Here is a 72,089-nt window from a genome sequence, read left to right as displayed (position 1 = left end):
TATTTAAGAGTCTCCTACGTTTTGTAATACTCCATTGTATATATTTATCACATCAATGTATTACTCCATTGTATATATATATCACATCTCCTTTATCCATTCATCTGTCGATGGACATTTGGGCTCTTTCCTTACTTTGGCTATTGTTGGTAAACACTTTTTACAAAATGAATGAATATAGATAGGACAGATATTTTAATGCTGATGTTTTTTTCTTCTCTTCTATTTTTGAGTATTTCTTCTCTTTTCCATTTTTTACATTTAATGTTTATTAATTTTGAGAAAGAGACAGAGACAAAGAAAGAGCAGAGGAGGGCCAAAGAGAGAAAGAGGGACACAGAATCTGAAGCAATCTCCTGGCTCTGAGCTGTTAGCACAGAACCTCACATGGGGCTTGAACTCATGAACCACGATATCATGACTGGAGCAGAAGGCAGATGTTTAACCGACTGAGCCACTCATGCGCTCCTTTATCTACTTTTTCTAGACCCATGGTCTGTTCTTTCCAAGCCTTAGGTCCCAGTCCAATGGAGATTATATCTTTGCATTCTGCTCTCTTGACGATGAGCAGTTTTCGGTTTAACTTTCTATCCAATTTTTTTAGTACATCATTTAAAAAACTGAGCTCTTTTTTGAGTGTATGATCCTCCTTCTTCATATTTAACACTGTTTCTTTTTCATACTCCCCTTTTTAAAATATTTTTATTCATCTTCAAATGGGTAGGATTCTTGCCAGACTCCGGGGCTAAGAGGCATGTAGATTTCCCTTGGCTTATTGCATTTGATAAGCCTATGTGTGGGTTGAACGCCCTTCTAAGAGCAATGTTTACCCGTCGCTTTGTTGTCATTAGCACTCACCTCAATTCCTAGTGGTCTACCTCTAATCTTTCATCGAAGGCAGTGTTTGTTAAACTGAAGATCACAACATATTAACAGATCCTGATATCACTTTAGAAAATCACACCTAGAAATGTCCATGTGCATTGCACGTAACAGTGTAATGACTGCTTAACCATGGCTGTTTTCAGTTGTATGTACGTATACATGCATATGTGCGTAAAATGCGTTTCTTACTGTGGTCATAGTCACAATTGTTGAAGAGCACTGCTCTTGGCTGGATATGCTGTACTAAAATCAGTTGATACCTTAGTCCCACTGCCTGTTTCTCGAATCCTTTGAAATACAGGAACGTAACAAAATTTAAATCCACCGTCTGAGGCACGTGTTTGTCACACATCAAAAGAGAATAAAACTTTCTCTGATACTCTGACGTGTCTCTCCTTCCCTATTTCCTCAACCCTGCTGGCCCTGGCCTTTGCAAAGACTGCTTTTCAACGCAGTGATAAAGGATTAAATGCAATGGATAGCGTCCACAGTTCAGGGATAACTAACTGTTCCATATTATGCTTTAACAGGACCCTATATCTCTAAACAAGGGAGAGGAAAGGAGGCAAGAATAAAGTATCTTTCAGACTCCTCTCAGGTAGATGGAGCTGCTGTATCTGTTTACAACCCATCATCACCACCATCTGTGCATTCAGTGGAAGGAAATCGTGATTTCCTATTCGTCTTTTACTTAACTTTTTTTTTTTCCAAACTCGTCTGTTTCATGCTACATATTTCCTGGAGAAACTGCAGTAAAATTTCTAGTCCGATGACATTTGAAAGCACTTATTTTATTTATTTTTTTAATTTCTTTTTTTAACATTTATGCGTTTTTGAGAGACAGAGTGACACATTGTACTAATGGGGGAGGGGCAGAGAGAGAGGGAGACACAGAATTCCAAGCAGGCTCCAGGTTCCAAACTGTCAGCACAGAACCCGATGCGGGGCTCGAACTCACGGACCGCAAGAGCGTGACCTGAGTGGAAATCAGCCGCTCAACTCAGGTGCCCCTTCTTTGATTTTATTTTTTAAGTGTATTTAATTATTTATTTTGAGATAGAGACATCACAAGTCTCGGAGGGGCAGAGAAAGAGGGAGACAGAGAGAATCCCAAGCAGGCTGTGTGCTGCCCCCACAGAGCCCAATGTGGGGCTCTAACTCACGAGAAGGTGGGATCATACCTGAGCTGCAACCCACAGTCTGACACTGAATCGACTCAGCCACCCAGGTGTCCCCAAAAGCACCTATTTTATGTATTTAAAATTGTCACTGCCTGTTTTATGTATCATTATATCCACTTTTCTTCTCTCACCTCTTTTTCTCTTTCATTTTGTGTCCTTTGCAACTTTGGGGAAGAATTCCAACCTCAAATGGACCCAGAGGACCCAAAAGGAAATATCCCCTGCGTACATGCTCTGCACTTAGGAAAACAACGTGTGAGAACTACGGGGCTGATTTTCCGTAAGTGCCCGATTTACAGAAAACTGATAATGTTGACATCGTCTGAAATGATAGGGAATTGGTCAGGGGTTGCCTTGTGTGACCCTCGTGATGTGTTGATGCACCTACGGTGTCCAGACATGTGAACAGGAAATGCCCCCGATCAGGTGGGTCTCACCAAAGAAGCCCAAGTGAACTGCATTTGGATGATTGGATTGCTTTTGTCCGCTGGGGGAATTTTCAAAGCTGGTCTCTGTTTTTATTTAAACAGATTTTGAGTCAACTCTCCCCTCTTGATCCCCTGCTCATAATCACAATGGTAATATCCACTTCCTTCAGGATGCCTACACTTCTGCCTTTAGAAATAATTACAGGACAATTGAAGCACTTAGGCCCTCCCCATACACAGTTGTTCTTACCCACAACTAATGAAAGGGCATATACTAAATCAAGCACTTAGAAAACATTTACGCTCTGGTAGAACAATCTTTCCACAGTCTGTTCCAGATGAAGACACACATCACAACTTACAGCCTGGAAACTTTTTCTATTGGAAAGACAGCTCCAAAAACACTCTTCAACGTCACCGGCAAGGCCTCTACCAACTATTATTATTAACCAATCTCTGTGCAGCCAGACTTCAAGGCACAGACTCCTGGATTCATGGGTCACACCCCAAGTAAGCCCCACATCTGCATGGACTTGTACACCAACTAGTGACCTGACATTGAAAATTTCTGGGAACTGAAGCAGACAGCATCTGAAGTAGACCACTTAACCCGAGATATACAGACCAGACCTGTATAACTTGACGTTTTTTTAAATTACTCTATGCTTAATATTTCATCCCATTCAGGCCTTCCATTGATCTTTGTCTAGTTTTCCTGACATTCTTTACTTTAGCTTTAACACATCATTTTATCCCTACCTTACAGAAACTCTGAGTCTGCTACCTTACTGATTATTGGATTTGTGCCAGAGCAAATAATGCTCATGAGGAACCCGAATTGTGGCGCAGCTATTGTCTTTAGAAGGATGGCGAAACCTATCTGGCAAAGATAATGGATCTTCTTCCTGTGGTAACTTTGAAACCATTCATGTCCTCTTTCTAGAAGTCTGGCACCAAATATTATGGCTTTCCATTGGGTTTCCCTTACTCATAAAGGGATACCCTCACTCAGGTCTGGACTCTTACCCAAAATCTGTTTTGAAAACTATTATGAAAGTGGAAACACTCTAGGATATCTCCCACTAACTACTTATAACTATGTTATTTTATATAACCTAAATAAACACGAGGGAAACTTAATTCAACTTGCTTCTTCCCTAGATATCTTTTTCCCCGGATATCCAGACTTCCAGCAAAATCTTACTGATATTACATCAACTCACTTGTTACTTCAGGTCTATACAAATTTAAGATGTTCACATAACCATTCCCATAATGCTAGTAAACCAGATTATCATATGCTCCATGTAAATGATTCTATTTCTGGTCATGCTATTCTCTCTTTCATTTTAGGAAAAAGAATTTGGTCAAAGGGACCCAAGTATGCTCGACTATGCTTTATGCTTAGAATACAATGGATATTTCTTTCTATGTGGGAAAAAAAAAAGGTATGTTCTATCCTTTCCCTTAATTGGAAGGGACATTGTGGGATCATCGCCCTCACCCCTGATGCCAAAATTAGAAACACTCTTTCCTCTATTGCTTATATATCTAATCTAGAGTCTTTCTCCTATCAACTTAAAAGGACACAGCAGAACTGGGAAGTTTATAATTTTGAGTGGATATCTACAAATAACCCTATAGAACTGGTTTGGGGCATGCTTTCTCCAGGGACTTTTGAGCTTGGATTGGAGTAGCAGACCTTGAAAAAGCAATTTGTGGTCTTTCTAGAATCATGTCTACCACTTTCGATGCTTCTGTCTGAGCTTTTAACTACCAACAAGCCCAAATAAGCCTCGCAGGAATAAGCTTTACTACAACTTCAGGCTGCAGAGCCCTAATCCTGCTTAGCAGGGGGGAGCATGTGCCCTCCTTAAAAAGTTGTTTTTGATGTTGTTTTGATGTCAGTAACCTGGAAAAAATAACACAAGCACTAAAAATAATGAAAGACACTATCGGGCAGAATACTGCCTTCTTCTGCTAGCGGAAGTTGGCCAAACTCTTGGAACCTGGGACACGTTTGATCTACTAAGCATAGGCAATTGGGCAAATTGGCTGAGAAGTACATTTTAATCACTAGCTATCATTGAGGTTTTGGTCATCAGTTTACTTGCTTTCTTAAATCTCTATTGTTTTGTATTAGTAAGCAAATGTCTTCTTCCCAAATGTAGGTACAAAATAAAATTCTTTCCTTTTCAAAGGCTTTTCCTGGAACTCAACTAACCATGGAAACTAAACCATCCACCCTAGAGGGACATAACTGGGATTCTTCGTTTTCAACCCTCTTGTTCAAATAAGGCCAGTGAAATCCCATATCATGTTCCTCCTCTGTGGGACAAGACGCAAAAAGATGATCCTTCTCAGCTTCATGGAAAAAGACCCCGGCACCTGAGAACAGCCCTTCTCAGCTCCATGGAACATACGATACAATCTGCATTGTATACAAATGAATACAATGAATTGTAACAATGAATACAACCAACATTGTTTTCTTTTTTTTTTGTAAGTTTTTTTTGTTTGTTTTTGTTTTTTTTGTTTTTTTGTTTTATTTTATTTATTTTTTTATATATATGAAATTTATTGACAAATTGGTTTCCATACAACACCCAGTGCTCATCCCAAAAGGTGCCCTCCTCAATACCCATCACCCACCCTCCCCTCCCTCCCACCCCCCCATCAACCCTCAGTTTGTTCTCAGTTTTTAACAGTCTCTTACCAACATTGTTTTCTATGAAAGATCTTGATCAAAGGAGGAAATGGGGGGGGGGGAGAAAGGAGGAGAGGGATATGAAAGAATTTGTAAATGGAAAGTGGAGAATGGAAAGTCTCATGTATGTGCCCTCAAGGGGAAAAAACATAAGGAATGAGAGAGAGACTGATTTCCCATAAATGCCTGATTTACAGAAAACAGATAATGTGGAATTTTCTTAAATGATAGGGAATTAGTCAGGGGTTCCCTCTCATGAGCATTGTGGAAATTTTTGCTTGTGGTTTCCAGAGACACGAACAATGAACCGGGTCAGGACGATCTCACAAAAAGCTGACTTGAGCTTTATGTGTATGATTGAACTGGTTTTGTCTGCTAGGGGACTTTTCAAAGCTGGTCTATGTTTTTTATTCTAAATGAATTCTCCCCCCTTTCTATTCCCTGCCCATAAATGCAGCCAATCCCAAACCCTCAACAGTAGCTTGCTAAAGTTTGTGTGTCCCGCAATGCGATTCCTCTGTTATTCCCAAATAAATTCATCTGTTTTGAGCTTGCCCCAGTTTACTTCTTTACTAGGTCGACAATTTCTTTCTATTTTTTACTACTTTACCTTATTTTTCATATTTGACCTTTTTTCTTTAGCATACATCTATTTTCCTCTTTTTCAGTTTTCACTTAACTTTTCATTATTTTAACAGTTTGTTACACTCTTTTAACCATGTCTCTATTTCACCTTTTCATGGACTTATCCATGTTTTGCATTAGAAAACGTTATCCTGAAGGTACAGTTGTTTCAATTTCTGGACTTTTCTTCTCACAGTCTCAAAAAAGTTCTAACTTCCTTAATAGTCACTCTGTTATCTCACTTGCAGTTTCCCCTTTCTCAATCCCCATGCAAAAAATTTGAAATTGTAATTCTAAAGATTTATAACCCAAAATCTGCACCACGATCCCATGATACTCACACGTCAGTGACCACTGTAATGTCTTTTTTTTCCCACTCCACGTATAGTCCAATTCTTCCAAGAGAACGAATGAAATATAAAATACGTAATATCTTACATAGGATCATTCAGCGCTGATTAAATCCTGAAGACGCATTACTGCATAATAGGAAAGAGAGATTACAATTTATGAGAATCTTAAAAATAAATCTCAGATTTAACCTTTAAGGGTAATCAGCTTACTTCCAAAAGCTTCGTGAGGGTTGCCTTCCCTGTTTCTTGTAATAAATTTGTCAGTTGATTTGCCAACAGATAATTAAGAGTAAGAACCTATTTCTGTTACTCTACGTTTTTGGAAAATAGCGTTCCATCTTTCTGTTTCTGATTTGGTGAGAAATAATAATACTAATATCATAAATACAATAATACAATAATAACGTTGGATTGATTTCTCAGGCAAGATGTGAAATGAAATGCGTAAGAGGCTCTTCTGGAATTTATTTTAAACACTTAAAACTTTGGGGGGCCTGGGTGTCTCGGTCAGTCATCCGACTTCTGATTTCAGCTCAGGTCTTGACCTCAGGGTCGTGAGTTCAAGCCCTGCATTGGGCTCGGTGCTGAGTGTGGAGCCTAACTAGAAAGAAAGAAAGAAAGAAAGAAAGAAAGAACAAATAAAGCGCAAATGACAAAATAAACAGTTTTTTGAAAAAAAAAAAAACCAACACTTAACAACTTTGCAATATTGTGCTGTCTCAGAATCTTGACTCTGATAAATCCCCACAGGAATCTGTGGAAAATCTGGAAATCCTGCACAAGGAAATGGAGGGTGGAGAGGGGATGATCATCCATGCAACTGCCCTTGCCTTGCTTCCTGGCATGAAAAGCTTCAGCAGGCCTGATGTTCTCAGAAGTCTTCGATGGAAAGATAGCAATTCCTCTGTTCGTGGATTTTCCTTGTCCCGAAGGAGGGGCACTTACCCTGATGCAATTGCCCCATCCTTGAATACAACCTCGTAGTTGGAGAAGGCACCTAGGGCTTAACTTCTTTTCCTCCCAACATCTGTCCGTCTGTCCCCTAGCTTGGAGCTCCTTTAGGAGATCTGGGTAACTAAAAGATCCCTTTTAAAAAGATTTTCAACCTGGAACATCTGTCCCTGAAAACACTACTTTTCTGAGTAGTTCCTTAAAAATGTATGCTTATTGGGGCGCCTGGGTGGCTCAGTCGGTTAAGCATCCGACTTCAGCTCAGGCTATGATCTCACGGTTCATGAGTTCGAGCCCTGCATCAGGCCCTGTGCTGACAGCTCAGAGCCCGGAACCTGCTTCGGATTCTTTGTCTCCCTCTTTCTCTGCTCCTCTCCCACTCCTTCTCTGTCTCTCAAAAATAATTAAATAAATGTTAAAAAAAAAAAAAACAACATTTTTTAAATGTAAGTTTATTGTCTTCTTAGAAAATTGCAAAATAGCATCTCTCAGACTCACATTTTTGTTTGGAAAAAATCAGGGTTCAAAGATTGTTATGTTACTCTTAGTTATTGCTGTATAAAATCATTTTATTACAAAATCAATCAGGAAAACATGTTTATCACTGAAACTGACCTTTGACATTGACTCTCCGGTCATTCACTGACTATGGAATAAGCTACCTGGACTCAAAAAAAAGTTTTATATCATTTTACAAAATCTTTATTTTAATACTACCTCAAAAATATTATTACATAGCAATATTCCACTATCAGAAGCAATAATAAAGTGGAAGAGTGCAAAAGAGAACTGCATGTCTATCTTTCTTACGTTAGCTAATATCTTAACCATTTAAAAACATGCTTACAAAGGGGCACCTGGGTGGCTCAGTCGGTTAAGCGTCTGACTTCAGCTCAGGTCATGATCTCACCGCACATGAGTTCGAGTCCTGCGTCGGGCTCTCGGCTGACAGCTCAGAGCCTGGAGCCTGCTTCAGATTCTTGTGTCTCCCTCTCTCTCTGCCCCTCCCCCTGCTCAAGTTCTGTCTGTCTCTCTCAAAACTAAATAAAAGATTAAAAAGAAACATGTTTACATGTACAAGATAATGTATTTTTACCCGTGTCCTTAGCAAAAAGGAAGAAATGTTGTGTTCTGTTGATAAAAGTATGTAATTGAATCTTGTTAATTGATTTCTTGCAGAAAGACAAGTTTAACAACACATTAGGTACATCTTAACTCATTCTCCTTGAAATATTATTGTTCCATACCAAATATATACATACAGTTCAATGGATTCCTTTATAATTTTTATTTATTTTGTAAGAGAGAAAAAGCAAGTGTCGCATCTCATGGGCCCATGATTCTTCCTTCATTCATTTACTCAACAATGATTGAATGCTTGCTATTATTGGATATGGTTCCCATTCACAAGGATCAATGATCAACAAAACTGCATTTAAAATGGCAGTCTACCGGGGCGCCTGGGTGGCTCAGTCGGTTAAGCGTCCGACTTCAGCTCAGGTCACAATCTCGCGGTCCGTGAGTTCGAGCCCCGCGTCGGGCTCTGGGCTGATGGTTCAGAGCCTGGAGCCTGCTTCCAATTCTGTGTCTCCCTCTCTCTCTCTGCCCCTTCCCCGTTCATGCTCTGTCTCTCTGTGTCTCAAAAATAAATAAAAACATTAAAAAAAAATTTAAAAAAATAAAATGGCAGTCTACCTCCCTATCTTGTGGCATTACTGATCTCCCTTGTTCTGCTAGTAACTGCAAGCATTATGAATAAATGGATGAAGAATCATGTGCCCATGAGACATGACACTTCTCATTGAGAAGATGATTGAGAAGATGATGAGAAGATGACGGGTGAGCAAAAGTAGAAGAGAGGAAGTTAGCGAAGTTAAGTTAGCCATGTCAGTATCTGGCAGAAGAGAAATACAGGTGAAGGGAATAAAAAGCACAAAGTCTTTAAGGCGGGAAAGCTTCTAGGTTCTGGAGGAAAGCAAGTGCCGTACGGCTAAAGCAGACAAGGTAGAATCAGCAGTTTGGGGTAGAATCAGCAGTTTGGGCGTGAGGAGACTGGGGATCACAGGACCGTGGGGGAGGGTTGTGCGGGCATAGAAAATGTCACGCTCCTGAACAAAATTTCCAAAGATTATTCAGAGGCAGGAAATTGAGCTGCACCGAACGTTATTTTGCCACTGGGGCAGTTTTTAATGATGTCCATGAAGAAAATACTACTGCCATCTAAAGGAGGAATCACAGCTCAGCTGACAAGCCCATTGGCCTGATCTCTGAATCATCATGGTGACATTAAACATGAGTCTTTCTAATAAGACCCCCCTGAAAAGCATATTCCTTATATTCTTATTATCATTCACCTTGCTTCTCAAAATCTGACTGGAAATCCTTAATGGATAGAAATGTGTCCTTTACGCTCCAGAATTTTCCAGCTTGCTCTCTACTATAAGGATAAAAATGTGTCCTTTATGCTCCAGAATGTTCCAGCTTGCTCTCTACTATGAGGATAAAAATGTGTCCTTTATGCTCCAGAATGTTCCAGCTTGCTCTCTACTATGAGGATAAAAATGTGTCCTTTATGCTCCAGAATGTTCCAGCTTGCTCTCTACTAAGCCAAGTATTCATGGGGAGAAAAAAAAAAAAAAAAAACATATATATATATATATATATATACCCCAAATCAGCAAGTTACTGTAGAGGATAAATTATCACAGCCAGGATTTCTGGTTCTTTCATCTATTAAAAACATCGCTATGAATGTCCCACGTGTGTTAATACAAGTTTCAAGTTTATTCTACACCTGGCAATGCCTCTAACTCTACCCCCCTACTCCACGTACACTAAGGTGGCAAGGACACTCATTCGCATCCGCTCACGGTTGCTCAATGCTCTGTAAACATACTTTTCTTTGAAAATAACATTGGTTTAGAGCTGTGTCCAAAGGTAATGACGTCTTTCATAGAGTTTTTTTAATAGCTTTATTTTAAGAATTTTTAAAAATGTATTTGTTCAATTAACATTATATCAGCATGATCAGTGATACAAAGTCGACTCTTCATGTTTACTTACTCTCCTCTAGTCTTCGTTTATGTAAATATTTAATGCCATTATTAGAGCCATAACTTAGCTTTTGTTCTCTTGTTCATGTAGCGGCAAATAGCAGTAATAATTTACATGTTAACTAGTGTGATCCAATCATGCAGGAATTATTGTCATTAAGTCAATGTTACAGGTGAAGAAGCAGAAACACTGAGAGGTTGCGTAATTTGCCCAGGACGGCACAGGAAGTGAGGAACCTGGGATTTCAGCCCAGACGGTTCAGCAAGTGAGTCTATTGTGTGAACCCCTGTGCTGTCCTACCTTAAGTCCAGTTAAAATATTCTCACGTTGTATTTCAGATCTCTTCCTTTCCAGACACTTTTCTTGCTTATATGAACATGATTTTAGCCAGGAAATGCTGTCAAATTATTTTATTTATTACTGCATTCAACAAATATTTATTAAGTGTCTATTAAACTGATGCTTGGAATTCCGTTACTGTGTGTTCTTTCATGTGAGTTTAGTGGCTACCTGCTATTAAAAATTGGAATGCTGGGACACTGATCTCTGACCTTAACATTTGGCTAAAACCTGCCATTCAGGTTCAGCCTCGGCCTCAACCTATTTCCCTCAAATTGTGCATGATCAATAATCCAATGGTCTTTGTGGGTCATAATTATATAAAATCATTATCATAATGTTGATAATATAATCCAAGTATAATTTGTGGATCTATTTTAATATATGAATTTTCACTTACGGTTATATGTATTTTAGATCTATCTTGCAGTGGAAAACTTCTTGCTCATCTCTTCCAAAAGGACAAATCAAAATACTGATATTTGCAAAAACTCCCTTGAGACATCAAAGTCCGCTGTTGACCTTATTCATCCATCTGTCCTAAACATATTCTTGGTATAAAAAATATAACATTATAAATATAGGGTAAATTAGGCTCACTTTTGAATTTTCTGTACTCACACATTTCATAAGGGTGGGTGGCAGAAATAATGACAACTTTCATGTAAATCCCCACCTCTTTTCTGCAACTCTTGTCAATGTCTATTGCGCCTGAGAGTTCTGTAGGAATAAAGCTGAGAGCATGGGAAGAAATACTGAAGCCTGGTGTCTTCATCTAGGCAACAAATCCCCAGCAAGACCCTACCTTATCTCAGAATTTAGAAGTCAGGCAATTGCCACAGGGATGTATATTTATAGGTTTAAGAGAATTAAAAATGAAGCAATATCTGTCCTATCAGAAATGTTTCATTCGACCAATTATTTTGACAATGAGAACTGGCTTTGCAAAATTAGCTTATCGGTAAACATTTTCTAGAAATGTAATCAGCTAAATGTGTAAGTCATCATTTAGAAAATAGGTTAAAGAATTTTATAAAGTTTTATATTTTAGAAGTATAATTGAATTAATATTTCAATTTTCCAAAATTTCTTGAGTATATTAAGTGTGTGTCTTTAAGTAAGAAAGTAACCATCAGTAGCCATTTATAAGTGCTGATAAGTCTTTTTTGTGTGCTTTCTAGAGACTGAATATGAGGATGATTCTAATGGCTGAGTTCCAAATTCTTTAGCAATTGACCTAGTTTCCAGTACTTTGCTTTCAACAAAATTAAGGAGGCTATTTGTTTTTCAGCTGAAAAGTAATTAAAATTATATTTAATTATGATCATAGTGTGACTTTTGGTGTATAACCTAGATGTCTAAATAATTAAATGATATCGTTCTAATAGAACTTCTCTCATTTCTGTCTCTTTATGTGAAAAAGTTGCTTTGGTGCCTACACCTTTATGACAGGAAACAGAGCAGGGATATTCTAGAATAGAAGTAGAATAGAATCGGGTTGCCTGCATGGCTCAGTCAGTTAAGCATCGACTCTTGCTTTCAGCTCAGGTCATGATCTCACAGTTCGTGGGTTCAAACCCCACATCGGATTCACCCTGACAACGTGGAACCTACTTGGGATTCTCTCTCTCCTTCTCTCCCTGCCCCTCCCCTGCTCATGCTCTCTCTCTCTCTCAAATAAATAAATAAACATTAAAAAGATTTTTAGAATAGAATAGAAAAAACAGGAAGTAAATAAAGAGCGGAAACTTGTCTCAATCGAGCGATAAGTAATATTCATCCAAAGATAAAAAATCTGGGGGAACCAGATGGATGAAATATACAATTTCTTTCATTAAGAAATTATTTTCATACAAAATTTTATCTCTTGTGTTTAATATTTATTAAGATTGTCGTAGATATGTATGATCTTGATAAGTAATATACTGATAATATTTGTAATGATAACTCAACCCAAAAAATCGTATTCCTACTCAGAACCTTATAGCTACAAAAAACTTTTTTTATAATTCTGATTATCTTTAGTTATAGAAATGAATGATAAGGTATTCATTAAGGTGTATTGAAGAATAAAACACCAGGATAAAATTATGTGGGGAATTAGAATGGAAATACAAGATCAAGAAGAAACAAGATTGATGTAAAATTTCCAGCTGGTAACAAAGGAGTTCATGTGTGTTTTAAATGGATGATGACTATACCAATAAATGACTATGGTATTCACATTTCACTGCATGTATTTGAAAAGCGATATTACAGTTTTATTTTTAAAATATCATTATTTATAACATGGTTTTTGGCATCTTGCACATGATGACAAAGTTTTAAGTTAAAGAAGTGTGAAGATTTATATGTTTAATAAAATTCTTTTAAGGAATATAAGAAAAAAGGTTGAAGACCAAAGTGTATAAAAGCCATCGTTGAGAATCCTGAGAAAGAATTCTTTACAACATATAGTAAATATTTTAAGTGTACCTAATAAAATTTGCAATTAAAAATCAAAATGATAGGGGTGCTGGATGGTTTTGTCGGTTAAGTGATTCACTCTTGACTTCAGCCCAGGTTATGATCTCACAGTAGTGGGATTGAGCCCCGTGTCGGGCTCCATGCGGAGCTCCAGCCTGGGATTCTCTCTCTCCCTCTCTCTCTCTGCCCCTCCCCTGCTCATTCTCTCCCCCCCCCCAAAATAAGGAAATAAACTTAAAAAGAATCAAAATACTAAAGTTTTCATGACACCCAATATGTCCTTCCATTCTCAAAGTTCAAGCTATGAGTTTTGCTTCATCCAATATGGATTTTTATTTTCCATTATTAGGCATTTGGCCAACATATAGGGTTGTTGCACATCCAAAAAGTTTAATTATGCCTGGGGAAAATAACATGGAGACCTCTTAACATCATTTATTATTTATTATAAGTTAATTTATCCCACATGAAGTCTGTAGAGTGTAAAGGTATTATTTATGACAGTGCAGGAGTGAAGGAGGAAAGCACTGAGGAGATCGGTAGAAAAGAACATAAAGAGTCTAGCGAGGGCACAACCCAAAATGAAACAGAAGAGATTTGTACTCATTCAGCAAGCATTTACCAACTACTAAGGGCCAGGACAATGTGTTATTATGGTTTATTCTATTTGACTTGGCATTCTATCTTCCAGTGAATTTATTACCCTCCTCGAAGTTTTAATATCTTACATATCTGTAGTTTTACAGTTCACAAGAGTTGCCATGTAAATTATCTTCACTTCTCACTCTTTCAGATTATTTACAAAAATGTATGTCAAAAACAAAATATACTTCATCCACAGAAATGCCTGTTTCTCATCACATCATATTTTTTAGAGTTTAAATTGATTCTCTATTCAAAACATGCACACTTCATTTCGGGGGGTGTTAAATTCATGTAATAGTGTGGATCTTTCATATTTTCAGGATTTCTTACAAATAGATTCTAACACCGGAATAGCTCTTGGGAAATCAATAGGATGCTGAGTACTATTGATAAGATATTTTTACATTGCTCAAGGTAAAATTAAACAAGAACGTTCATCAAATAAAGGTCATTTCCTTAGGGAATAAAATGAATTAATTGGCTTTATAGTCTAGATGTTCAGTGAACTAAGAAACAATAAGAATGTATTATATGGGTGGTATTCTAATGAACTATTATTTTCTTTATAGACAAACATAGGGTTACTATAAAATGCAAGCTTTAAACTGCTAAACAAGGGAGAGATTGTCTTTAGAGTTATTGTGTTTAAAATCCTGTGATAAATTTCACTTCTTTGTTTCACCAAAGAACCATATGTATCACCCAGCGATTGCACTACTAGGCATTTACCCAAGGGATATAGGTGTGCTGTTTCGAAGGGACACATGCACCCCCATGTTTATAGCAGTGCTATCGACAATAGCCAAAGTATGGAAAGAGCCCAAATGTCCATCGGTGGATGCATGGATAAAGAAGATGTGGTAAATATATACCATGGAGTATTACCCTGCAATCAAAAAGAATGAAATCTTGCCATGTGCAACTACGTGGATGGAACTGGAGGGTATTAAGCTAAGTGAAATTAGTCAGTCAGAGAAAGACAAATATCATATGACTTCACTCATATGAGGACTTTAAGATACAAAACAGATGAACATAAGAGAAGGGAAGCAAAAATAATATAAAAACAGGGAGGGGGACAAAACAGAAGGGACTCTTAAATACACTGAACAAACAGGGGTTGTGGGAGAAGGGATGGTCCAGATGGGTAGGGGCATTAAGGAATCTACTCCTGAAATCATTGTTGCACTATATGCTGACTAACTTGGATGTAAATTAAATAATAATAATAATAATAGATTTAAAAAAAACAAAAAAAATAATAAAGAACCATATGGGATAAAGCTTGTTCCCTGAACTACCAAGAAGATATTTAGGACATGTGTTTACATTAATAGCTATTTTTTAAAAAATGAAAGTCAAGAATATTCACCGAGGGACACCTGGGTGGCTCAGTCGGTTAAGGATATGACTTCTGTTCAGGTCATGATCTCATGGTTCACGGGTTCGAGCCCTGCATCAGACTCTGAGCTGTCAGCTTAGAGCCTGGAACCTGCTTGAGATTCTGTGTCTCCCTCTCTCTCTGCCCCTCCCCTGCTTGCATTCTATCACTCTCTCAAAAATAAATAAACATTAAAAAACTTTTTAAAAAAAGAATATTAACTGTTTTCATCAAGTCATATAATTTATTTTGCTTCTTCTTCAAAATAGGTTAGGTACCGATTGATAATCAGAGACAGTGTAGCCTGAAAGTAATATTTTTCAAGGACAGAACATTTGAGAAAGTGGATAAAAGAACACTGATGGTCATAGAAATAATCTGGAATTGATTTTTTTATACTGGAAGTAGTTAATATGTTACAAAAATAAAGGGTTAGCAGTTTACTTTCACTGCCCATCAGGTAAAATAAAAACCAGTGATTCTAGGACAAGACCAGAGTTCAAGGAATCAAGGGGCTCCGATTCCTGTTATTTCCTATTTCTCTCCACACCATGAGAGGAAATCAGCTGCCCAGTCCAGTCTTGATTCTACTTTTCCTGCTTCTTCCCAGAGATGCTTTCACTGCTTCAAAACCGTAAGCAACAACATTTTCAGAAAATTCTGTTGTCCTTCTCTTTCCCATTGTTTTATCTGCTTCTTAATGTCTCTCTTATTTATTTTCTGATTTCCTGTGAATTTATCGGCTGTTGAAGGGGCTTAGAAAGGTCAATAAGTTGTTATTGCTCGTGTGGAAAGAGGCATCCTCTAATTCTAGAAAATACAGAGACATGGGGCAGTAACGTTTACGAAACATTCACCGAATAAGAATACAGAATTATACAACATTTATTAAATAATAATATAGAACTCCTGCCAAAAAGAAAAAAAAAAAGGATACATCCTTCATTGGCTCATGAAAAGGGCTGCAGTGTCCGTCCAGTGTGAAATAACTCAATCTCTGTATTTTCCCCTGGTCAAAGATCACCAAGATGAATACATGACTTTCAGAGAAGCCAGGATTTTTGTGTCAGATCACTCAAATTCTTGAGCAAACCCGTAGGGGCTGGTGTTTAGATCTTGGGAATACACAGATTAACATAATGTGGACCCTGTCCTCAACACTTCACGGTATAGAGAATAGAAAAAGTGTGCAGGGAAAGGAATACAGTGCAAAACCAGAAGCTAGCCTTGTGGGATTTTGTGAGAACACTCGCAGAGAAAACCTACCTCCTCCTGGAACCTGTGAGCCATATAAGGGAAGGGACGTCGCCTAAGTCTTCAGAGAGAAACTTGTTTGGAAAGAAGTCTTATGAAGCAAATAGAACTTATCCAGATAGACAAGGACACTTCAGGAAGAGAGAGAGAGGCGTGGGCAACCAGAACATCGCAAAGCGCAGCATGTTTGGTGGTAGTAAATGGTGGGCGAAGCAACTGGAAAGTGGTAGTTTCTTCTGGGTGTGCATGTTAATATATTTGGTGACTAGCCTCGCGTGGCTCGATCGACTCTGCTTCCCTCATCACAGAGTGAAAGAAAGAAAAGAGCCAACATTGCTTCTGAAATAGTACTGAGAAGCAATGCCACTCCTCCTTATCCATTAAATATCATCTATTTAGTGTCCTAGAATAAAGAAATTCATATCGCCCACATGAAACCCAAGACCGCATGTAGACAGGTTCTTAAGGCTTTCGATGATAATTAATGGGTTAATCACATTTTGTTGTTGCTCAAACAAACAAACATTGTTTTAGCTTCACAGGCATACAATTGACAAAATTATGAAATATTTAAAAAGTACAACGTGATGGTTAAATTTACCTATATACTGGAAGGATTCCTCCCATTGGCTTAATTCACACATCCATCTCTTGAGTATTTATTTACTCTTCTTTTTTGTGTGTGTGAGAACAGTCTAATTCTCCTTCCAGCAGATTTCATTCACACAATGCAGAGTTATCAACTGTAGTCACTGTGTCACACATTGTATCTTCAGACTTTATTCATCTTATTATAACTGAAAGTTTGTACCCTTTTACCAACTTCTCCCTATTTCCTTCAACAGCGCCCCCTACCCTGCCCCGCCCCTAGTAATCACAAAACCATTGTCTCTTCTGTTTCTGTGAATTTGATTTTATTTAAAAGGGTCTATAGAAGTGACAGCATGCAATATTATCTTTCTCTAGCATATCTCACATGTATATATTTCTTTAGAGAGAGAGGGAGAGTGCACATGAATGGGGGAGAGGGGCAATAAGAGAGAGAGAGAGGGAGAGAATCCCAAGCAGGCTCCACACTCAACATGGAGCCCAACACAAGGCTCAATCCCACCACCCTGGGATCACAACCAGAGTCGAAATCAAGAGTTGGATGCTCAACTGACTGAGCCACCCAGGCACCCCTGGCATATTTCACTTACAATGTCCTCAAAGCCCATCCATGTTGTTGCAAACAATGGGATTTCCTTTTTTTAAGGGTGAATAATATCCCATTATACATCATCCCATTTTCTTGATCCATTTCCAAATTTCAAAGCACATAATGATTCATGGATTGCTTATCCATAGCTTAGGAATAGTTCTATGATTGGTGATTAGAGAAAAGATTATCTAGAAAACAGCCACAATCATGACGTCTTTTTAACCTTTCCATGGTTGACCCAGAGCCCTCTTCTCCACAGGCAGTACCTGGTGCTGGTCCCATCTCAGCTGTACACTGGGGTTCCTGAGAAGGCCTGTGTCATGCTCAATCACCTGAATGAGACGATGACACTGAACATAATTCTGGACTATGGAATGCAGATCAGTACCCTCCTCACCAAGCTGGTGACAGAGAAGAACTACTTCTCCTGCAGCCCCTTCATTGTCAGTAGGACTCTTTGGGATATGGAAGCTCGTTAGAGAAAGAGCGTATTAGCTGATGCCTTGTATTCTGACCCCCAGCAATAAAAAAGCATAATGAAGAAACACATGAGAAGTACAAAGTGAAAGTTTCTACTGAATACGCTTTCATAATATTTACAAACAGCCCTAGTGCAATATATGAAAAGTAATGGTAGTTATAGGAAAGGTTTCATCGGCTCCTACAATTCGGAGATGAATAAAGGCCATGCCGTTACCCATTACAAACACTGAATTCATAAATTTAAGTGACTTATTTAAGATCTCACACGTGGTTGATGGTTAATGTACTGTCCTTCTAACTTTGTGCTACATAAGGTATTAAATAGTTAATCACACTGGCTTACTACCAGTGATAATATGTAACGTTGACGTTGACCATTGGAAAATAACATTTGATAATTACTTCAAAGCCATCATACTGCTGTGGAAATTAGAGTTTGTCATTGCCTTCACTGTCATGACTATTTGAAGACTTATTGGTTTTATTTCGGTGACATTTTCCCTTTAAATCAACAAAGTGTTCCTGTCATGTTACAAAAGCATGAGAGTCTATAATTCTTGACTTATCTCTTACTAATTCTCTGGGACTAACCAGAGAAAGAACAAAGTCAGAAAGGCTGAGACATTCAGACATGGGTCTGGGCAGATTTTTCAGTGCTTTTCTGTTTTACAGATTCCAAAGCTGTTAACTTCCTCAGGGTTCATTACCGTGGAGGTGAAAGGGGCAACCCAGGAATTCATAAAGAAGAACATAATACATGTAAGGAGAGCAGAGACCGTTGTCATTGCCCAAACAGACAAACCCATCTACAAACCAGGACAAAAAGGTATAAGGAACCAAGCTGGCAAGAGCAACTTTAAGGGGTGGGTGTGTGGCTATCTATTACTTTATTCTGCAGTCATGAAAACACAAGCATGCTGTTATCTGTGTTACTGCCTTGGATTCCCGCGGTAGGGTTTCATGGGGAAAATCTCTGTGTTTCAGTGAGATTCCGCATCGTCTCTGTGGATGTCAATTTTCACCCTGTGAATGAAACGGTAAGTCTCCTGACAGTGGATGAGTGTGGGGAAAACAAGCACAAACTTAAGGCCCATTATTTGAAAAACATGAGACCAATATGATCTAAGTGGTACCACTGCTGGAGAATGAGATCAGTTCATCAACCACATTATCAAAATAAAACATTCCGTTGAAATTATCTTTTTAAAGAGCCCAGTCATTTTGGGGGCTCCCAGGTAGCTCAGTCTGTTAAGCGTTCAACTTCAGCTCAGATTATGATCTTGCAGTTCCTGAGTTCAAGCCCTGCCTCAGGCTCTCTGTGGTCAGCCCAGAGCCCACTTAGGATCCTCTGTCTCTCTCTCCGCCCCCCAAACCCCCCTCCCTTCCTCTTCCACTCCCGTGTGTGCACATGCTCTCTCTCTCTGTCTCAAAAAATAAACATTTTAAAAAATCTTTTTTAAATGTTTATTTATTTTTTAAAAAATCTTTTTTATTTTATTAAAAATAAAATAAAAGATTTTATTAAAAATAAAATAAAAGATTTTATTAAAAATAAAAATCTTTTATTAAATAAATCTTTTATTAAAAAGATTTTATTAAAAATAAAAAAAAGATTTTATTAAAAAATCTTTATTATTTTAAAAAATCTTTTTTAAATGTTTATTTATTTTTTGAGACAGAGAGAGAGAGAGAGCCTGAGTGGGGGATGAGCAGAGAGAAAGGGAGACGCAGAATCTGAAGCAGGTTCAAGGCTCCCAGCCATCAGCACAGAGCCTGACACGGGGCTCAAACCCACGAACTGTGAGATCACGACCTGAACCGAAGTCGGATGTTTAACCAACTGAGCCACCCAGGCGCCCCAAAAATAAATAAATATTTTTTTAACCCCAGTAACTTTTATTAAACAAAGGAAAGTAAGTGAACTTGATTTCTCTCTTAGAGAGATGGAGAATTTCTCAGAGATAAATTTCATCTGCAAAATAAACTCACTCTTTTGACCTTTTTACTTAAGTGTAGGTTTCCTCCATTGTACATTATTTCATAAAAGGAAAGTCATGACTTCTCAAGAGATATATATGAGAACTAAACATGTAAAACTAAACTAAACATGTAAAATGCATGTGAACCAAACTGGGGCACATTTCCTTGTTTGGATAAAAAATATATACAGACTCACTTCCCCTGATCCAGCTAGGCTATCAATGCTGAGGTCATGGCTTTCTTTTTCTAATCTCCATCCCACACTCATACTATCTTTTTTTTTTTTCTTTACAGTTCTCAGTGGTTTATATTGAGGTAAGTAAGATCTTATGCATCTCCGTTGGGATGTGAACTTACTACAAGTTAGGTTCCACTGACTCTCCCGCCTCCTCCCTCCCCTCTAGCACTCCACCAAAACTAAACACTGTTTTCCCTATCTATCTTAAATCCTCTGGAGACTGGGTAAGATGTAAATGAAAGAACAAAATCCCCTGAGATGATACAATTTAGTGACTTTTCCAGTATTTCTAACCAAAATGGATACCCGTTGTAATCTTTAACATCTCATAGCTAGTAACCTTGATGTCCTTTTCTGAGCATAGAATTCCTAGAAAACTTTGTTCACTACCTTTGGTTTGTAGCAGTCAAAGTACCTTTGATTTGATTTGATGTAGTCAATTTGCCAACTGTCTACTATCCGACTCCCAATGTGCCCTCCCTGGAAAGCTGCCCCTCTACTCAAAATACCTATTTCAATGGTTTCTATGAACTCATGTTTTTACCTATAGAATCCCAAGAGGAATCGAATTTTCCAATGGCAAAATGTCAGACTGCAAGGGGGACTCATCCAGCTCTCCTTCCCACTCTCGGTGGAGCCCACCCTGGGTACCTATAATATTATGATGCAGAAGGAGTCAGGGGGAACACTACAGCACTCCTTTGAGGTGAAGGAATATGGTAAGAATTCTGTATGTGCTCGAGACATTTATGACATTAGAGTATTTAAGAGCTTAAGAGTTTTTATACATAGGTACAAGCAAAAATCTAGCATATAGTAGTTGAAAATTAGCAAGTTTTTTATTTATCTAAATATTCACTAAGTGCTTTTCATGCGCTATCTTGTTTAATCCTCACATCACCCCTCTGAGGCAGATACTGTATTATCCCCATTTTACAAATGAGTACATGAGTACTAGAACTGTTAGTAATTTACCAAAATCACAGAGCCAGCAAGAGGCAAGAAATATTTTATTAGGTCCATTTGACCCTATTCAATCAGAAATTGTTAACCAATACAATAAATACGTGCATGCATCTGTTGATCTATATCTTATAACTGAGGGTACCTCTGGGCCGCACCTATGACCTAGACCTATACTACTCCAACCAAAGTAGTCAGACATTGAAGCCACCTTACCAGTTATCAGTTATGTGGATTTTCTCATGCCAATTGAACGTGGGTGAGGAGACTTGATCAACAAAAGCACGATTCCCCAAATTCACCAGACCTGCCATGGGAATTATAGAACAAGGATCTCTTGCGGGAACATTAAACTAATCTTACACAACTGTGAGAGAGGCTGGAAAAGTAAGGGTCCAGTAGGAGGAGCTAATGAGTCAGAGGAAATTACTAACCAGTTCTCCGGAAGCATGGGTGGGGACAAATAAGTTAGCACTCGCAAGGGTCCCTTCAGATGCCAAAGTGGACCCCCAAGGGCCACCGCCATAGAAGAATCTATGGAAGGCCGTACGTATACATATCTCTTCATATCCACTGCTTCAGTATTTCTGTAGTCAAGCGTCTAGTGGTAGATCTTGGGCCTCTATCAGTCAGCAGAACTCGCAGCTGGGAGGAAATGGACACAGAGAAGGACAGAATTAGGACAAATTGGAATCAACTGGCTTCTCTGTACCTGTCACCACATCCAACCATGTGGATCTTTAGAGACTCAGGGTGCTTCTTTCCTTCCGTCTTTGAAATCTTAAACAAATTCAAAGGAGATGCTAGGAAAGGTAATCCGAGCTTAACCAAGTTAACGCAGGACAAATTACCCGTGGTCATAAACACATCGCCCTCGTCAGTGGTGGCTCTGCTGCTCCTTATTTCAGTTGACATCATTTCATGCGATCTTACATTATAAGGTTCTGCAATAGAATCATTACTAATACTTGCAAGATATCCCGCCCACCTTCATGTCTTTCTCCCTTCTGTTGACAACAGTTTTGCCCAAATTTGAGGTCCAAGTGAAAATGCCCAAGGTTATCGGCTTTCTAGATGAAGAATTTGTGGTATCCGCCTGTGGCCTGTGAGTTACAATTTTTTTTTTCATTCCAATTCTATTTCCCGGCTCTTTTGCATTGGTAACTGGACTTCAAGGTGTTTTAATTCGAGAATGACTTTCTCCAACTGGGGAGCATGAGAGGCAGCATATGACATCCTACTAATAATAAAAGTATTGCCTGACCCTTGAAAATGTGCAAGACCGTGTTTTAAGTGCCTTGCCCCTGTTAACATTTATTCTCACACTAACCTTGTGAGATGGGGATAGTTATCCTTAGTTTGCAAATGAGGAAACTATAACACATAGAGGATAAAAAAAAAAAAACTTGCTCAAGTTTCTACAGATAGTAAATGACAAACTGGAATTTAACCCAACAGTCTGGCTCCAGGGCGTGAACTCTTCACCCCTATCCTATATTGCTTCTGCAATTAAATAAAAAAAAAAAAATCTAGTTTCATGAAACTTTCTACAACCGAAATTGAATGCAAGATGTCCAACTCAAGGTCATGCTCATGCTCATAAATTCTGTGTTATTCTGTGTCATACAATCCCCATTTTTTTTTATCGCTCCTGATTTCCTAAACTATGGGAAATTAGAAAAAAATTAAGAACTTTTCTTAAGTAGATATATAGATATATAATGTATAGATATACAGATATATATAGATGTATACATGTGTCACAGTTATTTCTTCCCTGGTTACCTTTTGGTGTAGTAAGACACTCTTCATCTGTACTGAAGAGACACTTTACCTCTTGGTTTTGAAAGCAGTGTGAGCAACATCGTATCTTCACCTTTCTCGCCAGTTTTGATGCCGTAGATCTTTCCCTTAGAAGGGGGAGCACTTTCAGTCAGGTTTAAAGATTCCCCAAAGTGAGAGTTAGTAAATCATTTATTGCTTTATCAGCATTGCTAGAAACTGGGGTGGGGAGGACTATAAGAAGAGGAGACTCGGGGCCATTGAAGCCAACTGTCACCTACCTCACAGTTTTGGCTAAAGCAATAGGTCTCAAACTGAAGTGAGCATCTGGATCTATTGAGGTGATTAGCCAGAATGTAGTTTCCTTGGCCACGCCTCTGGAGATTCCAATCATGAACCTAAGGAAAGACTGAGGACTCCGAATCGCAATACATATCTCAGGTAATTTCAGGGTAGATGGTCCACGAAGCATACGTTGAGAAAGAGCAGATTAACCTGGCTTCACACCATATCTTCATTCAGCCTGCTCTGACACATGCCACAGAATGGTTAGTTTATAAACAACAGAAATTTGTTGCTCACAGTTCTAGAGGTTGGGAACCCCAAGGTCAAAGTGCTGGCATGGTCACATTCTGGTGAAGGTTCTCTTTCTTGCTCATGGCTGGTTGCTTTCTTGCCATGTCCTCATATGGTGGAAGGGGCAAGCGATCTCTCTGGAGCCTCTTTTATAGAGGCACCAATCACATTCATGAGGGTTCCACCCTCATGATCTAAGCACCTCCCAAAGACCTCACGCCTAATGCCTTCATCCTTGGTGTTTAGGATTTTCACATACAAATTTGGGGGGTGCAAACATTCAGAGCATACCATAGCATATCCTTCCCTCAGATTTGGCAGACTCAGACTAAGTCGTTATGATACTGTTCATTTATAACATTTCTGTTCGATAGCTAGTGCTTTTGAATATTTAAATTTCCAGTGAAGTTCTCATTTATCTTCTTAAAATATATACGAATTAGAGATGACTTAGAAATACACCATCTAGAGACCCTTAAATTTTTGCCCCAAACAACTTAGGAGGCATTGTCAAAGGTGGAATTATGACTTAGATAATCCGATGGCAGAGAAAGAAGGAAATAAGACAGAGTAAAACCCCAACTGGAAAGGAGGAAAGATCTGAGAAAAACCACATTGTTAATTTTTCATTTGGCGGTGTTTCAAAAAGATTCAGTAAGTATTTTCTCTTAGAGTTGTAGATGTATATCCACTTGGATAATTAAGACGGTTTCAGAACAAGTGCTTCTTTTTTTTTTAAATTTTTTTTTTAACGTTTATTTATTTTTGAGACAGAGAGAGGCAGAGCATGAACGGGGGAGGGTCAGAGAGAGAGGGAGACACAGAATCGGAAGCAGGCTCCAGGCTCTGAGCCATCAGCCCAGAGCCCGATGCGGGGCTCGAACTCCCGGACCGCGAGATCGTGACCTGGCTGAAGTCGGACACTTAACCGACTGCACCACCCAGGCGCCCCAGAACAAGTGCTTCTAAAGAACAAATGCTATGGAAGGAATTACGACAGCTATAGATGAACAAGATGGATATATGAATGGATCAAATTATGTGAAAAAATATCTGAGTTATCTATATTAAACATATTCTCATCTATAACTGCTTGACTGTCATAGATACACATATGGAAAGCCGGTCTCTGGTCTGGTGACAATTAACGTATGCAGAAAATATTCACGATACCATTCCAACTGCCATGGAAGATATTCGCAAAAGATCTGTGAAGAATTCAGTCAACAGGTATATGGAAACCACTCTCCCCAGGACACTAACAACAGATCTTGTTTTCTCAGGGATTATAATGCAATAAGGAATATCATACAATAGAATACAATATTGTATTGTGAAAACGGTATAACAAAGAGTAGTGTTTGAAATGGTCCCCTAGAAAAAAATGTAGAATAAGGGAAACATTGTAAGATTGCCTGGCAACATTAGGAGGTTTCTTGATAGTTGGGTTCATGAATTTATATTGGTATTTATGCGACCAGTTTTGTAATCCCTTCTGACAGCAATCAGCATGCCAGATATAAAGCCATAAAATAATGTGGAGGTATCCAAAGTTGGCTTTTATCAAACAGATAACAGAAAAAAAAAATGTAGCCAATGTGAAGAATTTGGTCAGTGGGAGGAGGGAGCCCGGCTGGCTCAGTTGATAGAGCCTTTGATGCTTGAACTTGGGGTTTTGCATTCCAGCCCCATTTGGGGTGAAAAGCTTACTTAAAAAAAGAATTTGGTTTGTAGGAGAATCAAATGACATGCTATTGAATCGAAAGGGCATATGGAAGAATATGAAACCAGCATCCGGCTTAAGAGAAAGAGACCTACAGGGACAATGAAGCCCTCAATGACGTCAAAGAATGTAATAACATCAGAAAGTAGAATCTTTCGTATTAAAAAAGAAATGTATAGGGGCGCCTGGGTGGCTCAGTCGGTTAAGCGTCTGGCTTTGGTTCAGGTCATGATCTCACAGCGGGTGAGTTCAAGCCCCGCCTCAGGCTCTGTGCTGACAGGTCAAAGCCTGGAGCCTGCTTCGGATTCTGTGTCTCCCTCTCTCTCTGCCCCTCCCCAGCTCATGCTCTGCCTCTCTCTCCTTCAAAAATAAATAAGCATTAAAAAAATTAAAGAAAAAAAAGAAATGTATAAATTACCGAGTTCAGAAAAAGAGTACATAAAAGCCCAGAGAGTGGCATTATCCATGATAATGAATGTCAAGACAAACGTCAATAAGCAACATAAACATGAGAGGAATTTAGTTACAAAACCTTTAAAATATCAGGGATAAGGGATGAATTTTTATTTTCAAGTGAGTAAATTAAAATACGATTAAGTAAATTTGACGTAAATGAAGTATGATTACATTTTATCATGCAATGAATATTTTCATGGAAATAAATAAAAAAATGAAAACAAATCTTTCTTAAGGTATGGATCCCAATATGTAGTTGGGAAATCTATTATAATGATTCATATATTCAATGAATAGATGTTTTGATTAATGTCCTAGACATGGAGAAATACAGTGAAGAAAACATAATCCTCAGTTGATGTTTAGATGAAGGTGGTCACAGAGGAGATGTTACGTCTTTTTTTAATTAACGTTTTATTTATTTATTTTGAGAGAGAGCGAGCGAGCGAGAGAGAAGCAAACAGAGAGAGGGAGAGAGAGAATCCCAAGCAAGCTCCACGCTGTCAGCACAGAGCCTGATGTGGGGCTCGAACTCACAAACTGTGAGATCATGACCTGAGCTGAAACCAAGAGTCAGATGCTTAACCGACTGAGTCACCCAGGCGCCCCAGAGATATTATGTCTGAGCTGAGTTTAGAAGAGTAGTAACCGTTAGCCCGGATAAGAATGGGAGCAAGAACGTCATCGTCTGAGGAACAGCATATGCAGAGAGGCAGAATTACAAAACATGGCGGCGCATTTGGAAACCAGGAAGTTTAAATTTTTTTTTTTTAATGTTTATTTATTTTGGGGACAGAGAGAGACAGAACATGAACGGGGGAGGGGCAGAGAGAGAGGGAGACACAGAATCGGAGGCAGGCTCCAGGCTGCAAGCCATCAGCCCAGAGCCCGACGCGGGGCTCGAACTCATGGACCGCGAGGTCGTGACCTGAGCTGAAGTCGGAGGCTTAACCGACTGAGCCACCCAGGCGCCCCAAGGAAACCAGGAAGTTTAATTGGGCAGAAGCAGAATAGGCTTTCAGAAGAGGAGAGGGAAGCCAGAGGCAATGAGTAACTCGACTAATGAAGAAATATGATGTCATCTTTGGCTTGGGAAGGGATAAGCACCTGAAAGATGTTCGGAACATTTGTAAAATTTCCTTTGGCGGGAAATGTTGAGCACAGAATTTTCGTAGATTGCTAACTGACTTTTGTGGCAGCAAATCAGAAGACCCAGGAATTCTCTTTCTTTCCTTTCAGGCAGACGATAAAGGCTGTTTCACACAACTCGTACAGACGAAAATATTCCAGCTGAGACAAAAGGGGTATGACATGGCAATACAAGTGGAAGCCAAGGTCAAAGAGGAGGGAACAGGTTGGCATTGTTTTTAAATATTGATTAATTCATTAGGTTACTAGTTTATTAACCTTTTTTCAAGGTTATGTATGTATGTGTGTGCATGTGTGTGTCTATGTGTGTGTGTGTGTGTGCGTATATTTATAACCATAATAACATTTTCACAAGAAATGTAAAAACTAGGAGCACCTGAGTAGTTCAGTGGGTTAAGCGTCAACTCTTGACTTCGGCTCAAGTCATGATCTCACGGTTGGTGAGTTGGTCGGGCTCTGCCCTGACAGTGTGGAGTCTGCTTAGGATTCTCTCTCTCCCCCTCTCTCTCTGCCCTACCCACACTTGCACTCTCCCTCTCAAAATAGATGAACATTAAAAAAAAAAAAAAAGAAATGTAAAACCTAAAGGCCAAATGAGCATGAAGAGAATTAATTCTAATAGAGAGGCAAAGTTTATAAAGTAGCATGTGGGCTGATTTGTACAGAATGGATAATATTTTGAAAGCTAGCAATGGACTGAGAAAAAAGCATGATTCACGTAAAATAAATGTGTTTGGTCTCAGAAGGATCTGAAAATGTAGGTAGGGGCTAAGGTGTGTAAAAAGTAAATCATATGCCAAAAAGGTTAGACTTTATTATGAAAAGCCTTGGATATCTTCAGATATATTGGAGTAGAATGTTCTAAATAAATTGATATTTTAAAGATATAATCCTAGCAGACATGAAAGGGACAGGCTAGATGAAACAATTTTAAGGTATCACAATGTGATACAGCAGATTATTCAAAATCGCTTCAAAGATTACAAATCTGGGGCCTGGAAAATGGAATTGCCATTAACCAAGATAAGGAGTAGATGTGAAAAAGTTATGGTAAGGAGAATGTGTCAAAGACAATTAATTATAATCTGGAATACCAAGGTAGAATATGATTCGTTCATCCTCAAAAATAATTTTAAAAGAAAACCAGAGCAAAATCAGTACCATAAATGTATATCTGAAACAATTCCTATTGTATCTATACCCTTGTAAGAGTAAATGCAATTGTTCTGAAAGAGAACTCACTTAGCTTTGTTAAATTGAGGCTAGAGGCAGACAAGGAGAGGCCCAAGGACAGAAATAACTACATTTTGGACATAGTATCAAATCAGTCAGAATAATAAAATTAGAAGTCATAGGGATGGGGAAAATAATAAAATAGAGTTTCTTAGAAGACACTGGAAGGGTTTCAGTGGTACTGATGTATGAAGTATTTCTGAGAACTCACTTGGATGAAGTCTGAGATGAAAATACTATAGTGGGAGAAAATAAGGGATTTTTTAGACTTTGATAGAACAGTGCTTTAGATGATGAAGATAAAACACAGATTACACTTCAATAAATGGAAAGGCACCAAGTGTTGGCTATACCTTGGAAGGGCCATACAAGTGAAAAGAAGGGTCTTTCTGGGTAAGAGGTTTGTGATAGAAAATAAGCATATTTTAAACATGATTCCAATGTAAAGAATCACGTTGCATGCAGAAAGTCATGGGGAGAGGGCAGGGATCTGAGAGAGATGGAAACAAAAATGGCACAAGATCACAGAAGAGGTGAGAAGAGCTTAAGAACATAGATCAAGTAGGATGCTTGCGAAACCAGAGGAATTGGGGAATGAGGTAAAATAATTTTTTATACGAAGGTGAAGCTAATGTCAAGTTGCTTGTATTTTCTAAGTATGAGAAATTCTAGAAAGGAGAAGATATGGAATACAGTGATTTGTTATGATGGAGTGAAGCTGGCTTGGAGGGAGGAGGTGAGTTGAATATACAGAACAGTTCAACCTCGCTTATTTCTTTTTCAGAGTTGGAATTAACTGGGCATGCATCATGCACAATCACAAGCACCTTAAGCAAATTGAAATTTACAAAAGTGGATACATATTACAGACATGGGCTCCCTTTTTTTGGACAGGTAAAATATCTTTTCAATAGAATCATAATGTGGGGGATGTGGCCTTTAAGAAAATGAATTTTTGTACCCCAAAGTATAATTTGTTATAAAAAATAAATATTTATTTCGAGTCAGGAAAGAAATTATGGCAAATGACAAACTTAAAAGGCAAACACTAACACATGCAGAAAAATAAAGCACAGGGGCGCCTGGGTGGCGCAGTCGGTTAAGCGTCCAACTTCAGCCAGGTCACGATCTCACGGTCCGTGAGTTCGAGCCCCGCGTCAGGCTCTGGGCTGATGGCTCAGAGCCTGGAGCCTGTTTCCGATTCTGTGTCTCCCTCTCTCTCTGCCCCTCCCCCGTTCATGCTCTGTCTCTCTCTGTCCCAAAAATAAATAAACGTTGAAAAAAAAATTAAAAAAAAAAAAGAAAAATAAAGCACACTTTTATTAACTTCTAACACACCTCTAGAATACATTTTTCCCTGTGTAGTTTGACTGCATACTCTCTACCTGTTTATAAACAACGGTTTTGTTTTATAATTTTTTAAAGATACTCTTTCATCTAGATGATTGAGATTGAATTTTTCATATTGATAGTTTTAAACACATTTTTTTCAGCTTCAAAGATCAGTATCGGTAATCATATTGGTAAATTTTCAGACTGATATCCAGCTGAGTAAGCTATCAGTTTTCTTTCATACAAGAGATAGAAGTTTTCTGGACATTTAAAATTTTCTTCTTTAGTAACTAATCTTTAAACTGACAGTTGATAGGCAATTTCCTTATTTTAGTGATGTGAATTGTATATTTTCTTCATTTATTGCAGTATTTTGCCTCAAATTGGCAAAAACTTAATAAATGTATAGATATGGCTGCATAACACCGTTTCAAACCAAGAGGAGGACATGAGCGAACTGAGGACTTAAAAGATGAATATGACTTGGCCAGAAATTTAAGAACGAGGGGAGAATGGCCAAGGCTCTAGGTTTCAAATAGCTTTTAAAGACCAAGGAAGTGGGGCGTCTGGGTGACTGAGTCAGGTGAACGTCCAACCCTTGATTTCGGCTCAGGTCATGATCCCACAGTTCATGAGATCGAGTCAGCGTCAGGCTCAGAGCTAACAGTGAGGAGCCTGCTTGGAATTCTTTCTCTGCACCTCTCTTGCTCGTGTTCTCTGTCTCAAAATAAATAAATAAACAGAATTTTTTTTATTTAATTTAAGCAAATTATTTTAACTGAAGAGCGAAGAGCTAAGAGGTAGCCAGGGTGACTGGCTGAGATAGAAGATATAACTGGATGGACTGTATAGTTGTAGTTAAGCCAGAGCAGCCCTTGAGGGCCTTTTAGAATAAGCTCAGAATTTTGTACTGAGGAGTTACTAAAGGTTTTAAGGAGAATAGCATGATCAGTTTAGCTCAGGCGGTATAGAGAATGGTTTGAAGCCAGCAGGAAGCAGGAAGGAGGTGAACTGTGTAAGATTCAATAAAATGGTATTGGAAACCAGATGGAGAAAAATATTGTGTCCTGTCATCTGAGAAAAGAGGTAGAGTTAAAATAAAAACACAGCTTTCAGAATTGCAATTTGGGAAACGTGGATTTGGGCAACAATTCAAATAGTGCCCCCTCGCCCTCAAGAACAAAAATCAACGGTTTTTCAAGACAAAGGGGAATTCTTATACATGTCTTTTATGAGGAATTTCGATTGGCGTTGGTGGCAGAAGACTAATCTTGACTGAATGTAAGTGGTTACTAAGGATATCATCGAGCAAAATCTCCTGTAGCAGGTTGCAGGTGTTCGGGCTGAGTTTGGTCCAGTTCTGAAGTTCATGGTTCTTCTGGTGAGGACGTGCCTAAGGCTGATCTCCTTAATGGCCTCCCAGCTCCACTGTAAACCTTTTGATAAGAGGCCTCATTTTATTTCACCTTTCACAGGTTTTAACTGGAATGGCAGCAATGAATCTAGAGAGAAATGAATAGGAATAAAATGAGTTCAACAGGGAAAGAGATAGCATTTGGCCAATGGTTAGATAAGTCAGTCAAAGAGAGAAAAATGATTAAAAAAGAAAAGAAAAAAAGCCTATGGGATGAATAGAAGCACCATATACTGAGACAGAGAACACCGGGGAGGAAGAAAATTGGGAAAGGTAATATCACGAGTCCATTCTGGGATATTCGCAGTTGTTTCAGGCTCAGGAAATATCTATATAGAAAAGCCAAATAGTCTAGAGCCCAGAAAACAAGTCTAATTTTCAGATTCTAAGATCTTCGGTAAATGACAGCAGCCACGAGGTCAAGAGGTGAATGCAACAAAGAACGGAAGATGCCATTGCTACATAACCCTTGACATCAGCTATCTCTTCCTCACTTCTAGGTTCTTCTAGTCAATGAGAAGAATCAGCCAATCCCCAATAAAACTGTAGTCGTCACTGTGGATGGAAATGCATATCATTCCCACTTTATCACGGATGAGCATGGTTTGGTAGACATTTCCATTAATACCACCAGGTTCACATCTTCTTCACTCACAGTTTTGGTAGGTGGGAAGGGGCATCTGGGGCTGCAAAAAGATTGCTGAGGCCGCATAATTTAAGGGTATATGGGAAACATGTAAATTCTACGGAAAAAGAAATGGCAACACAGAGGAAAATAGAAATTAAGCAATGTGGAGACCTAACTCAGAAGAAAACATGATCTGCCAGAAACCTTTTACTTTAGATTGACTCCATTTACAACCTGCCGTAGACATTTATTGGCTCATCTTGACCTTCCCTCGTAAAATTCAATGTTTTCGCAATTCTGTTACAGATTAGATTTTCTTGATTTCTTCGATGTGCCGCTATTGTTTGTTTTCTGTAGAAGGTTCAAATGACTTTATGCAGTTTATAGGCATAAGGGTATTAAGAAAAAGTAATTGGGGCGCCTGGGTGGCGCAGTCGGTTAAGCGTCCGACTTCAGCCAGGTCACGATCTCGCGGTCCGTGAGTTCGAGCCCCGCGTCGGGCTCTGGGCTGATGGCTCAGAGCCTGGAGCCTGTTTCCGATTCTGTGTCTCCCTCTCTCTCTGCCCCTCCCCCGTTCATGCTCTGTCTCTCTCTGTCCCAAAAATAAATAAACGTTGGAAAAAAAAAAAAAAAAAGAAAAAGTAATTGGGGGCGCCTGGGTGGCTCAGTCGGTTAAGCGTCCGACTTCGGCTCAGGTCATGATCTCACAGTCCGTGAGTTGGAGAGCCCGCGTCGGGCTCTGTGCTGATGGCTCAGAGCCCGGAGCCTGCTTCTGCTTCTGTGTCTCCCTCTCTCTCTGACCCTCTCCCATTCATGCTCTGTCTCTCTCTGTCTCAAAAATAAATAAACACTAAAAAAAAAGAATCTTTAGTAAATGACAGAGTGACCAACATGTACATAATGTACTTTCAAGACCTTTATTCTTTCCACTAGGTCACTTACAAAAAGAACAGCCGCTGTTTTGATAACTGGTGGCTTGAAGAATATCATATGCCAGCACAGCACACTGTAAAACGTATTTCCTCCCCGAGCAAGAGTTATCTACACCTTGAACCTGTTACTGGTACCGTGGCCTGTGGACAAATCCAGGAGATCCGGGCACACTACATCCTGAATGAACAGATTCTAAAGGATGAAAAAGATTTGACCTTCTATTATTTGGTAAGAATAGAAGTAGCTCTTCCTAATTACAAGACCTCAAAAAGATTGAGTTCTTATCGAAGTGATACGCTTTGTAAGACATCAGTGAAAACCTTTTCTTGTCCTTGTTTTTATGCTTGAAGAGAAGTGGCTTCCTAATACATTATCAATGCTTTCATTTCTCATTTATGCTCTGGTCTCCACTGGAATTTCTAAGCTTTTTTCTGAGTTCCAGTGGAAAATTATTGAAGGAGAGAGGAAAAAGCCAGGGAGAATGCCTTGTTAGACAAAAATAATGTTTTTCTTAGAACTCAATAGATAAATAAGCAAAGGGTAAGAAATCAAGAACTTCTTCAACAGGAAATAAAATTATAAACAAGCTTCTGGAAAATATTCAGTTTTGACATTAATTGAAGAAGTGAAAAATAAAACAATAAAGCAGTAGCAATACACCTGTAAAGCTTCTAAATAATTACAAAGCTCATGACCAGTGTTAAATGAAGGGAAAAAGGGCATTGACAGGCATATCATAAATTGATATGATACTTTTGAGGCCAATAAACCTATTTGTGCCCTGAGATCAAAAATATAATCCCAAACTGGCAGTTACTCAGATAAGTCATTTTAAGAAAAAAAAAAAATTACATGTAAGAGACTCTGTATAGGAAGATTAACTGTAGACAATATTTGCTTTTAATTTTTTAATGTTTTTATTTATTTTTGAGAGAGACAGAGACAGAATGTGAGCGGGTTAGGGGCAGAGAGAGAGGGAGACACAGAATCCGAAGCAGGCTCCAGGCTCTGAGCTGTCAGCACAGAGCCCGACGCGGGGCTCGAACTCACAAGCTGTGAGATCATGACCTGAGCCAAAGTCAGATGCTCAACTGACTGAGCCACCCAGGCGCCCCGTAGACAATATTTTTAAAAATTCTATTGAAAAGTTTTTTTAAAAAGTTGACAGTAAGTCAGAATCTTAGTTTTATTGCTTGTTAGTTATGTGACGTTGGGCAATTTACCTGATCTCATTTGTAAAGACAAACGTCAATCATCTTACCTGAATACTAGGGATGAGATTTATACCCACTTCATGGGAATACTGTGCACATTAAATAAAATCCTATAACTAAATAATTTAGCTCAATGCCTGGCACAAAGAGAGTGTCAATACCTTTGGTTTTTTAACAATAGAGAATACTTACGTATATTTTATATCTATCTGCTTTTAGTATATATTGCCTTCTGTATGTTTAAAATATTTGTTGAAAGAATATGCAAATTTGAAATATCAATATTCAAGAAAAATAGCAAATACTACATAAAATACTAAAACATTGCAAAACATATATTTGTTATTTAAAGTATGTAACTCTAGAGGCGCCTGGGTGGCTCAGTCGGTTAAGCGTCCAACTTCGGCTCAGGTCATGATCTCACTGCCCGTGGGTTCGAGCCCCGCGTAGGGCTCTGTGCTGACAGCTCGGAGCCTGGAGCCTGTTTCGGATCCTGTGTCTCCCTCTCTCTCTGCCCCTCCCCTGTTCATGCTCTGTCTCTCTCTGTCTCAAAAATAAAGTAGCATTAAAAAAAAAAATTAAATAAATAAATAAAGTATGTAACTCTACATATAGGAAAATACTGAAAGAGAACTTTAGTGTTCAAAACTTCTGGGTTGCAGTAGTGAGATAATTTATTTATATATTTTGAATAGGTTCTTGTAAGTTTAATATGTGCCTTTTAAAACGGTAATGGATATCTTTCCGTCTTCAGATCAAAGCAAGAGGAATCATCTCCCGATCAGGAATCCACGTGTTGTCCATTGAGCACGGAGAATGTAAGTACTTCCAGGATTTCCCTTTTTTTTTTTTTCTCTCGTATACTCAAATTCTGTACATTCTAGCAAGACGGAGCTACTTTTACATTTTACATTTACATTTTACAGAGGTCATGGTCACCAACCTTCTTCCATCAACCAAAGACGAGGATAAGCTAATACAAAACAAATAAACATTTTAAAGGTTGCGGGGGCGGGAGGCACCTGGGTGGCTCAGTTGGTGAGGTGTCCGATTTTTTATTTCAGCTCAGGTTGTGATCTCACAGTTGTGAGATCTAGCCCTGTGAGATGGAGCCTGCTTGTAATTGTCTCTCTCCTTCTCTCTCTCTCTCTCTCTCCTCCTCTCCCCCACTAGCCCTCTCTCTCTCTCTCTCTGTCAAATACATAAACATGCAAAACGATGGCATACTAGGTTCATTTTAGTCCATTTAGTAATTTCTTTTATTTTTGTAACATTTCTATATTTTAAATTTTATTCCTAAAGTAAAATATATTCATTTTATAATTAAATGTTTTCAAATGCATATATTTTTATTAAAATGTTAATTTTTATTAACTTATTTATTTAAAAGTGCAGAAAATCACCAAGGAAAAATTTTACTGTGTACATCTTTGTATTCATTTCCTATTGCTGCCGTAATACATTACCACCCACTTTCTGGCTTATAACTGCAAATTTATCATTTTACACTTCTGTAGGTCAGAAGTCTCACTGGGTTAATATCAGGGTGACAACAGGACTGGCTGCCTTCTAGTGCTCTAAGGAGTTACCCGTTTCCTTGCCTTAGAACCTCCTGCATTCCTCAGTTTGTGGCCCCTCTGTCTTCAACCCCAGGAGCACTTCATCTTCAAATCTCTCTCTTACATTTCTGCCCCCTTTTTATTTTTATTTTTTTTTTAATATTTTTATTTATTTTTGGGACAGAGAGAGACAGAGCGTGAATGGGGGAGGGGCAGAGAGAGAGGGAGACACAGAATCGGGAACAGGCTCCAGGCTCTGAGCCATCAGCCCAGAGCCCGACGCGGGGCTCGAACCCACGGACCGCGAGATCGTGACCTGGCTGAAGTCGGACGCTTAACCGACTACGCCACCCAGGCGCCCCTCTGCCCCCTTTTTAAAGATCACTATGATTCAGGGGTGCCTGGGTGGCTCAGTCGATTGAGCGTCCGACTTCGGCTCAGGTCATGATCTCACAGTTGTCTCTCTCCCTCTCTCTCTGCCCCTCCCCGACTCATGCTCTGTCTCTCTCTGTCTCAGAAATAAATAAACATTAAAAAAAAAATTTTTTTTTAAGTAAAGATCACTATGATTCCATCGGGCTCACTTGGATAACCTAGAATGATCTCCCCCTCTCAAAGTCCTTGACATAATCACATTTGCAAAGTCCCTTTTGCTGTGTAACATAACAGGTGCACAACTTTTTCAGATTATGATATCTTTGGGGAGGACGTTAATCTGCCTACCACAAACTGCCCTCTGGCCCCAAAGATTCACATCTGTCCCATATGCAAAATGCACTCACCCTATCCCAACAGCCTTGAAAGACTCAATCCTTTATAGCATTAACTCAAGTCCAAAATCTCATGTAAGTCTCATCATCTCAAAAGTCCCAAATATCATCTTATTGTCTACGTTAGATATTGGTGGGGCCTTAAGTGTAACCCTTTCTAGGACAAAAAGAGTTATCAGTCCCAAGAAATTTTTGAAAGCCGGTTGGACAAACAACGTTAGGTTTCAGAATACTGCTTAAGCTGCATCATACAAGTATTTGCATGGGATATTTTCATTTGTGCTCAGTTCGAAACATTGTCAGATTTCCCTTTTAATTTCTTCTTTGGACTCTGGGTGAGTCATAAAATAAGTATGTTTTTTAGTGTCTAAATATTGAGGTATTTTTCAGAAACTTTTCTTAGTGATTTCTAACTTCATGCCATTGTGGTCATTTCTTTTAAATTTACTGAGACATGTTTATGGCCCCACATATGGTCTATCTTGATAAATGTTAGTATTTCTATTCTTCTGCTCTTCAGCGTTTTCTAAACGTCATTTAAGTCAAGTTGGTTCACAACATTTCTATATCTTATATGTCACTTTCCTTCTGAATTTTCTTGAATCACCAACATCTCTCGATTTCTGTTATCCCAGGAAGGATAATTAACTTTTAAAAAAGGGGGGGGGTCTGTTACAAAAAGATAAATACATTTGGTCTGTTTATTTGTTACATGTCCCTAGGCTAAATCTCATAAATAGCTTCCTTTTTTTCTGTTCATTTGATAATTATAAGCTATCATTTTACAAAAACAAAATAAAAATAAAATAAAAACTTTTATTAGCAGCATATTTAGGAATCAAAAAGCTCATTCACCCAAGGTGAATCAGTATATGAAGGAAAAAATGAAGGAGTACCCATTACAAAAATTAAAATATGTTTGTCTTTTACCTTTGAAACCCCATTTCCGGGGTGCCTGGGTGGCTCAGTCGGTTAAGCGTTCGACTTCAGCCCGGGTCACGATCTCGCGGTCCGTGGGTTCGAGCCCCGCGTCGGCGCTGGGCTGATGGCTCGGAGCCTGGAGCCTGTTTCCGATTCTGTGTCTCCCTCTCTCTCTGCCCCTCCCCCGTTCATGCTCTGTCTCTCTCTGTCCCAAAAATAAATAAACGTTAAAAAAAAAAAAAAAACTTTAAAAAAAAAAAAGAAAGAAACCCCATTTCTGTGTCCTTGGCACAGAGTGGGTACACAAGAAATATTTTTAAAGTAATTCATAAATAAAGGATAAGATATCTCTTTGTCTACAACTTGTGGTAGCTAAACTTTATTTGAAGTTTACATATTTGAACTATATTTGAAGAGAACTAACTTTGAAAATAATATATCTTCCTGTCTTGATATATCTCTATAATAAGAGTTTTGGATAAAAAGTCCACGCCCTCAAGATGTTGTTATGCTTTTTTTTATGTTTATTTATTTTTGAGAGAGAGAGAGACAGAGCATGAGCAGGGGAGGGGCAGAGAGAGAGGGAGACACAGAATCCGAAGGAGGCTCCAGGCTCCGAGCTGTCAGCACAGAGCCCGACGCGGGGCTCGAACCCACGGACTGCGAGATCATGACCTGAGCCGAAGTCGGATGCTTAACCACATGAGCCACCCAGGCGTCCCTGTTGTGACACTTTTTATGTGCTCTTTATATGGTTTTAGTATTATGGTTTCAAATTACTTTATTGAAGTATAATTAACACACAGTGCTGTAGTAATGTCAGGTGTCCAATATACTGGCTTGACAATTCTTTACATTATTCGGTGCTCACCACGATAAGTATAGTCACCATGTGTCATCAAAGAATGTTACTACAATATCATTGACTATACTCCCTAGGAGATCTGGCCATTAGCGGCAACATGGATGGACATAGAGCATGTTATGCTAGATGACAGAAGCCAGAAGTTTCGAATTTATTTTGACCCTGCTGTTTCCGTGCTTCTTCACCCCAAGCTTATCTCCAACTTTCTAAAGATACAGGAAAGCTATACTTTTGAAAGAATTTCCTGCTACCCAGAACTTAGCTCGTTTACGAGAAAATTAAGTGTGGACATCTCATAAGCATCATGCAATGCACGCAGAAAGAAGCAACTAAGATAAATATAGGCAATTCCCCGGTAAAACTCAGATTCACACCTGGTTTTGTCGGTAATTATTCGTACCCATATCTCTGCGGTATTGAAAATGCCCTGAAGGTCCAGATGAGGTTGCGTTCTTTGCCTTTTCCTCGTGCATATGACAGGAATTGTGTTGATGTGGATCATAGGTAGAGGTAATTAACGATATCTAGAAGTTCTTCCCTCTTGATTTCTTTCTTAAGAAATCTTTTTTTTTCCTTCCAAGATTTTATTCAAATTCAAGTTAGTTAACATATAGCAGAGCCACTGGCTTCAGTAGAATTTAAGTGATTCCTTACTTCCATATAACACCCAGTGCTCATCCCAACGAGTGCCTTCCTCGATGCCCATCCCCCATCTAGCTCATTCCCCCACCCACTCCCCTCCTACAACCCTCAGTTCGTTCTCTACAGTAGAGTCTTAAATCTTTTTTTCAATTGAAAAACAGAAAGGCGCATTAAATGCGTTTTTCGACTTGAGCAGAGGAAATGCACAATGTATCCTACACTTTTCAGGAAGAACGTCATTGGCTCAGCACGTCCGCACTCAACACAACTGCATACACGATGGTGTGAATGCAAGTCTTCTCTTCCTTTAGTGTGCTCCAAATGTTAGAAGCAGTTAAGTCATTAGAGGGTCTCTTCTGTATAAAGATGAGAACTCCTCCCTCTTCCTAATCAAGTATCTTGAACGTTTTCTTACTCTCCAGTGAAAGGGGTATTTTCCTTCTCCTTTCGAGTGGAGTCGGACATCGCTTCTGATGCCCAGTTGCTGCTGTATGCTTTTTTGCCTGATGGAGAAATCATTGCCGACACGGAGAAAATCAACATCGAAAACTGTTTTGCCAATAAGGTGAGTCACCTGTATCAGCAGTCCTTTTATTCATCTCCCCTTTTGAAGGACGGAAAAGAAAGATGTCGCGGCCGTTTCTAAAACTGCCACATAGTGTCCCTGGAACTTTCCTCCGAAGGACATCCAGAGGCCGAGAGTGATGCCATACCCTGAGAGGGCTGGTGAAGAAGCTCAAAGCAGGTGGCCCTAGACACACAATGTTTGACAAGTTTCTTGTTTTATCTCAAAATTCATGTGCAATTCAAAATCTATTCTGTTATGCAACCTGAATAGTTTTAATCTTGACGTTTCGTTCCCCAAATTTTCAGTTAAAAATGATGTCTCCCCAGGATGTGTCCATTTTATCCCATCATACCCCCGATGCACCTCACTGTGCTATTGCGGAAACCAGTAACTCATTGTGAGTTTAAATTCAGTTTGATAATACAGAACAGGGGTATATGTATGTGCCCCATGTTGAGAAACACAGCCTGGGCACTCTAATAATGACTATAGCATAAAAATATAACATACTTGCAAATGGAGTCTTCTCATGTTTCCAAACAATGTATAGTTGTAACAAGAAGCCTTTATCCCAACAGAATTTGGTGCTCAACATGAACAATCAGAGAGCATCCACCAACTTCACTTATCTTTTTAAAAATATACCTAGGACTCTTTAACATGAATTTTATGAGCATTCAAACTATGCAAGGTACCTGGGTGGCTCAGTTGGTTAAGTGTCCGACTTTGGCTCAGGTCATGATCTTGCAGTCCCGTGGGTTTGAGCCCTGAGTCAGGCTCTGTGCTGACAGCTCAGAGCCTGGAGCTTGCTTCAGATTCTGTGTCTCCCTCTCTCTCTGCCCCTCTCTGCTCATGCTCTGTCTCTCTCTCTCTCAAAAATAAATAAACATTTAAAAAAATGTTTTTAAGAACAAACAAAAAACTACGCATTTAGGGGCGCCTGGGTGGCTCAGTCATTTAACTGCCTGACTCTTGATTTTGGCTCAGGTCATGATCTCACGGTTCATGAGTTCAAGCCCCACATTGGGCTCTGCAATGAGAGCGCAGAGCCTGCTTGGAATTCTCTCTCTCTCCTTCTCTTTCCACCCCTCCTGCATGCGCCCGTGCTCTGTCTCTCAAAATAAATAAGGAAACTTAAAAAAAAAAAACAAAACAAAACTATGCTTTGATGGCAAGTGAACGTTTCTGTAATGCGAACTACATTAGATTATCTTTTTTAAAAAAACATGTAATGATCTAAGAAAAATACACAATGGATTCTGATATAAAGTTTTAATTCTATCGTACTAAAGAATGCTAGGAAACAGGACGGGTGTCCAAGGGCATAGTTTCTTCTGCTCTGTTTGGATGTTCTTTGTGTTCCATGTGAACCTAGAAGAGATTCCTGTCTCAAACTTCAATGCCCTTACTGCTAATCGTGGGCAGTTAGTTGTTGGTTACACCTTGGAATGGCCATGTTATGCTATAGCTTTCGGCACACTTTGCTTATTCCAGCAGGGGTTTCTTGGCTTGGTAGAAAACAGGTGACCATTCCTGAGTAACACCAGAAAATTGCCACAGAGGAGTGCAAGCCCCTGGATATCATTCTCAGTCTCTTCGTATCAAATATCTCATAACTTATTCATCACGAGTAGAGAGACGCTGTGAAAACCAGAAAAGTGTTTAGAAGAAAGGGGACTATTTTCATTTACCACCAGAAGTTAGAAAAAAAGAGGTATTAAAAAGCTAAAAACTGAGGACCTTAGAAGGTAGACAGCCTGGCAGGCTGATGAACAAACAGAGGCAAGAACAAGCTGAGAATGGGAGGGAAGAGCCAAGTCGGTCTGAGACGTGTGTTCCCTCAACCCAATAATATACTTCAAGTATTCTCTTCAATCTTCATTAGGATAGAGAAAAACTGTTTTCTATCCAAAATTCGTATCTCTCTTTCCTACTTTAACAATAACAGATCTAGCGCATAGGTTAAATACCACATAACACTTTGCCTGTCATTCTTAACTGGATCGAATTATTTACGAAGGATAACATTGATTAACTCTCTCTCTTTCACAAATAAATAAACATCCAAACAAATTTTTTTAAGGGGCGCGTTGGTGATTCAGTCGGGTAAGCATCTGACTTCAGCTCAGGTCACGATCTCATGGTTCGTGAGTTCGAGCCCCGCGTCAGGCTCTGTGCTGACAGCTCGGAGCCTGGAGCCCCCTTCGGATTCTGTGTCTCCCTCTCTCTCTGCCCCTCCCCTGCTCATGCTCTGTCTCTCTGTCTCAAAAAATAAATTAAAATTTTTTTTTAATTTAAAAAATAAATAAACATTACAAACATTTTTAAAGGATAACACTGATTAATATGGATAAGTGCAGACTCTCCAACTATGCCTTAAAATCCTTTGTTCGCGTATCAGTAAAGCATTTTACATTTTCTAATGTAGTCACTTCTTGATTAATAGTCGTTTCAGTGGATTATAATGCCAAATAATTCATGTGTTCATTTGAAATAGGCACTCACAAACATGTTTTCATACGCTTAAGTTTTCTGAAAACAAAAACAAACACGTTTTGTTTGAATTCTCCATACGCCATGTTTTCATAATATAGTGAACTACAGAGATGAATACTTCCTCATTTTGAGAATAAATCTATTAATTGTTTTTCGTGTAGCTCTCATGATACACGAATCCAATTGTTACATTAATTCACAGACCACATAGCAGGATGATCACGGTTAAATTCAGCAACGCAAGTTAGATATTATTTTAACTAAGCATACTGACATTTCATTCCAATCCAAATCACCTTGCCGTTCAAGAACCCGGAAAGTTCCCTGGTGCTACTACAGACTCTAGATTCTAAATTATTTTCTTCTCTATTTTGAATATAAAATAAAACTCAGATGCTACTCCAGAAATGTACATAAACATAATCTTACATAAACAAAATCTTACATAAACATGAAGAACGGATAGGTTCACTTATCAGTGAGTTTCTCCTGGCCGAAGCGGCCCTGCACCCCTTTAGAATGTCAGACGACTAAGACTGCGACCTGGAGGAGGCTTCAGGCGGCTGGTCTCAGAGGTGGAGCGCGACTTTTCACGGCACCGTGCAAACTGTGCGCCTTCACCACGAAAACACCGCACGGAGATAGGTCAAATGCAGCAGAGTATGTACCTTTGTTAGCAGTGTGTGCTTTTTTTCCCGTCGGGGATTCTGTCTCAATGTGATCAAAACCAATGTACATTTCACCAGTTACACGAGGACCAGGAAACCTCAGTGAACTGGAGCTACATTTCCAATTTATCCCAGAGATCGTTCACTGGTAGTCCCCACGGGTACGCACCTCTTAAGCCTGCTCCAAAAAGGATGAAGGGAAACCAAGCGTAGAAAGAATTAGTCCTCGTCTGGGGTAGAGGTGTTGAGGCTGTAATACTTAGAACATTTGCTGTCATAATCATATCCTTTTTACAGGTCAATTTGAGCTTCTCCTCAGCCCAGAGCCCACCGGCCTCAAACATCAACCTGGAGGTGACAGCCACTCCCCATTCTCTCTGTGCCCTCCGTGCGGTTGACCAGAGCGTTCTGCTCATGAAGCCTGAAGCTGAGCTCTCGCCTCATTCGGTGAGTCCCCTTTCAGCCTTGGATGTCAGAAAATGCACATATGCTAAGACCAGTTATAACTGAGAGGGCGCGTCCTTCAGAGTGTCAGGCATACTCTGGTAAGTTATGTATGAATTGGACTTGAATTCAGTTCCACAAAAGACATTGCGCCAGGTGCTTAACATAATCTGCTCTCACTTCATTCTCTCTCCTGATATATTCTCAGTGAGGGAGCAATATGGTTCCCCACTGCATTCACCGCCTAGCACAGTACTTTATGAATAAAAGGTGCTCAACACATTGTTAGGGAATCAACACATGAGTAATAATTCCTTAAGGTGGTCATTATTACCTTAATTTTATGATGAAGAAAACACAGCTATGACAGATAAAGCCACTATAGAATATATTAAAATATAATATATATTATATATAACGTTATAATATATACTATATATATAATATATAGTATATATTATATAAATTATATATTATATATAATGTTATAATATATACTATATAATATATAGTATATATTATATAAATTATATATTATATATATTTAAATATAATGTATATGTTATATTACATAATATAACATACATATATTATGTAAAATTACATAATATATATTATATATAACATATACATTATATTTAAATATAAAATATAATATATATCATATAAAATATTTGTATTACACAAAAATATTATATAGTATATATTATATAGAAATATATATTATATAATATATAACATAATTTATATAATATATATTTATATTTATATTATATTTATATAATATATATATTTAATATAGATTATATACAAATTATATTATATATAATATAATTATAATTATAATAATAATATAATCTATGTTGTATATAATATATAATAATTATAATTATATATTATATATTTATATTATATTTATATAATATAATATATATTTATGTATACATAAATATATTAATATAATATATATTTATGTATAATATATTATATAAAATATATTTTAAGGGTGGAGTTTGAATCAAATCTCATTCCATGCCACCTTTAATGCACCACATCAAGATAGTACGTGAAATGCCTGATTTTTAAGCTTCCCCTAAAATCTAGGTGCTTGCTCACCGGTTTGAAGTATGGACAAAAGAGAGTTTCCATTCAAACTTGTCTTTTACAGATGTCTCTTGTAATAGAGCACTTTCAAAAAGGCCTTATAGTTTACTTTCTCTATTTATGTCACAAATCTTCACTGCCTCTTCCCTAGAGGCTGGATCCCGCTCTGGGAACAGGAGTTCTAATGGTAAACTTTCAGATGTCGGTTTTGACCATCTTAGACTAATGGTCTTATGAGGCATTAACATAAACAAGTAAGCGACAAAAACATAAACATATAATAGTTCCCAATTTGGGTGAGGATAGTGAAAGAAATAAAAAAGATGCTGAGATAAAGAAAAAAAGAGTTGGACATTGTTTCAAGTGGAGATTAAGAGTGTCTTCTCGGGGCACCTGGGTGGCTCCGTCGGTTGGGCGTCCAACCGGCTCAGGTCATGATCTCACGGTCCGTGAGTTCGAGCCCCGCGTCGGGCTCTGTGCTGACAGCTCGGAGCCTGGAGCCTGTTTCAGATTCTGTGTCTCCCTCTCTCTCTGCTCCTCGCCAGTTCATGCTCTGTCTCTCTCTGTCTCAAAAATAAATAAAAGTTAAAAAAAAAAAAAAGAGTGTCTTCTCATGGTCAGAGAATGAAGGAAAAAGGACAAGTATTACAAAGAATGAGGGCAGCGCGCCCAAAGGGCTTGAGGTCAGAACAAGACTGGAGTGTTCTAAAAGGAAAAGGTAATAACCTAATAAGTAATGGGGAGATACGAGGATGGTAGGGATTGTAGGTAAAATGGAAAGTAAGGAAGACTGTGACGAGCTCTGTTAGCCTGGAGTGGAGTTTGGAGGTGACAGCAAATGCTATGGTAAATCTGAAGAGTTGTAAGCAGAAGAGTGCCAATTCCGATTTATCTGTTAAGGAGATGCTGTTTGCTACGGAGCGAATGAGAGCAAGAATGAAAGAATGGGAACCATTAGTAGGTTATCGTAGTAGCATAGGCAAGAGGTGAATGCAGCCACATTAGGAGGTCTGTGTTTATTTAATGGCCTGGGTACTATGTGACTGAGCAGGTGGCCTGACACCAGGCTCTGGGCAAAAACTGAACTGCAATTGATTTATTTCTAGGTTGCCTGGGCACCTAGTTTTTGGTCAAGCTAGAGTTGGAACTAAAATAGTAGACTAAAACAAACAAAAAGAAAAAGCTCAGTAAGAGTTAAAAAGAACTTAATCATAAACGATGGGAAAAGGAACGAATTGGGAATGTACGGAAATTATTTCTGACTGTTGGGATTATGAGTGGCTTTTGTGCTCCTGTCACACTTCTCTATGCTGTCCACATTTTTGGCTTCCTTTTAAAAGCGGGCATTTGGGGGGCACGTGGGTGGCTCAGTTGGTTAAGCATCCAACTCTTGATATCGGCTCAGGCTGTGAGCTCATGGTTGTGAGATCGAGCCCCATGTTGGGCTCCACACTAGGCATGGAGCCTACTTGGGATTCTCTCTCTCTCTCTGCCTGTCTGTCTGTCTCTCTCTCTCTCTCTCAAAATAAATCAATAAACTTAAAAAAAAAGATAGGCATTTGGTCTAGGAGACAGGAGACGAGTTTTATTCTTACTCAACCAAAATGGGCTCTGAGACTTTGATCAATTAATTTCATTTCTCTATGTATTAATGTCTTTTGTACCACAACAGGATTAGGATCCCTAACATTTATTATCTTCCCATGATTTGTCTGTGTTTCTCTGTATCATTGGCATGGGAGTATTCAATAAACACCACAATCTTTTAAATCCCAGATTGAACATTATCACACTAAAAATGAACTTACAAGGCAAGACAAAACAAAAATTTTCCCTTTGTTCTCTCAATCTTGCAGGTCTATGGTTTGCTGCCACCGAAGAGGGCCCCTAGCGTTGCACACGGAGGTCCCATGAATGCATATGGTGAAAAATGTATCAAGGCAGAGGACATAGTTCACAATGGAATTGTTTACACACCAAAGTGGGCCGTAAAAGAGGATGACGTTTACAGTGTTTTTGAGGTAATTCGTCGTCCCAAAAGTATAAACAACATCGAGTTTTAAGTTTTTGTTGAAGTGGAGAACAAATGGGCTTCTAAGCTCTAGAATCTTATCCTGCACCCCCCCAAAACAAAGCTAAGCTTAACAGAAAAACACTGAAACCTCAGAAGCACGGGGAACTTTGTACACATACAGATATTCAATCATCAATGTATCTTGCACTCTGTAGCGCAAGTGGTATGCTTTTAGGGCCCACAGCCTCAACCAGGTTGATCCCAAAGCTGTTTACGACTGCCATAGCCCCCTCAGCAATTGTCAGAGATTCTAGTGTGCGAGCATAGTGAAACATTTTCCACAGTGAAAGGTGAGTACCTTATGGGCGGTCATTATCGTCAGTCTGTTGCATAATACATACAATGTTGAATAAATAAATGACTGAATACACAAAGTATAATACTTTCATCATCTTTACTGCAGTAAAATTTCCGGGAAAACTGAAAGTAGTCTTTCACAAAGAAAAGATTTACAAAACTTGGGTCGGAATGTGAGCAGGCCTGGGGCAGGTTACATAAAATGTCTAGCTTTCAGATTAACTGTAACTAGACAGTGTTACGAAGGGAGAGTTTGTCCAGCTTTGAGATGAAGTCTTATCACACGACCAAAGAGGGCTTAAAACCCTTATTGTATCTTGAGGAAACGTGCCCTTCTTCCGCAGCGTAGCGGAGAGCAATTTAAATCTCCTTCTTCTAGAGCCTCCGGGATCGTAAATCAGTTGGTGAGAGAGGGGTAGGTAGAGGACTCTTTAGGCTCATTAGCTAACTGTTTCATCTTTAAACATTTGCTTCTGACTTCTTTCTCCCTATTTCGTGTCACTGCCACCACTGATAACTGTGTCTCAGCCTCGCATAGTTTCCCGCGTATTCAGAGGTAAGACAGCGAATAGTATTTCCTGGTGACTAATAGTGAGGAAAGAGGCCGCTGGGACCAGGTGAACTCGAGGAATCAGGCTACTGTAGGCATCTGCATGTATGTTTTGGATGCAGAGATTCAAGATACTTGCAAGAAAATGAGAAAGAAAAGAAGCAAGACTAAATTAGGAAAGGGATGGGCTGAGCATAGATATTTAGGGAAAGACACATTTTCCAATAAAACTTAAACAATACAAAGTGTAACTAACTGTGAAGAAAAATCTCCAATGTGCAACCCTATAATTTCAAATGAAAAGAAACATAAACAATTATTCTGTGCACACACACACACACACACACACTATATATATATATATATATATATATTTGTTTGGAGAAACAAATATTGGTTGGTTGGAGAAAAGGAAGGGAAGATAAACATACAGGTGCAAAATAGTTTCTTGGATGCAAAAGATAATTAAAGAGGCATCAGCGTACAGCAACAAAATTCAGAAATAGGAATCAGTAGAATCAGGGTTCTAATCCCAACTCCTAGTCACCAACTGGATGAACTGGACTGTCTGTGACTCCGTTTTCATATTTATAAAATAGCTCTCTTCCTTTTTGTGTGGCACTTTCATGATGATCCTATGGGCTATATGCATGATAATAATGAAAGTGTGATCATGTAGGGAAGGAAAAATTCCTCCTCTGCGCCTCAGGGTGTTCCGGCTGGACTAAGAATTCGATTTCCATGAGACAGATTAACAGGAGAGAAAAACGGTTTTATTACATGCTCTGGGGGCCCAATAATGAAATGGAGACCTAAAGGAATGAACAAACAGGAAGCTTTTGTACTTTTTAGCCAAAGAGAAGACAAATCTGTGGGAAACTGACAGGATAAAGAAAACACGTTCGGGAGCTTTAGAATTCTAAATGGAATTTGGGCTGAGGTCATAGATAAAAAAAAATAATAACGGGGTTTGTTTCTACAACATTCTTGGCTTTAAAGTTCCTATCTCTGGTGGTAAGGATTTTTATCTTCCTTACTCTTTCCATGAAAGGGCACCTTCCATGTGGGAGATTTATTTACCGCTGTGAGGAAGACAGAGGAGGCATTGAGTGTCCTTGAACCAAATGTTTCCCAACTAGCCTCAATTCAAAATAATCAATATGCTATATTCGCTTTGGGCAGCCTGCTCTTGACCCCTACAGTACAAATGTAAGAAAAGATTCCATTCTCAGGATTGGATTGCCAATATGCTTTAATAATCCATTTTCTTCCAGTCTGCAGGATTAAATATTTTTACCAACTCAAAACTCCACAGTCCATCTTTTTGTTGGCTGCCTCCACCATATCCTGTAGCCTATGAAGACGGTAAGGGGGAGATATCTTTGCCCGCTAGGATAATAGGGGAAAAAAATGATGTTTTGCTGGGGTGGGGTGGGATGAAAAGTTATTTTTCTGAGTACTGAATCTTGTGACTCTTGTGAATCTGCGGCGACTTCTTGGTGAGTTTTCTTCAAATAACACCCCCTCCCCTCCAAAAAGAAACGGTTTTTAAAGCAATTATCGTTTCATTTTTTTACTCTGTCTCTGAAATCAAAGGTGACTGCTTTTTTGTCCTAGCCTTCAGTAGTCTTGCGATTTCAAATCCTCCCTATCCAGTGTGGGTTCAACACCTCAATTAGTCAGCATAAGACAGATTTTACTGCAATAACAACCAAACCCCCACAGCTCAGCAACTAAGATGACAACAGTTTGCTTTTCTTTGTTCGCTCACACAAAACTGCATATACATCCAGTAGCTGTCCAGAACGGCTCCCTCCCAATCAGTGAGTTAGGGGTACCTGTTCTATTTTCATCTTGTGACTCCATTTCCCCTGTGCCATCCAAGACCATTACCATGGGAAAGGAGGGAAATGATTATTTTGTCCTGCTGTGGAAGTGGGATATCTGCCCTTCCTGCAAGGAAGACTGAGAAATGTGAAAGATCGTATGGACATTAATTGTCTCTGTCATATTCTTTTATGAAAATCAAAGTGACTTTGATATGTCGAACGAAATAGAATAGCCCAACTTTTGGTAGTTAAACTACTGGTCTCCTTGTGTGTTTCCAGTATACCTGGCAAAGAGGAAAATTTGAAAAGATGCTGAGTATTCTTTTCTATTGCTGTCACGTCTAGAGAAAGTTTTCTCTACGCATTTGTATATCCACTAGTCCTACTTTCTAATAAGAAATGTTCTAGTATAAAGTGTTCCTTAAAAATAAAATAAACACGGACTTGACTACAGTAGACATTATTTACCTAAGAAGACAAAGAATCAAGTTCTAGTTGGCAACAGAGGAGCAAATCAGAATATTCCCTCAACAGAAAGAAAATTCTGTATAGTGAAAAACGCAGTGTGCTAAGGGCCAAGGGACGTGTTCTTATCTGTGTGGTAGGTCATATGGGACTTTCCAAATTCACAGACTAAGGCTCAACTTCTTCAAATCTGAAGTCAGAATGACAACATCAAAGTTACTGAGCATGTGTTGTGAGCATAAATGAAAAAATATAATCATGTTGCCATGAATAGTATATGTTTAAAAAAATAATTGAAAAGAGGGGTGACTGGGTGGCTCAGTCAGTTAAGCTTCTGACTCTTGATTTCAGCTCAGTTGATGATCTCGCGGTTCGTAAGTTTGAGCCCCGCATCGGGCTCTGCACTGGCGGTACAGAGCTTGCTTGGGATTCTCTCCTCTCTCTCTCCCTCTCTCTCTGCCACCCAACCCCTCTCAAGATAAAGAAATAAACCTAAAAAATAATAATGATAATAATAATAATAATTGAAAAGCACTATTACTTTATTTTCCTATCCCTCTTAATACCAAGTGTGTATTTTCTTTCCAAACATAAGAGAAAACATGCTCATAGAATGATCCAGAAAACCTAAAAACAGAGTAGTGTGATTACATTCTTACCCCAAATATTCTGTAAGACTCTATGCAAACTTTGCATTTGTATTTGTCACCTACCCATTCTTTCCTTTTCCTTCTCAGTTATACCACCTTATTCTTGTGCCTCATTATTTCATAACAAAATTACTTACAAACCACCCTAATTTACTTTTCTTGCCTCCGGTCCTTCTTCACGTCAGTCTATCCTGGATACTGTGAAGGGCACTATCACCCTTAAACGTTGCTCTTATCATGTCACTTATTTCCCATAGATGGTCACCATTTCCAGAATTCATAGAATTATTGTACTTAAGGCTTTAAAAAGGCATGTTCCACTGTATTATTTTATGTGTATGTAAAATATATATCATATTTATATTTATATATTTACACCCGTGATCTTTAGATCTTCTGATCTCTAGAGTGTCACTTTTTTTTTTAATTTTTTTTTCAACGTTTATTTATTTTTGGGACAGAGAGAGACAGAGCATGAACGGGGGAGGGGCAGAGAGAGAGGGAGACACAGAATCGGAAACAGGCTCCAGGCTCTGAGCCATCAGCCCAGAGCCCGACGCGGGGCTCGAACTCACGGACCGCGAGATCGTGACCTGGCTGAAGTCGGACGCTTAACCAACTGCACCACCCAGGCGCCCCTCTAGAGTGTCACTTTTATTTAAATCAAGCTAACTCCTGCATTAACAGATCTACTTTATTTGCCCTAATCTTCCTGGTACTTCATTATATAACTACACCTACTGTTTACTCAACAAACCCTCAAGATAGACATCTCACTCCCTTTTCCCTGTGGAGCATCCCTTCTGACCTCTGTGTACATACTTTTAGAGCCCTTTCCTTCAAATATCTCCTCCATTCTCCTTTGTTTCTCGTCTTTCAGTGATCATCTAAAATTCTACTTTGGTAAAGTCGTTCCTGGTCACTCAAAAGTTCATTTTCTGTCCTTTATTGAGTTTCTGGGGTCTATAACATCCTCTACTGTATTCTAGTGTTTGTGTCCCTATCTCATTCACTGTCAAGGAAAAAAGCGTTTCTTAAATCCTTTCTGTAGCTACTACTCATTCTTCTCGTTCAGTTCTCACTGCAAGTGGAGAACACGTGATCATCCTTTCAGTGTAAAGGCACTATTTGGTGTGTTATTCCTCCCGTTGCTAGTTGAATAATCCACAGAGAGCTACATTTGTTTTCATTTCTGGAGAAAAATACATTTACCTCCAGACTCTTTGAAGGAGATAGGATTAGCTTTCCTAGAGAACAAACGGGTAAGTGAACAAAGTAACAAGCTGATAGGTTAAATTGCTCTGATAATGAACATTCCCTGAGCAAATGACCTCATTCTGCTTGAGAAACTAGGCAACGCGAAGAAATTCATGATAAAAATGAGGTTTATGTTGGGCCCTTCGTATTGTCTTTCCACAGCCCTTCCACAAGTCTTACCACAAGTAGCACCTGGTGTTGGAGGAAGAGCTCAATCAATAGCAATGAATGAGAATGTTCCAGCCATAGTAGAACATCCCATGAAAGAGACAATCCGAAAGTACTTCCCTGAGACCTGGATCTGGGACTTGGTACCCCTCGAGTAAGTTGTGTGTTGCCCAGAATTTAGTTTAGGAAAAGATGTGACTCCTCCTCTTTGATTCTGGTGTTAGCGTTGGTTCCTGAGCCCTTCAGTGCTGTTCCATTTCTTTCCAGTAAACATTTAGGCTCATAGTTCATTGATCTCGTAGATCAGCAATGCGAATTTTTTTCTAATTTCATCCTGAGATATCTAAAACAATGGAAAGTGGGAAGCTACCCTTGCCTCTAAAAAGAAAAGAAAAACTTCCAGAGACCTCTTGAGGAGTCCCAAGTTTAGCACTGGCCACACTGGGTTACTAAGTTGTCCCACTCTAGAATCAGCTACAGCCCGTGTTAAAAAATGTGTTGACTCACAGCGTTCCTCTTTTTTCCTTCTCCAGTTTATCAGGTAGAAGTGAGTTGGCAGCGAAGGTCCCTGACACCATCACTGAGTGGAAGGCCCATGCACTCTGCTTGTCTGGAACCACAGGGCTGGGTCTCTCCCCCATCATCTCTCTTCAAGTGTTCCAGCCCTTCTTCGTGGAACTCACTCTCCCCTACTCCGTGGTTCGAGGAGAAGACTTTACCCTCAAAGCCACCGTGTTCAATTATTTGTCCCACTGCATTCGGGTAAGGGCCCTTCTCTGGGAGCAAGCAAGAGTACAAGGAAGGCACCCAATCGCCATTCATTATCCCAGTCTCCTACATAATCCCCCGGCAAATCATAGCTGAATAATGATGTAGGCTAATTTTGGAATGGAATAGGTGCTAAGAGCAAAGCTACCTGACTCGTCCAAGGTGGTAACGTTATATTTGCTTGGGGTTCTATATTTTCTGTGTATTCCTAAATTCAGATATTATTTCCACCTGATTCCTTCTTTTTTTTCCCCCCTGTGTTCTTTCTCACACTTGTGGGCGGGTATGGGGTTCAGGTCAGTGTGCAGCTAGAAGCCTTCCCTCACAACTCTGCCGACCTAGTGAGAAAGAATGAAGCCAATCACTGCGTCTGTGGAAGCAGGCAGAAAACGGTGTCCTGGACTGTGACTCCAAAGTCACTGGGTGAGTGATAAGGTTGTTGGCAACTCCCACTTCCTGCGTTGTAGTGATTTGCTTTCCACCCTGACCCTGACCCGGATACGTGGGGTTTTTCCCTCCTCCTTCAACCATGATGCACTGAAAGAAAACCATCATATCTACTGGAGAAACTTAAAAAGAGAAACCATTCAATACGGGATCACTGTTTAACTCCTTAAGGATCTTATTTTCCAGGCAAGGTGAATTTCACAGCTACCGTGGAGGCCCTGCAGTCTGAAGAATTGTGCGGCAACGAGGTGCCTACAGTCCCGGTGGTTGGGCAGAAGGACACTGTAGTCAAGCCCTTATTAGTTGAGGTACGTGGGTAAACTTCCTGAGTCTCAGAGGCCTTATTATATTATATAGCATTACCTACTATGTATGTGAGTGCCATTTCGTTCCCAAGAATAGAAATGGATCTGCAACTCCGTGTCTTACTAACATTTTCCCCTCTCCTTTAGAGTAATTGGGTTTTTTTTTTTTCTTCTACACTCAGTATGACTTTACTTTTTCACTTTTTTTTTTTTCCAACGAAAAGCCTGAAGGAATAGAACAGGAGGAAACTTTCAACACACTCCTCTGTGCATCAGGTAAGGGTCAAAAGTAGACAAAATTCTCAATTTCAGCCACTCGCCCGAGTGTAGGGTTGTAGAATGCCATATGCGCTATGGTTTCCTCTGGAGAAAAAAAATAGCATACTCTCCCAAGGGCAAACCTCAGGGCATTTGATTCAGAACGGTCTTTTCCAGATGAAGACTCAAAGAAGTTAAAAGACTTACCTGAAAGCTTCTGGCTAATCAGGAGAACCAAAGCTGATGACCGCAGAACAGGATTCTTTCCAATGCACCTGCATTTATCAAACTTCTCCCTAAATAATTTTCAAAGTATTGAAATACCTGTGTGGCAAGAGTAGTCATTATTCAATGACTAGTTTAAATGTACTCAAATTTAACTTACTCATGTAAGTCATTTGAAGAAGAACTTCAGGTCACTAGCATATATAGAAAACCAATATTTTACTAATACTATCAACAAAACGATATAAAAATTACCATGAAAATGTTCAACTCTGCACCATCTAGAATCCTCTTGAGAACAGTGCTCCGTGTGCAGATCTCTCCTGTATGTAAGCATCCCTTGATAATCTCATTCAGTCACAGAACTTGAATAACTTGAATAACTCCAGCTTTGCACTGGAGACAGCAAAATGTACAACCTGAGTCCACACTGCTTTCCTAATTCAGACTCGTGTATTCAGCTGCCCACTTATCAACTCCACTGACGGGCCTGTGGACTCATAGGTATTTCAAAACCAGCATGTTCAAAACTACACTTCTCCTGGTTCCCACAAACCTGCTCCTCCTACCATTTTTTTTTTATCCATCTCAGATGATAAAAATCCCATTCTTCTACTTGCCTGAAGCAAAAATTTCGTAGTCATCCTTCACCATTACTTCATTACATTCCACACCCAATCTGTTTTCAACTATGATCGGCTCCACCTTGACATTTTATCCAGAACCTTCTTACTTCTCACCATGTGCACTTCTACTCTAGTCTTTTCTCTCCTGGATCATCTCAATAACCTCGTAACCGGTCGCCTGGCCACCTGCCCTTGATCCCTGACAGCAGGAGGGATTATTTAAAGCACACTTCAGATCATGTGCCCCGTCAGAATTTCCCATGTCCCCGAAAGTTACAGCCTATTCCTCCAATGTCCCCTCCAAACCCTCACGATTGCCATGACTTCATACCCTGTGACTCTCTCCCTCACTCACCCTCCTCTGGGCACAGTGGACTCTCAGTCTGGTCTTGGAACACAGCCAGCACACTCTAATCTCTGGAGTCTTTTCGCTTTCTGTTCCTTTTCCCTGGAAGTCTCTTCCCCCAGATATGTGTAAATCATATCCCTTGACATCCTTCAAATCTCCGGTCACCTATGATTTTATTGAAGAGAGGAGCTTACTTCACACCAGCTCTGTCTTTGCTTTGTCTTACCAGCTGTCCCATATAAACATTCTGCTTTAATTTTCTCTATAGAACTTCTTTTTTTTTTTTATTTTTTTTTTTTAACATTTATTTATTTTTGAGACAGAGAGAGACAGAGCATGAACAGGGGAGGGGCAGAGAGAGAGGGAGACACAGAATCGGAAGCAGGCTCCAGGCTCTGAGCCATCAGCCCAGAGCCCGACACGGGGTTCAAACTCACGGACCGCGAGATCGCGACCTGAGCCGAAGTCGGACGCTCAACCGACTGAGCCACCCAGGCGCCCCACTATAGAACTTCTTAACGCCTATCATACTAAATATTTGTTTGTTATCTGATTCCTCCCGTTAAAATGAAAACTCTGGGAAGTCAGGAATTTTTTTTTTTTTTTTGAAAATTGTTATATCATTGCACTTGAAGCAGAAGCCGGTATATCGCGTGCACTTAATGCATATTTATGGAATGGAGGTATTTTTAAAAAAACACTCATCATATATATCAGCATAAACAGTTAGGGGAAGAAAAGAGTCATAACATAAGGCATGTGCTCAGGAGGAAATCGGTACAAATTTAGCACAGACATATATTAGTTAATATGGACTTCACTGCGAGATGAACCATGACTTTAGGAGAAACTTGGACGGCATCAAAGAAATTACACAGTGATCCAGAGAAAGGACAGGTGGGAATTTGATCAAAAAGGGGAAGAACTTGAAACAAAAGTAGGACATTGCTCTCTTGTTGTCCCTCCCTTATACATATTTGTCTTCTTTCATTAGAAACTGGAGTGTCTGAAAAGCTGTCACTCAAAGTTCCTTCAGATGTGGTTGAAGGATCTGCCAGGGCGACATATTCGGTTTTGGGTGAGTCTGCTGGCCCGAGGCAAACAATTTTCCATCTCATTATTCTCGTGCACGCAGCCTCACTATCCACAGTTAAGACATTGGCTGTAGGCATTCGTTTGAGAGAAAGAGTGCTAAGCTAAGAATCGCATTGGGTATTAGTCACAAGGGGGGCTGAACAGATGTTGTGCTACCTTGACACACTCTAAAAAGTACCAAGGGTCACCTCTCGGTGCCCTCAAATTCAAGAGACTGACTAGGTGGTGAGGCATCCTAAAAGTCGGTTTTTACCGGACAAGTTGTTCATCAGAAAAGATGGCTCCTGCCATTCAGTTTTTTCCATCCTTGAACCACTGACTTTATTTTTCCCACTTTTCTCTATCCTTTCTATTTCTTGTTTTTCTTCGCCTCTTATGCTTTCCTGTCCTTCTCTCTATAAGTGATTTGACCTCACACTTTGCGAGTAATCTATCTTCCTATCCCAACATAGACCAGCTCTGAGTGCCTCGGATTTTTTTTTTATGTCTCTCGTTCCCCAGGTGACATACTAGGTTCTGCAATGCGAAATCTCCAGAATCTTCTCCGGATGCCATATGGTTGTGGAGAGCAGAATATGGTCCTTTTTGTCCCTAACATCTATGTTCTGAACTATCTGAATGAGACAGGACAGCTGAAGGAGGATATCAAGTCCAAAGCCATCAGCTATCTTGTCAGTGGTGAGAGATTACCCCGAAAGGAGAAATCTTAACTGATTCCCTAAATAGCTCTTTCACTGAACTCCAATCAGTTTCTCCTTGGTTAAGATTTAAAAAAATCACCGTTGCTACGATAACCAATCAAATGTCCCACTATACCTCCAGAAAATTCAATGGCATTATCCAGTCTTGGAGATATCTTGATAACACAGTAGTTTTCCTAAGATTCCTAACCAAGTTTTGAGGAAAAGACTGATTAATTCTCCAATGTTTCTGCTATTTCCTACACCTATGAATACTTCCTTTTCAGGGTACCAAAGGCAGTTGAATTACAAGCACAAAGATGGTTCATACAGCACCTTTGGGGATTATGATAGTAGAAGTCAGGGAAACACTTGGTAAGATACTTATTTCCATATGCTCACTGTGGATTCATTCTATTTGGGAATTCTGGAGATATTGATTCTCTGATACCTGGAGTTGTTTCATGGAATGCGCTATCCTTTAAAACTCCACAAGCCTGTCATCGCTATCGTGTGATCTCACCAATTCATGTATGAACGCTCACCTGTTGCAATAGTAGAGTAAATAGCAGTAAAATAAAGATCCCCCAAAATGGAAATATAAGGCAGGAAGCATTGTAATGTGAATGGTAAGAGAAGAAGCTTCTATACTGTGTATTAAGGGAAGGAAGAGGGAAAGGACAGAAAGAGACTGTGATGTGATAAAGAATCATTTAGGAAATGGCAGTTTGGGTGACGGACAGCGTTGTCGGGCAAACATTTTGCACGAAAAAAAAGTGAAAAAAAAAGTGGAAAGTTCTTCATCAACTCTGAAGAAACCAGTTAAGTCGAGAGATTCAAGAAAGAACTCAGATAGTTGCTGCACAAACAAAAGAATATTTAGCGTGCACGTGTCCTGTCCCCACCAATTCCCCCAATGGTTGCTTCCACTGAGTTGTGAAGACCAAAGTCTGAATGCCGTTGCCCAAAATGAGCTTTGAACGTGAGATGGTCCTCATGTCTGTCTCTTCTGTGCTGGACAGGCTTACTGCATTTGTGCTCAAGTCCTTTGCTCAAGCCCGGTCGTACATTTTTGTGGAGAACTCGCACATCATGGATGCCCTCACTTGGCTCTCACAGAAGCAGAAGGAAAATGGTTGTTTCCAACGCTCCGGATCACTGCTAAACAATGCTATTAAGGTGGTGCCATTAATTTTGTTCTGGTCCCTGGAAATAGTCACATGTAGGGACAAAGATACTCCTACTGATTCCTCAGGTCTCGGTGACATAGATTTGAGGTAGGGCGGTAGGTTCTAAAAGCTTCTGCAACCTGACAACAAATCAGTAGTTTTTTAGGGAATTAAAATAGTGTGCGAAACGCCTCAGCATGTTACTAAGAGTGAGGGTGAGTGATTTGGAACTGATTCAAGAATTTTAGGGTGGAGGAGAAAGAGAGGAAAATCAATCATACTGCACAAGAAAAGATGCTTTCTGGTGAAAAGTGAGCAAGGGGAAAAGTAGAGTTAGCCAACTCCGGCTAATGAATAGTGGAATGTTTGAGTATCTCTGCCTGTGATCTTTACAGGGTGGGGTAGACGACGAAGTGACGCTCTCCGCCTACATCACCATTGCTCTGCTGGAGATGCCACTGCCTGTCACTGTATGTACCAGCACAGTCCCTATATCCTGTCTCACAAATATAAGGAATACAAATCACGAAATTATGAATCTCTGAGGACAATGAGTCGTGGTTTTTATGTTACTTAATTTTGGCATATTTTCACTGGCACATAAAAAACTAGATACTTTTGGAAGCCGCAGAGGAAATTATTCTCGGGTCAGAACCGTGATGTCACGTGACACATGGAGACTATTAATCCGGTGTTAGCCTGGAGACCGTTCATTAGCCTGGTTGTGCTAGATAAAGATCTTTTCTCATCTGTTTTAGCACCCTGTTGTCCGCAACGCTCTATTCTGCCTGGAAAGTGCCTGGAGATCCATCTCAGAGTCAGAGGCCCAAGGAAATCTTGTCTACACCAAAGCATTATTGGCCTATGCCTTTGCCCTAGCAGGAAACCAGGCCAAGCGAAGTGAGCTGCTTGAATCACTGGACAAAGATGCTGTGAAAGAAGGTAAGAGCTGCTACGGTGAAAGGAGGTAGAATTTACCTCCGGAATCACCAGTGATCAAAAGAAGGAAGAGAACCTATCATGACTATAGTACATCACATATATCACATTATATTATTATAATGATGATAAGAATAATTATCATTGATCCAACGCTTCAATTCTGTAGGTGACATGGAATATTCTTTCAGTTCACACATTGTAGACTCTGCAGCCCGACCTCTAATATCACACCAGTATGTAACAGACACAAAGAAAAAAAACTGTGATTTACTGGAAACGTAAATTGGCAAAGCGTTGCTTGATTGGCGGTTACTGTTTTTACACCGGCTCACCACGTGAGCTCTAACGCTAATGAATAGTCATGAATCAGATTTAAAAGTCATTCTTTAAGTTAAAGATCATACTCTTTCCCCTTTCAAAGATGAGTCGATCCACTGGCAGCGTCCTGGGAAAGTTCAAGAAGTTCCGTCGCTCTATTATCAACCCCGGGCTCCTTCTGTTGAAGTGGAGATGACCGCTTACTTGCTCCTTGCCTATCTTACTGCTCGGCCTACCCCATCTTCGGAAGATCTGTCTGTGGCTTCACGTATTGTGAAATGGATCACCAAGCAACAAAACCCCAATGGGGGCTTCTCCTCCACTCAGGTCTGTGGAGAGACCCTGGGAAGAAAAATAAATACCCGAATACATATGTAGACACAACCATATTCTAGGAGTTGGATAATTGGATAATATTTCTAATTCATACTTTCTCCATTCCTCCATCAGCAGAAGGGTTCCAGCCCCCTGTCTTAATATATTCATTACTGTGCTGCCCTTTGTACAGTCTTTCTTATCTTCTCTCCTTAGTGGACCCCCAACTGTAAAATAGATCAATCTTTTTAACGCAATGTTTCATAAAATTACTTCCTCGTTAAAGTAAATCTTTTTTTCACCCAAAGACTAGAAATCGTCTTTTATTCAAAACATTTCCTCTCCCCAGTAAACACGAAGACTCCTATCTGCTTGGGCTGATCCCTTTGCTTTTTTCTGGAATTGGCTCCCTCCTTTTTCTGTGTCTTCCCACCCTGGTAGTCCCTGATGCCCCTCTTCTGTCTATATAAACCCTTCTCATGATTCATCCATACTCTTATGTCTAACATTCTTCACAGTCTCCTCTGACTATCTAGCTCCAATTTCTTCCCCTTTCTTCGAATGTGTCCACATGTATTATTATATAAATTTATAAATTATCGAGATAACCTCTGCTTTATGTCAAATATCTGGGTTGAATTTCCATGTGTTGAGTGTAAATTACTCGAATGGGGAAACTTTTTAATGTCCCCCCCCACCAAGTACATAGACTAGTTTATGATTAATAACAGGTCTGCGTTTGTCACTAAATAACTCCGAGAGAGAGTAGGGTTGATATGATTTACATCCAGTATGATTTTGGTACCTTCTCTCCCGTGATTTCTGCCCCATCTCTTTTCAGGACACAGTGGTAGCGCTTCAAGCCCTGTCCAAATATGGAGCCGCAACGTTCAGTAAAATGGAGAAAGCCGCTGTAGTCACTGTCAAGTCTTCGGAGACCTTCTCGGAAAAATTCCAAGTACACGATGCCAATCGCCTGTTGCTTCAGGACATCAGGTTGCCAGAGATTCCAGGGGAGTACAGCACGACCGTGTCAGGATCAGGATGTGTGTACCTCCAGGTGAGACTACCAGGGCGTAAGGGAAAAGTCTCAAGAATTAGATACGAACCTCCAAATGGAAAAAGGCATGTGGGCTAAGAAGAGATATGAATCATCTAGAAGAGACAGACTATTAAAGTGCAAAGATAAGGGATGTTTTTAAATTTGTTTTAGACATCCTTGAGATATAATGTCCTGCCCAAGAAAGAAGGGAAAGTTCCCTTCGCTCTGAAGGTTGATACTCTCCCCAAGAATTGTGATGGCATAGAAGCTCACAGGAAACTCCAGATTCACATCAACATTAGGTAAATCCTTGTGTAGGTAAGACCCTTAGTAGAATATTGAGAAACCGATTTTCTTGTGCCGGGAACTTCCGTTGTCCAAGATCACACGTTGTGAATGTGTAATTCTTGCAATATTTACTAGCGAGAAAATGTTCTTCACTCTTGCTGAAAAGCCTTAACATTGAGAACATGATGTTGCCATGCCTGCAGAGTGTGAGTTCATAATGGTGGGTTTTCCAAACAACAATAGCAGAAGCAAATAGAGTAGATGGGGAAGCTGCGTGGTGGTTAAGGATAGAAAACACCAGAAATAAAAGAGAAGGGGAGACTTCTGTCTTGAACAAACTCCAAAGGATTTTGTTTGAATGCCTTCTCCCGATGCCTTGACTTTGTAGTTACACTGGAGAACGTCCAAGCTCCAACATGGCCATTGTTGACGTGAAGATGATATCAGGCTTCATACCTGTGAAATCATCAGTGAAAAAGGTAAGCCCTATATCCCTTACAGATATCCAAGTCATGATAAATACTGACATTTGTGCTTGTCAATTTTATTTTACTGATTCAGTTTTACTTTATTTTACTGATTCAATTTTCAAGAGGTGTACTCCCTCAAACTTACTTCCCTAGAGTGTGCTTACGTCATTTTAATAGTGAATCATCCCTCTTATGTGGTATCAGGTATAAGACGTAAGTCCTAGACATGGTGAATAAGGCGCCAGCAGGCCCGGAGACATCTAGATATGTGGAGAGGTATTGAATTATCTTCCAATCGTGTATGTTAAAAGGGGAAAATATATCACATATATACACATGTATATGATATAAAAAGATGCCACAGAGAGAGAGAGAGAGAAATGTGATACTCTCCCTTTTTCTTTTTATATGTAAAGGATAATTCTCTCTCATATATTATGAAAATATGTATGTTATGGATAGATTAGTTAGATGACAGATTGACAGGTAATAGATACAGAGATACAGAGGTATAAATAATGGTAGATAATATAGAAAGGGCTTAATACATATTACTATATTCCTGAAGAAATCACCATTAGCAATTTGGATGTTTCCGAGCAGCCCATTGGATCATAAATACCTGAAAAGTACTCTCAGCCTGGAATTTCCTCATCTCATATATCTGCCTTATGGTCTTGATCAACAGCTCCAAGAAAAGCCTCAGATTCAAAGGACTGAAGTGAGCACCAACCATGTCCTGATTTACTTTGAAGAGGTGAGATTCTGTAGACTCTGCCAGATCCGGGAACACTACTAGAGGTTCCAACACACCAATCCGGATCCTAGATAATAATGTTTTTCAGACACCCAGGTGAAGGAGGCTGAACCAGTCAACAAAGTTCAAGCTTACTACATTTCACTGTCCATAGAATCATCTTTTTTGTCCTTCCTGTATCTGTCACTGAGTCCCAAAATGCCATTCTCTCCAAAGGTTTTGTTACAGACGGATACCGTAACCATAAGATTTGATGATATTGTAGGAAGAGAGGATGGTAACTGGTAACTAAGTTAATCTTGGATTCCAATTTGGTTTTCCTGTCTCCCCAGCTAACCAATCAGACCCTGAGTTTCTCCTTCTCAGTGGAACAAGACATCCAAGTAAACAATTTAAAACCAGCTACTGTAAAAGCCTATGATTATTATGAGACAGGTAAGTGGGATTCATACATGCTGAACCTTAAAAAGAAAGAACTAACCTGGTAAAGGGTCACCTTAACTGAAACAAAACTGCGCAGTCTTTCCCTGGAGGAAGAAGTGACTCTGCGGTCATTGGATAGGTACAGCTCCAATAAGAAGAGCAGGGCTGCGAAGGGGGCTACCCGGTGTCCAAAGAAAGACAGCCTTCCATTTGTGAAACCTGGCCCTGAATTCTGTATCCAAGCCCACCTTCTTCTTCCTCCCCTCTCCACCAATCCTACATGGTTTAGCACAGTTCTCAGTTTACCGCTTATTTGTAAGTAACTGCCCAGATGCCTGTTTACTGGAGGTCTTCACTCTTTCTGTCTTCTCATTTTGTGTTTCAGAGGAATTCACTATTGAAGAGTACAGTGACCCCTGCAGTGCTGGTAAAGTATAAACAGTAAAATCTAGTGCCAACATGAAAAAAAAAAAAAAAAAAGCACCTGTCATCTGCATAAGGCTGTCGCTTGAGTCTATCCTTATCATATTATAAAAGTCCATGGTGTGGCATTTATGAAGCAAACTGTTTCAAATGTATTATCAAATTTCTCAGTAAGAAAAACATGCATGTAAAGTATAATTTCTGAATCTGGGAGTACTTGTTTGCAGATGAATCCAGGAATTTGCCACAGATGAAAACTAAATCATCCAATATTTAGTTTACATTGTATACCCAATGGTGATATATTTGTCACCTATGACATTTTTAGGATGTTTCTACACTTATACCATTTAAGGTCAGGAAATTTTTCCCTGTAACCATCCATATAGCACAGCAGAAGAGATAGGACCTACAAGAATTTCCCTTAGGCTGGTCAACGGTGTTCATCTTTGACAATGTAACACTTGCTTTGAGACCTTCAGTTTTCCATTCTAAAATTGGCGGGGGGCGGAGGTGGGGGGGAACAAGAACATCCTTATCATTGAAAGTAATTAAAATTTACTACATTTGAATATTTATGATTGAAATATGAAAATTATTCCTTTAGTAGATGACAGAATTTCCCTAATTTTCCTACCTTTTATTCTACTGTTTAGAATCTGAACACAGAAGTGTTTAAAAATGGAAACTTGTGGACCTCATCAGATGATCTTCTCTAGCAGTGAAGAACAAAGATTGATCAGCAGAAAATATAGAGAAACAGGAGACAGGAATCGGAATACATAAAATTTGTATGTGGAATAAATTTATGACGTATACACATCTACAATTTCTTTTGTTCTTTATCAATGTTACATTTCCCGTCTGAAATCTGTATCTATTCCCCATAACATTTTTAAAAACACTATTAAAGCTCTACAAAAAGCTGCGCTCAAAACACTATAGATAAATCAAAATGGAATTCCAAAAAGTGTTCAGATAACCCACAGGAAGGTAGGGTAAAGACAGCAATGTTTCCAAATATTGAAAACATCCAAAATGTCCATCAGTAGGTGAATGGTTATATTAACTGTGGTGCATTCATGCCGTGGAATACTACTCAGCAATAAAATGGAACAAACTACCGATTTACACAATAATTTGAACGGATCTCAAAAATATTACGCTGAATGAAAATACAGCCAATTTCAAAAGGTCATAGTGCATGTTTCCTTTTGTCTAACATTACTGAAATGACAAAATGATAGAAATGGAAAACAAATCAGTGGTTTCCAGGGGTTATGGATGGTAAGGCAAGGGAGAATTGGCATGACTATAAAGGGCTAGCTTTAGACAGATCTTTGGGTTGATGAAATCCTGTGTGTGTTTCCTTCACAAGTAAAATTTTTGAATTTGTGGAGCTTAATAAAATACAGCTTTTAATAACTATTATGGCTGGTCCATCTCATTTCTCTGTTTGCATCTTTTCTTTGCAATACTGCTTATTATTTACTCCAGGTAAAACCTTAAAATCCTTTGTGAAGTTAATTATCTCCCTAGTCTTACTGGGTACTATTTAGTGTTGCATTGAATATTAAGCGATTTCTAATGATTCTGAAAGTCAACATTTTACAATATTTAGCCTTCCCTATTCAGGCACAGTTTATCTTCATTTATTCAATTCACAAGAAAGTGAATTTTGAATTCGATTTACTCTCTGATTTTGGACTGAACTACAAAGTTAAAATTAGAGGTTGACTTCATAAATATATATAGTGTGATAAGATAAAAGCATGAAGTGGGACGCCTGGGCGGCTCAATCAGTTAAAGCACCCAACTCTTGATTTTGGCTCAGGTCATGATCTCATGGTTTGTGAGATCCAGCCCCGTGTCAGGCTCTTCACTGACAGAGTAAAGCCTGCTCGGGATTCTCCTTCTCCCTCTGTCTCTCTGCTCCTCCTCTGCTTGTGCTCTCCCTCTCTCTCAAAATAAATATTTTTTAAAAATAAAAATAAAAAATAAAAGCATAAAACAATGTATATACATGGAGACAAATTAAAAGATAAATGCAAGAATAAGATTACGAGGGGCTCCCGGGTGGCTCGGTCGGTTAAGTCTGACTCCGGCTGGGGTCATCCTCTCACAGTTCGCGGGTTCGAGCCCTGCATGGGGCTCACCTGAGAGTGCAGAGCTTGCTTGGGATTCTCTCTCTCACTCTCTCTCTCCCCTCCTCTCCCCAAGCTCATGCTTTCTCTCTCTCTCAGAATAAATAAACTTAAAAAAAAGAATACGATTACAAGATAATGAAAGACTAGAAACCGTTGAAAGATTTTAAAGCGAGAGAATATTTCAGACTTGCATTCTGAGAGTTCACCTCCTTGGCAAAGGGAAGAAAGGAGCTTTTGCTGATGTCCAAATACACAGGCCATTTGTGTACAGCCAGGCTATCTTCTTCATGCCTAATCACATGGTTTAGCACACATATCTCTCTTCCACACTTCTACACACTTCATATAAAACAAACTAAAAGATTATTTTCCTCTCATCTCCGAATCAGATCTCTTTGAAAATGAAACCTGTATCTTAATCATGCCTGCGGCCTATTCGCTTAACACAGTGCTGTGAATATCGTAGGCTCTCAGCAAAACAGAAGTGTGACTGAACAGGTCATTGAGTGAGCCTGTTCCCAAACGTGGGTACGTGCAAGATAAATGGAGTAACACAAAGGTGTTGGAATACATCAGGAAAGAAAATGCACTAGAAAGATCATTTCACCCCAAGCTGAGTTGAATTGCTTAATGTGTCACAAATGTGTTACGGAAAAGATTTTCATACTTTTCCCAAGTCAAGTAGATGAGGAGAACAAGGAATTTGGCTTATTTATGAACACCTTAAAACTTGTTTAAAAGTACCTTTTATGCATTCACTGAGCTCAAAGAGGAAAATTAGCGCCTCTGGCTTGCGAAACTAGCTGTCAGCAATCATCAAAGGGGTAAAGACACATCATCTCTGTTGTGGGTTGAATTGTGTCCCCCCAAGAAGATACGTTGAAGTCCCAATCCCTGGTACCTGTGAATGTTACCTTATCTGGAAATAGGGAATATCTGTATCTGGAAATACATCTGCAGATGTGATTTAGATGTAAGTTAAGACGAGGAGCACCGGGGTGGCTCGTTCGGGGTTAAGCGTCTGAGCTCAGGTCGTGACCTCGCGGTTTGTGAGTTCAAGCACCACATGGGACTCTGCGCTGACGGTTGGGAGCCTGGAGCCTGCCTCAGATTCTGTATCTCCCTCTCTCTCTGCTCCTCCCCTGCTTGCTGGCGGTCTCTCTCCCTCTGTCTCAAAGAAATACACAAACAAACATACATTAAAAAAGAAAGGTGGAAATTAAGAGGAGATCAGACTGTGGTAAGGATGGACCCTTTATCCAACACTGCTGTTGTTCCATAAGAAAAGGTGACGATATACAGAGGCAAACATGCACAGAGGGAAGACGATGCCAGACTTGCAGGAAAAATGCCACGTGGTGATGGAGCAGGGACACAAATACCAGGACTGCTGGCAACCAATGAAGCTAAGACAATGGCATGGAAGAGATTGCCCCCGAAAGCATTTGGAAGGTGCATGGCCGCGGTCGGTCAATACCTCGATTTGTGACTTCTAGCCTCCAGAACAAATTACCATTGTTTTAAGCCACACAGTGTGTGGTAGTTTGTCATGGCCGTTGTAGGAAACTGCTGTAGTGTCCCGGGGTCTAGTTTTTCACGTTTAGCTTTCTGCCATGTTGACAGCTTCTCTCATAAAAGATGAATCAGTTCTTGTTATTAAAGTTCTCCAGGAGGAAGTTCTTGTAGATTTCTCCTGTGGTCATAAGGAAAATAAAATGATCCGAAATAAAAATAAAGGAACCCATGGGTCATTCATATTACTTGACTTCAAGGCACATTTGGGTGAAAATGCTGGAAGATTTTAATCGGTTCTGGTACACTCCCTCAAGAAATATTCGATTGGTTCTTAATACAACACAGAAGTACTGTTGTAGACCTTTCTTCTTCGTGATTCTAAAAATATAAAGAAGTCACTGTTATTTAAATGGTAATAGTGTGCAAAATATCCTTATGCTTTTCACTTAATTCCCTCAGGCATTTTTCTTATAACATTGAGGAATCCGAATTCATGAGATAACATTAAAGAACACTCAAGCCACTAACTGCACAAGCTCTGCAAGGATTCACGTTATGGTTGAACACAGCTTCGCCTGAAAAAATCTGTACCAAGATGTAATGTGTACTTAATCTGACAAAATGAAACTTGTCATGTTCAGTAAATGATCTTTGATTACCCAAACTCTGTTAATATATAAGCCACACAAAAGACTTTCATCCTCAGCAGGCTTAGCTATCATTTGGCCTAAAGGTTCTCTCTTCAAAGACAGTGAGCAGCCGAATATAAAATTAAACTGCCTCTTGGTTATCAGCTATCGAAAAAGAAAAGATTAAAGATAAAAGGGAATGCTTTTCCCAATTTGTGTAAAATAAAACAGCACCCTCTCTGGAAATTTTTTTATAATTTATACTGGGACTCATAGATGGATATTATTAACTCTGCTATCTCCTTATTTTACAAACTGTCAAAGTGTAACTTTCAAAAAGAAAATATATATATTCATATACTTGTAACTTATATTCTGAGGCAACCATAAACTGAACACAGTGTCTAAGATCTTATTTAACCTATTAATTAAGTAACCAGTAAAATGTTATAACAAGTCCAAAAAGCTAGGAAACTTACAAACAATTTTTTAAAAACTGTTAGGAGAAGAATGATGGGTTATGTACAAAACTAAATAATGTAAAACAAGCCATACAATCTTAGGGGTTATCTGTTCCACTGGGCAGAAGTTATTTGCGTGTGTACCTAACAAAAATCAACAAGTAACCTCACTGAGTCTAGAGCCTTTCATTTGTAGTAAATAACAAAATGAACTGAGCATATGCCCCTGGATAATCTTTAGGTGGTCCTTGACCCCAAGTTGTATAGAAAGAATGTGCTACTCCCCATTTTTGCCTTGCTGCTGAGTTTCTGATAGTTTTTCTGACGGTCTCCCCTCTACAAAATTATTCTTGATTAAAAAAAAAAAAAAGAAGTGGCCATCTTATCAGGTTCGTACTCTGTTTTCACAAGTGCCCAGGAGGGTTAATGAGCCATGTAGGCCTCCTTGGGTTTGTCAGAAAATCTTGAGCCTTCAGTATTAAACAGCTATTAAAGCCACATAACTAACTTCTGTCCAGCAGCTTTCATAAGGAATCTTGGCTTAGACTTTTAAAAACCTCCATGACTTATTATTTCCCCTATAGTACCTACAACGTTAGATGAATTCCTTTCACCTAAAAGTCCCCCAAATTCCAAGATATTTGGCTTGCCAGGGAATGATCTTATTTATTCTTGTGAGATTGAAGCCCTATAAGTCAGGTACCAGGTCAGTTTCACGAGAGAACTTTGTAGGCACCACTGGTATTTCTCAGTAGCGAACGTATCATGTCTGATTAAATGAGAATTATTTTCAAATATTATTGCTCCAAGTATGACTTGATTACACAATCAACCTGTCCAACTATATCCACGTTAAAAGAAAACAGCAAATTCTTATTAAACTATGCAATCAATGCTTGCCGTGCAAAGTATAAAGATTCAGTCAAAGTATGTGTTTGAATTCTAAGGGTATCAGTGGGAATCAGCTATCATCTTTAAATGTTTTGTTTCCATCCACGGAAATAAAATCTACTAAATTAGGGGTTAGGTATAAATAAGGTAAAAAGAGTGAGAAAAAAACTTTTCCTATATTTGTTTAAAATACAACATTAAAATAATACCTACCTACCATATTCCAAAGAGATAACCACATTTTAATTTCCCTCTTTGGTTTAGTCAATCCTAGTAATTCTCATTCTGCTTGATCTTAAGTCCAGCATTGTTCTCTCCTGGAGTATATTTGTTTCTAAACTGAAAAGAGTCCCAGAAATCTTGCCTGATCCATTAGGACAGTCTGAAAGTTGTCTAAGGAAGAACAGCTTAGAAAACTGAATCCAAGAGTCTGTTCTTTGAAGTACCAATGTCCATAGTATCTAGTAGAGAACTTTCCAGAAGCATTCGGCAAGCATCAAGCAGCAGACAACTGTTTGATGGTGAGATTAGTTAGTTTCTTACAGTAACTTATAATGTCATAGTGGAGAGAAAATTTCTCATAGGCATACTTCACATAGCTATTTCACACAGGTTTGCTCAATGTTTTCATAAAAGTGAGAATATACACGGACAATGAAGACATTGACAAATCTCCAGTATCTTCACATAAAAGCTACAATTTCTGAAATATTTATATTGACGTTTTGCCTGTGCACATTTAACCTAGAGAAGGCTGAGGATATCTTCCAATTTGACCATTCTTCTCAAGTAGGTCTTACAACAACACTGCTAAGCTAATTAATAAAGACAATGAAAAATATCCTGACTTTATAATTTCCTTTTAAAATCAGGATGCTATGTGAGGCAAGCAAAAGAAAGTGGCCAGACTGATTAAATAGGGGAAACTAGATTAAATAGGGGAAAGAATACATTATTACTTATTACCTAATCAAAGTGAAAATATTTTCAAATTAACATAGAAGAAGAAAGATAACATGATTGCAAAGTCAACACAAAGCAGAAAAAAATATTCCTGTGCAATACTGAATAACTGCTATCTAGACACATTGCAACAGAAAATAAGTAATAGTCTCAACCATTGTTGAAAACAGAATCTACTAAATTGAGGGTTAGATATAGCATAAAAAGAAATAAAAATAACTTTTCTTATATTCATTAAAAACACAATATTTAGAATAATGCCTACTATATTCCAAATAAATAATCACGATTTAATTTCTAGGACCACTATACCATTAACAGAGAAAGCCTAATTTTAGTTTTGCGTTGATATAAAATTTTGCAGTAAATGTTTTACAAGTTTTTAAAAACTAATAAAGCCATCAAACTTGAGCTAAGAATAACATCAGCAAAAATGGTGGAGGAAGGAACTCCAAAATATCGAATGTTCATGAATTGAAAGACTTACATATTAATATAAAATATATTATATACAGTAATAAAATATTAACATATAAATTGTATTTTACTAATTTATTGATATTAAGATGGCACTATCCCCCAAACTGATCTGTAGATTCAGTGCAATCCCCTGCTTTTCTTTAACAAAGGGACAGGTTGACCTTGAAATTCATTTGGAGATGCAAGAAACTCAAATTAGCGAAAACAATATCGAAAAAGAAGAACAAAGAAGAAAGACTCACAATTCTCTATTTCAAAGCTATTTTCAAAACTAGGTCTAGGATCCTGAACACATAAAAACTTCTTACAACTCATCCGTAAGAAAACAAATTAAACTATGATTTATTTAATTTGTCAAATTAAACTACGATAAAGAAGTTACATAGAAACATCTCTAAAGAAGATATGCAAACAGTCAATAAGCTCGTGAAAATACGCTCAGCATCATTAGTTATTAGGGAAATGCAAATCAAAACCACCATGAGATACCTCTTCACGCCTGGTAGAATGGGTATAATAAAAAAAAAAAAAAAAAACAAAACAGAGAATGACAAGTGTTGGCAAAGATGTGGAGAAAACGGAAGCCTCGTTTATCAAAGAGACAAGGCAAAAAGCTGCATGCAACTGTCTGGGAAACAATTCTGCGGTTCCCCAAAATGTTAAACAGAGAGTTCCCATGTGACCCAGCAATTCTACTCCTACTTACATACCAGAGGCAATTGAAAACATATATTTGCACAAAAACGTTTACACAGCTGTTCAGAGAATTATTCATAACAGCTAAAAAGTGGAAGCGACCCAAATGTCTTATCAACTGATGGATGAATAAATAAAAGAAGGTACAGCTGTACAATAGAGTATCTTTCATCCATATGAAACAATACTGATATATACCACAGCACGGATGAACCTTGAAAATACCGTGCTAAGAAGCCAGACACAAAAAGCCACATAAGGCATTATTCCATTTATTTATTTGAAATGTCCAGACAAATCCACAGAGACAGAAAATAGATTAGTGGTTGTCAGACACTGAGGAGTAAAAAATTGGGAACAGGTCCAACATTTCTTTTGGGGGTAATGGAATCTTCAATAATTAGATAGTGGCAATGATTGCCTAACACCACGAATATCATTTAACTGTACATTGGAAAATGGTGACTTTTGTGTTATGCGAGTTACGTCTAAATAAAAAAATCTTTAAAAAATGTGCCAGCTATGGAAAAAGTTACGTTGCTTTTTTCCAGATTCAATGTTATAAATGAGGGTGAAAAAAATCATTTCCTACAGACGTTATTCTACATTCATTGAGATTTTTTTTCTTTCACTGTTCTATTTCACATTATGAAAGAACCAGGCATTTTATTTATTTTTTTTTTATGTTTTATTTATTTTTGAGAGACAGAGAGAGACAGAGACAGAGTACAAGCAGGGGAGGGGCAGAGAGAGAGGGAGACACAGAATCTGAAGCAGGCTCCGGGCTCTGAGCCGTCAGCACAGAGCCGGACACGGGGGTTCGAACTCATGAACTGCGAGATCATGACCTGAGCTGGCTGAAGTCGATGCTTAACGGACTGAGCCACCCAGGCGCCCCAAGAACCAGACATTTTAAAACAAAAAAATATTCTTTTTTCCCTCGGAAAACAAACACGCAGCTCATTACTCTGCATAATTGCGTTTATTATGTTCCCACAATAGTCAAAACCATCCCTGATTATGACTTTGAGCCCTATATACGGAAAAACAACGGCAAGAGAGATCATTAAGTTATCTTCTGTATCTCGCATTTTCACTGGCTAATAAAGCGCTCAAGAACCATATAATACAATTTTCTATGGCCACACATATCCTTTTTACAACGTTTCAAAGTTTGGAGTTGTAAAAACAAGGAATAGGAAACAGGCAAGGAAAACGTGGCTGATGTGAAAAGAGACCAGCTATAAATAACTCAAGAAATACGAAATGAACTCATGGAAATACAAAAGAAATCAGCTAATGGTTGAAGCCGTAGCTCTGACAGAAATAAAATGAAACGAACAACTTTGTAGTAAGATGGGCGGAAATCACTCCCAAGGCAGAAGAGAATAATAAAGGGACACAAAATATCAAAACCAAGTTAAAGGACAGAAAGCACCGAGGGGAGTCAACACTTATTTCCGACAAGATGAAACACTAGCGCAGGCCGTTTCTTCCTCCTTCCAAACAACCCGGGAGAAACAATATAAGCAAAAGAGAAACATGGGTTTTAGGAACCAACAAAGTATCAGAAAAACCTGGAGAAATGAATGCACTCCGGAACTGTTGAGGAACTGGCAGGGGGGCGGGGGGGGGGGGGGGGGAGGGGGGGTTGGTAATCAACGAGAAAGGAAGCTGGAAACGGCCTGACTTGATAAATTGAAACACAGTTATTTAAATGCTGTCCTTGCCTTTCTTTCAAGTTGGTTTGGGATGGTCATTATCCCTTCACAGAAACTGGCAGCAAAAGCCTAGAGTGAAATCCTGTTCACCGAAAAGCTCTGCAAGTGTCAAGAGTAGATGAAATCAGATGTGGGATAACCAGCCGCCTCGGGCATTTGCTTTTCCGGTTTGTCCCCCTGTGAACCCTCAGAGCTCCAGGGAGATGATCTCTTTTCTTTCTTTTTCTTTCTTTCTTCCTTCCTTCCTTTTCTTTTCTTTCTTTCATGTTTATTCATTTTTGAGACACAGAGCGTGAGCAGGGGAGGGGCAGAGAGAGAGGGAGACACAGAATCCGAAGCAGGCTCCAGGCTCCGAGGTGTCAGCGCAGAGCCCCAGGCGGGGCTCGAACTCACAAACCCGCTGAGATCTTGACCTGAGCCGAAGTCGGACTGAGCCACCCAGGCACCCCGAGAGGATCGGTTTTCATTGCTGTCTCCTTAAAGATATAGAAATGTTAAAAGTATCATTATTACACTATATGTTAACCAACTTGGGTTTAAATTTTTAAAAATTAAATTAAATTTTTACAAAATATAACAAGTAAAAGTGATCAATGGTGGTCCTTGATGACTGGGGATTTCCTCCCAGGACTCTTTCTCCCCCCAAACTTGACACTCAGTCTCCAGATCACACACAGGATCTGATCCTTGGCTCTTCCCCAATATATAATAGGAGACAAAGTATCCCATTTATAATGGGCTCACAGCCAAAATAACAATAAATTTCAGCTGTTCAAGTCCTATAAA

At 39.1% G+C, this 72,089-nt stretch overlaps 1 protein-coding gene across 1 annotated transcript; it reads left to right on the top strand.

Annotated features, from left to right (window-relative positions):
* Positions 1-15,565: 15,565 nt before the first annotated feature.
* On the top strand, positions 15,566-61,815 carry LOC124501851 (pregnancy zone protein-like). The gene is made up of 35 exons (XM_047066316.1): positions 15,566-15,648; positions 17,729-17,912; positions 18,625-18,778; positions 18,937-18,989; positions 20,227-20,247; positions 20,721-20,889; positions 22,154-22,238; positions 24,598-24,721; positions 26,910-27,024; positions 28,837-28,946; positions 31,299-31,460; positions 32,360-32,587; positions 34,328-34,391; positions 38,753-38,895; positions 42,360-42,509; positions 45,467-45,631; positions 47,806-47,896; positions 50,895-51,054; positions 51,434-51,662; positions 51,965-52,091; positions 52,302-52,423; positions 52,645-52,696; positions 54,873-54,956; positions 55,475-55,651; positions 55,941-56,028; positions 56,676-56,832; positions 57,218-57,292; positions 57,581-57,764; positions 58,186-58,409; positions 59,239-59,457; positions 59,611-59,741; positions 60,116-60,206; positions 60,886-60,954; positions 61,287-61,389; positions 61,763-61,815. The coding sequence occupies exons 1-35, from the start codon at positions 15,566-15,568 to the stop codon at positions 61,813-61,815; spliced, it is 4,446 nt and encodes a 1,481-aa protein (XP_046922272.1).
* Positions 61,816-72,089: the final 10,274 nt, after the last annotated feature.

The sequence above is a fragment of the Lynx rufus genome, unplaced genomic scaffold (genome assembly GCF_022079265.1).
Source record: "Lynx rufus isolate CCGP_SWC_20201006 ecotype Redwood Valley unplaced genomic scaffold, mLynRuf1.p SCAF_7, whole genome shotgun sequence".
In the NCBI taxonomy this organism is placed as follows: Eukaryota; Metazoa; Chordata; class Mammalia; order Carnivora; family Felidae; genus Lynx; species Lynx rufus.
This window is presented reverse-complemented; position numbering and strand designations above follow the sequence as displayed.

Excerpts from the sequence above, each read along its gene's own strand:
- LOC124501851 (XM_047066316.1), top strand. The coding sequence starts at position 15,566 with ATGAGAGGAAATCAGCTGCCCAGTCCAGTCTTGATTCTACTTTTCCTG. Across the intron at positions 52,697-54,872 it reads CACACTCCTCTGTGCATCAG|AAACTGGAGTGTCTGAAAAG; the intron begins GTAAGGGTCAAA and ends TTCTTTCATTAG. Across the intron at positions 56,029-56,675 it reads AGAAGTCAGGGAAACACTTG|GCTTACTGCATTTGTGCTCA; the intron begins GTAAGATACTTA and ends TGTGCTGGACAG.